The 72089-nt window shown below is 36.9% G+C and overlaps 5 protein-coding genes across 5 annotated transcripts in view; 3 read left to right on the top strand and 2 right to left on the bottom strand.

Moving 5' to 3' along the window:
* The window catches only part of LOC126716411 (lysine histidine transporter 1-like), a 3870-nt gene extending 2483 nt beyond the window's left edge, over window positions 1-1387 (top strand). The window contains exons 3-7 of the mRNA XM_050417258.1: window positions 1-336; window positions 637-742; window positions 883-974; window positions 1114-1182; window positions 1289-1387. The exon at window positions 1-336 is cut by the window's left edge and continues 58 nt beyond it. Coding sequence (XP_050273215.1) covers window positions 1-336; window positions 637-742; window positions 883-974; window positions 1114-1182; window positions 1289-1387 — 702 coding nt within the window. The remainder of the gene's footprint in view (window positions 337-636; window positions 743-882; window positions 975-1113; window positions 1183-1288) is intronic.
* Window positions 1388-14552: 13165 nt separating this feature from the next.
* On the top strand, window positions 14553-19577 carry LOC126716410 (lysine histidine transporter 1-like). Its single transcript, XM_050417256.1, has 7 exons — window positions 14553-14799; window positions 17586-17969; window positions 18083-18476; window positions 18750-18855; window positions 19004-19095; window positions 19231-19299; window positions 19404-19577. Exons 1-7 carry the CDS (start codon window positions 14627-14629, stop codon window positions 19500-19502), a joined length of 1317 nt encoding a protein of 438 aa, XP_050273213.1. The 5' UTR covers window positions 14553-14626; the 3' UTR covers window positions 19503-19577.
* A 9600-nt stretch (window positions 19578-29177) lies between these two features.
* On the top strand, window positions 29178-35402 carry LOC126718252 (uncharacterized). The gene is made up of 16 exons (XM_050420364.1): window positions 29178-29354; window positions 29451-29526; window positions 29997-30128; window positions 30913-31273; window positions 31394-31489; window positions 31740-31819; window positions 32283-32358; window positions 32445-32621; window positions 33183-33287; window positions 33390-33485; window positions 33619-33711; window positions 33891-33929; window positions 34019-34060; window positions 34476-34606; window positions 34708-34834; window positions 35052-35402. Exons 1-16 carry the CDS (start codon window positions 29279-29281, stop codon window positions 35208-35210), a joined length of 1866 nt encoding a protein of 621 aa, XP_050276321.1. The 5' UTR covers window positions 29178-29278; the 3' UTR covers window positions 35211-35402.
* Window positions 35403-35577: 175 nt separating this feature from the next.
* On the bottom strand, window positions 35578-37166 carry LOC126718253 (TLC domain-containing protein At5g14285-like). Its single transcript, XM_050420365.1, has one exon. It carries the CDS (start codon window positions 36623-36625, stop codon window positions 35879-35881), a length of 747 nt encoding a protein of 248 aa, XP_050276322.1. The 5' UTR covers window positions 36626-37166; the 3' UTR covers window positions 35578-35878.
* Window positions 37167-55767: 18601 nt separating this feature from the next.
* Window positions 55768-59608, bottom strand: LOC126718251 (3-oxoacyl-[acyl-carrier-protein] reductase 4). Its single transcript, XM_050420363.1, has 11 exons — window positions 59240-59608; window positions 58392-58534; window positions 57996-58049; window positions 57814-57894; window positions 57687-57732; window positions 57519-57613; window positions 57401-57433; window positions 56786-56920; window positions 56583-56676; window positions 56359-56441; window positions 55768-56067 (listed from the first exon to the last, which is right to left on the bottom strand). The coding sequence occupies exons 1-11, from the start codon at window positions 59430-59432 to the stop codon at window positions 56035-56037; spliced, it is 990 nt and encodes a 329-aa protein (XP_050276320.1). The 5' UTR covers window positions 59433-59608; the 3' UTR covers window positions 55768-56034.
* Window positions 59609-72089: the final 12481 nt, after the last annotated feature.

The raw sequence follows: 72089 nt of genomic DNA, 5'->3' as shown, positions 1-72089 counted from the left end.
TACGGTTACTCAGCCAAAAGCGCATCTGGAAAAACTTTTAACGTTTTCACCGCCTTGGGTGATGTAGCATTTGCCTATGCTGGTCACAATGTGGTTTTGGAAATCCAAGCAACAATCCCTTCTACTCCAGAGAAACCTTCAAAGGGCCCCATGTGGAAAGGAGCGGTTGTTGCATATATCATTGTGGGCCTTTGCTACTTCCCTGTTGCTCTGATCGGGTACTGGGTGTTTGGAAATTCTGTTGAGGACAACGTTCTCTTGTCACTAGAGAAACCTAATTGGCTTATTGCAGCAGCTAACATGTTTGTTGTTATCCATGTCGTTGGAAGCTACCAGGTGCGTTTCAACATTTCATGTTTGAATATTGCCAATTTTCTGTCAAAACTGAGTATTAAGATCCTCTCCATTTGAAATTAATTTATTTCATGGTTCAGATTAAGTATTACAAAGCTAAAGGTGTCTCCAATACTAAGTCGTTTATAAATTTTAAATAACTGACAGTCTACACACTATTAGATCCTGAAAATAAAAACTTAACCATGAAATCGAGAAGATCATGTTCTCAAAAGTGATTGATAATATAACAGAGTTTGTTTTGTCAGTCATTATTATTAACCAAATCATTGTAAACCACAGGTATTTGCTGTGCCAGTGTTTGACATGATGGAAACTTTTCTGGTGAAGAAATTGAAGTTCAGCCCATCTTTGACACTCCGATTTATCATTCGCAATGTATATGTTGGTAAGTGTGCACTCCTCTCTCTCTCAAATGAATTCCGATTGCATGTTTCAATCGATAGTATTACTAATTGTGTAACTCTCACTTTTTTGCATAATAATTCATCTCTCTTTTTTTCTTTCATTCTTGTTTTTTGACTGCAGCGTTTACAATGATGGTCGCGATAATAATCCCTTTCTTCGGTGGCCTCCTTGGTTTCTTTGGAGGACTTGTTATGGCCCCAACAACATACTACGTAAGCAAAGGATTCTTCTTTCCTTACTTAACCCTTTCAAAATACTACAACCTTAATTAAATGGACTGCTTATTCTTCATAGTTCATAGAAAATAATCCAATAGAATGCTAAAGTTCATGTTTTTTTATACCTTTGCAGCTCCCCTGCATCATGTGGCTCATCATCTATAAACCCAAACCCTTCAGCATAACTTGGATGGCCAATTGGGTATGTTAAAAATTGGTTTATATATCATACCAAAAAGAATTATGGGTAATCTTTTGCCTACTTTTTCTTATTTCTTAACATAATTTTGTTTTAACTTGCATTTCAGATCTGCATTGTGCTTGGTGTGGCATTGATGATTGTAGCACCTATTGGGGGACTAAGGACTATCATCCTTTCAGCCAAGGACTACGAGTTCTTCTCATGAACTAAATTGGCATTAGTTCCAATGTTCACCAAATTTCCCTGAACCTATTTGTCATTAATCGAATATTGATAACCAAAAACCAATGCTTCCACAGCGACTACTGTGGACGCCCCAAAAAAGAAAAATCCGGGCTAAGAAGAAAAAACTTATTTAGGGCTTTTTCTCCCCCCCCCCCCCCCCCCCCCCTTCTTTTTTTTTTTTTTTTTTTTTTTTTTTTTTTTTTTTAATCACACATTGGGTCCTTAGCAACATGGGTCTTTGTGTGCATATGTTTATAGGGTGAGGTGTGTTTGAGTCTCTTTTTCTTATTTTTATTTTAGAAGTCGCCACCAATCTTTGTATGCATATGTGAGTCTTAATTTATTTATTTATAACGTAGCATGGGAATATTTATTTCAATGATTTATTTACAAACAAAGTATGTGAAGTATATATATACATAGCATGTGAGAAACATTTTACTTCATTGCAAGAAATAATGTATACAATAGTATGTGAATATACTATATATTTGACATGATTATTTACAACATAAAAATAAAAAAGAGTGAGTAGGAAGAATAGCACCTTGTTGTCATCCACCATATTTTTCTCATTTTATCATGCAAAAAACACAATATAAATTAAGAAACATTAGCGCCAAGAAGGGAGGGAGCCATGTAAGCTTGATTGGTACCTATTGGTTTAATGAAATTGAACCATAGGCACAAATCTCTAAAAGATGCAATTCTAAGAAGAAATTTTTAAACAACAATGCTAGAAGAATTTAAAACTTACTAAATGGAGATGTACAAATTATTTTGAAAAGATTGTTTAAAAAGAAGGATTTTTTTTGTAAAAGACTCAAAAAGATTTCTTTCCTTTGGTCTTCTTCTTTTTTTCTTTACGTTGAGTTTAGAGAAAAGAAGTTGAAAGAAACATTTTTTTGGTGAGAAAAAAAGTTTTTTATTATTATTATAATTTATTGATAAAAGAGAAAAAAAATTAAATCTATTTTTGAGAAAAAGTTTTTATGATTCAATTGGAAACCATGGTTTTTAATTATTACATTTTTTATAGAAGGAAGTTTCAACTTTAAATTTTTGTAAAAAAAGATAAAAGTTTTCTTTTGAAATTGGGAATTTCCTTGTGAAAACAATATTTTTCTTTTTTGAAAAGGATTTTGGAGAAAAAGAGTGCCCTTTTTTTTATAATGAAAATTAAAAAAAGAAGAAGGAAGAGAGAGAGAATCTTGGGAAAATTTGATTTAAAAGTTTCAAGGGTTTTTCTTTTATAGAAAGAAGGCTTGGATTAAAAAAATCCAATGATTTTTGATGATAAAGTTTTAAGAAAAGGGGGTTTTGTTTTGAAAATATTTTTTTTGTAAAAAGAAAATTAATTCCAAAATATAGTTGGGGAAAAGGTAAAAAAAAAAAGTTTCTTGTGTTTTTTTTAAGAAATAAATAAATATTAAAAATCATATGATTTTTATAGTAAAAGGAAGCTTGTTTTGAAAGCATTTCTTTTGTAAAGAAAACAATTTTGGAACAAAAAGAAATTAAGGAGAGAAATGTTTCAAGAAGTTTTCATGGGTTTTTTTTTTAGAGAAAGAAAGAAGCTTGGATTTCAAAAATCCCATTATTTTTATTGTTTTTTCAGAAAAAACAAGTTAAAGAAAAATAATTTCCTCTTAAAAATTTTGCTTATTCAAAATTTTTTTTTTTTTTAAAAAAAAAAAAAGGCTTTTCAACGTTCTAAAAGAAACTCTTTTTTGGAAAGAATGAACGGGTTTTTTTTTTTTTATAGAAAAAATTTTTTTATGCTTTTCTTTAAGAAAAAGAAGACTTTTGCGTTGGAAAGCTTTTCTCTTTCTTTTTTTTTTTTTTTTTTTTTTTTTTTTTTTTTTTTTTTTTTTTTTTTTTAAGGGAGTAGTTTTTGAAATGATTTTCTTTTAGAAAAACACACTTTAGAGTTATGTTTACCCAAGCCATTATTTTACGGCTACAATGTATATGAGAAAGAACATAGAGTAGGGGTGTTAATGTTCGACCCAACCCACAAGCACAACACAAACCCGACACGGGTTTTTATGGGTTAGGGTTGTACCTTAATGGGTTTGGGTCATAAATAGGTCAACTCCAAAGCGACACGATAAAAAAAGTGTCATAAGTGAGTCAACCCACATAACCCGCAATAGACACATTTGATATGTCAATTTATATGTGTCAACCCAAAATGATCCACTTAACACAACTTGTATAACAAATAAATATTCATTTTATTTTAGATTTGTCAAATACCTTTTATATCAAACATATATTTTAAATTTAAAAAGAAAAGTGAGTAATTACAAAAACTTGCAAGGGATATAATGGAAATTGAAACTTTACAAACCTTAGATCTCTAAACCCTAAATCTCTAAACCTTCTTATAAATATCTTTTTTTTTTATTTAAATTTCAGTCATACGACTCACTCTATTATCTTATAGTCTCATGCCCAATTCTCAAACCAATTATTGCTCTCTCTCTCTCTCTCTCTCTCTCTCTCTCTCTCTCTCTCTCTCTGGATGATAACCGTAGTCATAGTCAGGATTAGTCTACTGTTTGCTCCAATTCCTTCAATATTGATACTTAGCATTTGGCGAGTTCCAAGGATATTATATTTTTGCTGAACTATGTTATTTTTGTTAAACTATGTTATTTTGAATTTGGATTGAAGTGTATGCACTTCTTTTAAAGTATAAAGAACTTATTTCTAGATGAATGTTATATTTTTGTTGAACTATATTATTTTAAATGTGGGTTGAAGACTTGAAGTGTATGCACTGCTTTTAGGATGTAAAAAAAAATATTTCTAGATGGATGTTATATTAAATATTATACAGGTTTAAATGGCTTGTGTTACATTCGTGTCAACCCAACACGACTCGTTTATTAAGCGTGTCAAATGGGTTGGGTCAGGTCAGGTCAACCCCCCTTATTAACAGGTCGAGTTAGGGTTGAAGGATCATGACACGATTATTAAATGGGTCGGGTTAGGGTTGAGTCATTTAGTCAAATACCCCTACCTCGACACGACATGAACCCGATACGCTAATCCGAATTAATACCCCTAACATAGAGCAACAAAAATAAATTAGTGCTAGAAATTAAAGTGCATTAAAAGTAAAGGAATTTAAATACGGGACATAAAAATAAATATCTTGGAAATGTAAAGACAATAAAAGTAAAGTGCTATGAATTTAAAGGCAAGGAAAGTAAATAACTTGAAATTTAAATGACAAGAAAAGTAAATGCATATTGGAAATTTTTTTTTTAATGGATTTCTCCTAAATAAGCTCTAATCTTGCCAAAACCTTATGGATTCTTTACTAATAGAAGAAATGGGAGTACAAGCCACCTCAATTCTCTAGGCAACATACCCATATTGTGCTTAAAAGGTTGGTTTAGAACCCATTTAGGCAAAATGGATAGAAAATATTTTTGGGTGATGAGAGAGAGAGAAGAAACATAATAATATAGCAAAATATGTGTGTGTGTGTGTGTGTGTGTGTGTGTGTGTGTTTGTGTAAAAGGGGAGGGGGTGAACAATATATAAAAGATGAACAAGTAAATAAATGCAACAAGATAAATAAACAAGTAGATATAAGCAATTTTTTTTTTTTTTTTTTTTTTTTGGAGAGAGTTTCAACCTATGATGTCCGCTCCTGATGATAGTTCTTTATCATCAAACCAAGACACCAATTAGTTTTTGGTGTAGGCGGGGATTGAACCCCAAATCTCTTATACAACCATCAGAGACTTTACCAATTGAGCTAACTGGAACCCACAGATATAAGCAATGTAAATAGATGAACAAGAAGATAAATAGAACAACAAATAAATAAATATATATATATATATGGTTCCTAGGTTCCTATATATATATTGGACAATAAAGGAAGCAATAGAGAGTGCAATAAATAAACGGGGAGGGGGTAAACAATATATAAGATGAACAAGTAAATAAATGCAACAAGATAAATAAACAAGTACATATAAGCAATGTAAATAGATGAACAAGGGGAGGTTGTATACATAATAGTATAGATAACAGTGAGCTGAAAATAATAAACACCGTGATAATAAATACTATGAAGTTTAATGTTTTGTGAAGGACCAAGCACAATTAAACAGATATAACAGTGACCTCAAGCCACCAACATCAAAGGTAAAACACTTTCCAAAGTCAGTTCCAGTTGGGCTGCACATGAAACTAGCGAGTCTTTGATTTAGCTGTCGTAATCGAATGTATATGACCACGATCTTTGATCGAACAGTCGAGTGTGTATTCCAAATCTGCAGTGTCACATTAATTGGCTACAATTACAAGAGATATTTCAATGTTTCAAGCTATAGGGTCGCGTAATTTGTAAGAGTGATGGTTCTTAGAGCAAAGTGATGCTTTTAACCTCTAAATGTTTAATGACCAAAGATAATAAACACCGTGATGTTTACACACCGTGATATTTAAACACCTTGAAAATGACCAAAAATAATAAACACTGTGATCTTCAGGATCTGTTTTCTGAAATACCAAACACAATTAATAAATTAATATAGTGTAATATCAACGTGACAAACGAAACACAATTAATATAGCGAAGTTTCAAGATGACCAAGTTCGAACTTTGAGGGCACGTCACCAGCCTGCTGCTGTAGCACCAACTGTAGTCAACTCAAATTCCTTCAATCGCAGCACATGAGCCAATAGACACGGCTATTTAGTGAAGTCATGTTCGTAATTTTACACGTGCTGCTCAACAACTCAGCACTATTTCACACTAACACTCACATAAATACACAATTGTCAAATTGGATGCACAGATGTCCCATTTACATTTAATATTGCAACTACTGCCCACCTTTGATGTGACATTGGGAATATTTAAAATCCTGTTAATATAGTGTTTTTCCAGCCTAGTTGTTCATTGACAAGCCCTAATAACTGAAATTGTAATGCTTGGACCATGAAATAAGATTATAAATGCACCACAATAATGATCTTTTGTCTACCCCACTAACTTCGTAGATTAATTGAGCTATGAGTCGCAATGCCTCAACATCAAATCGTACAATGCGAAACAAGTTTGGAACTACTTCAACAAATGAATCATCACAAGTTCCAGCAGATTAACAACTACAGACATACACAGACCACTATGGAGGGAAATGGGTTGGAAAGAAAAGAGATTTTGTTAATATGCCAATATACACGAATGAGAGTCTTGGAAGCATCGGGCACATCATGGTCGATAAACCTACAAAACTAAGTACAGATACCACCGCAATAGAGTTCACCGTAGCAGAACCACCATGGTCAACCTTATACGAGAAAAGGTGTGAGTTAGAGGTGTATTGTCGATGGCACGGGTTACGAGTTCCTAAGGCATGCTCAGCCGAGTTACCTAAAGATGAACCTACCAACATACTTGCTCGTCTTGAATAAGAGAACGATCAAATGCAAAGGCGACTAGACCATTTTCACGCAATCCAAAAAGTTAGGAAGCATCTAAAGGGGAAGGCACAAGAGTGAGCCATCAAGTCTATTAATGAAATTACTGTGTTAGATGACGAAAGAGATATTTCAGACTTCTCAAATTCAAGCAATGATGATTTTCAAAAATTTCTACCTACGAACATTAGACGTTGTTGTTAATGTCTACACATTCTGTGCAATATGTTGTTGTTAATGTTTGACAAATGATGATTATGTACGTTCAACTTTTGCAACTCTACAGATTAACTGTTCATTAGTTTTGGCTAAGTTTATATGAAATCAGTTTCTCTTGTTTTCCCTGCTGTTCTTTGTTGCTAGATATGATTCTTCTGCTTTGGTTGGACAATGTCCTCTACTTTGTAATGTAGGAAAAATCTTAGGAAGTGAAATGCCTCCAGTTAGATATGTTGATGTTTCCAATATTATGTCTGTGTAACTTGAAATGTTACATACATAAATTCCTTTCACCCAAATTAGATTTATTGCACATTACTTGTAAGAAAATTTAATTGATTCAATACATACAGACTCATCCAAACCACACAGACCAACCACACATATGATTCAATAATACGAATAATTCATTTATATGAGTTGTTTAAGTCGCTGTATCATATACACATATCTGTGTATCTTACTTTTGCCAGTGTACTACTTTATATAGACACATTACATATAGACTCATCCAAACCAGACTAACCATTCACTCACTGAAAATCCATATGGCTCACACAAGGTCATCATTACGACGATATTTGGCTTACTAAAAATAGAGCAAATGCCTAAAAGCCTAATCAGCCTCTAAAATGTTTCGTTCAACTTATTGGTTTGTTGTAGCATTGCTCCACAGCTCCCTAATGTTGCAATTGTGATGATCGAAAGCCATTGATGTAAACCTTGGAAGCATAGTTGCATTCGTGTAATTTTACATTGATGTTTAGAAAATGTAATTACATATTATACCCGCAAAGACTCGTTGAAAAGTTTGTAAGGGAATATGGGGATAAAACTCTCCAGTGTTGCTACACTCACTGCTCGTAATACAATACAATGGTCAAGTGAGGTTGGAGAAGGCTGACACAGCTCTGCACTATTCCGCCAAGTCATGTTCGCATTTCTGCATGTGCTACTCAACAACTCGGCACTGTTGAACCCTATTCAGTCATATCATCCATGCTTACGTGAATACACAGATATGCAACCTTTTGCAATGCACTGTTTTCGATGATGTAGAGGATCCCTCAAAAGTGTAAGCAAAATTTTGGGGGTGAGCTATCCACCATTATTACACTGATGTTCACAGTTCTACATGTGATGCTCAACAACTCAGCACTGTTGAACCCTGACCACAAGTACCCATCCCCACTCACGTGAATATACAAATGTGCAACCCTTTGCAATGCACCGTTTTAGAGGAGGCAGAGCATCCCTGAATTGATTCATTATAATTTTGGGGGTGAGCTGTCCACCGTTGCTACACTGATGTTCGCAGTGATGCATGTGCTGCTCAACAGCTTCACACTATTGAACCCTTTCCAGTCATATCACCTACACGCACGTCAATACACAGATATGCATCCTTTTGCAATGCACCATTTTTAAGGATGCAAAGCATCCCTGAAAAGTTTATGATACATTTAACACAGCTCGGCACTATCTCATCAAGTCATGTTAGATGAAGCACATGAATGCTGAATAGTCTTCAACAAGACATACCAAACTCATAAGAGAAAAGTCTTAAAACCACATCCATCAGATATAAGTATAAACATCACTAGTTTAAAATTTAAACAAGTTATCCTAGTATGAACTCTGATGGTCGACCACGTGAAATATTGAGATACTAAGCACAACAGGCTTACTCTCGATCACCTCAAAGACACCGACATCTCCTTCTTCTAAATGATTGTCTTTCGAAAATGCAACCCATCCCTTCTCGAAACTCATTGCTAAATAAGTTTTGATGGGGGTCATAGCACAAGACATTGAAGTGTGACAAATTGCTTCCCAATGATATACTTGGTAGAAAATTCAGCAAGTACATACTACACAAGAAGGAGAAACAACTAAGCATTAAAGCATATATGTTTCAAGGCCATATTTAAGAGAACATCATGATCACATTATGTATAAAGGCTCACCATATTATGCGGCCGCGAGATATCCATGAAAGAAGGATTTTTAGGCTTGAACTTTTCGGCTACCTGGATTGCTCTCTCTCTTCCTCTGGACATGCTAGAAAATATTTCCGTAACAAACTTTTCTCTGACTTCATGTTTTGTGGGCAAATCATCTGAGGGAGATATGTTTGTATCATCTTCATCTAAGTCTATTACTTCTACCTGATGATCTTCCAATTTACAGTTCTTGCTGGATGGATATTGAATCCCAGTGGCAGTCTTATCAAATATAAGAACATCGAAGCTTGAATTTCCTTCATATTTGAAGACTAAAAATTAACCATAACAGATAGAATGGTATTCAACGCAATCCTCCCAACCAAGTTTCTAGTTTACAATGTTCTTATCAGCTTTCTTCAATCTCACTTGCCAAATACCACCATAGGGAGCAATGACTGTAGTTATAGTGGATAGCTCAGAACTGTTGAACCCTGACCACAAGTACCCATCCACACTCACGTGAATACACAAAGCATCCCTAGAAAGTTTATACATCAATTTTAGGAGTGAGCTGTCCACCATTGCTACATTGATGTTCACAGTGCTGCATGTGCTACTCAACAGCTTCGCACTGTTGAACCCTATCCAGTCATATCACCTACACGTACGTCAATACACAGTATGCATCATTTTGCAATGCACCACTTTCAAGGATGCAGAGAATCCCTAAAAAGTTTATGATACATTTAACGGAGCTCGGCACTGTCTCGTCAAGTTATGTCAGATGAAGCATAAGAATGCTAAATAGTCTTCACGTGAATAAATACACAACCTTCTTTGCAGTACATATCACCAACCTGCTACTGTAGCACAAGCTATAGCCATATCAAACAGTTGCCTCAACGAACCACATGCACCAATAGGTGCCATTGTATACCCAAGTCATGTTCGCAGTTTTGCATGTGCTCCTCAACACCTCACTGAACAGTACACTGTCGAGTCATATCATCTTTATTCACGTAAATACTTACCCTTACATATAGTCACATCCACATCAATATTTGCCCTTGCAAAACTCCTATATAAAGTCTCATTTACATCTACCCTTGCAAAACATCTACACATACCGATCAAAAGTCACATTTTCCACTGTCAACGCACAATTGGATGCTACCTCGTTTTCTAGATAACTATAGAAGGGAGAGAGATTCCAACAAAAGGGAATACTATGCCGGATTGCGACGAGAGTGGGACTTTCGCGTGAACGAGTCCAACGCTCTGCATGATGATCTCATGTGACTTGGAGCACCTCTTGTTGATCGTGTCTCACTTACACTATCACGGCGAAACATGCACCAATATGAGCGTGCAGTGACAACAATAAAAAAAGAGAACAATCTGATGATACTTCGTAGGTCCAGGTATCATATGCTACAGCTGGCGGAAGAGTTAGCCGCCGCAACGAAAGGCAACTCACTCCGGTGGAACATAACAATGTCCTCAACTACGAGGACTACCTGTCAGAGTAAATGCCTATGTGATATGTGTGTTATGCCTAGGGTTAAGTTAATAATGTTAGTAACGTTAGTGTTCAATATGCAATGCATGCATATTGGTGACATCGTGTAAGTTATTTTAAGTTTTTGTGTTATGTTGTAGGTGCTTATTAAAAAACATCATATGTGGGAATATTTAACTTTTATGCGTTATGTGGGAATAAACTAGTTTACAAATAACGTGCATGCTCATAAGGTTTACATAGTACAAATGCAACAACAGTGACACACATACATTTAAAACATAGTTAAACAAAATAGTTCAACAACAAAGTTTAATTACACCACGACACGATTACTCTTCATCTGACATCTCCACGTCTGACTGATAAATGGGATCAGCAAGAAGTGATTGCATGAATTGTGCGTGCTCGTACCACCCTCCCTCCACTGACTGTCGAATCTCAACTTGGGTCCGATATCGATTAAGACGTATCTTCATTCGATTATTTTCTTCTCTTATGCAGTTCAATGCTTTACGAAGTTCGTCAATCGTGTCTCTGGGCATCTACGATGCGAGTCGCCGAGGCACTAGCAACTTAAAACCAACCAACTCATCATAAAACATTTACTGTTCACGAAATAACCAATCCCACTCCTGTCTCATGGTATTGTGAACGTAAGCACTATTTCGCAAATTCGGATTGATTGGATAGCTGAACTCATCTTCCAATACCCAGCAACGACCCATAATAGTGAACACATTATGAGGCCTATAGAGTTATAGGTTGCCAAAACCAGACATTGATGCTAAATACAATAACAGCAAATTATCAAGTTAACAATGTGCATCAACTGTTGGTAAATAATGTGATGCTGCATAAAATGGTACATGACAAAGATAGTCATAAATTTGTGTACTATTACATGCTAAAAATGAAATACTAACATTAACATTTGACCATATTCATTAGACGTTATTGTTAATGTCTACACGTTGTGTGCAATACAAAATGTTGTTGTTAATGTCTGACCAATGATGATTATGTACACTGCCTATATGATTATGACCAATGATGATTATGTGCAATACAAAATGTTGCTATAGTAAAGATTTCATTCTCTTGTGACCAACGTTTACTACAACAAACAACCAAAATCACACCAATGTACTTACTTCACACTCATTCAACCAAAAAAATAAAAATTCAGTACAATATCAAATGAAAATACCATTGCCATAAAATTTTGGTGTGAGTTTTTTACCTGAGGTGATACAAATTTTAGTTCAGTCCAGAAGCAGCTGTGCGGAGCAGAGTGGAACTCAGTTTAGACAGAAAGTAAGACACTGTGAATGGGAGGAGAAGAAATATACAAGAATACCTCGATTTTAAGGAGTTTGAGTATTCTTTATAACTCAACATGCATTTAATCGAGTTATATTAAACAACTTGAACCCGTACGCCTGACACCAAGACATTGCGAAACAGCTTTAACAAGAGCATAACTCGAGATCTACATAGTCGGTTATATAACTCGTTTTTCTTATAATCGAGTTATGTAGGGATTAAAGAAAGCAAATGCCACACTGGACAACCAGTGTGGCAAAAAGCTGAAGATAACTCGACTATAGTGTGATGGAGTTCTTCACATAACTCGATTTTACAATTATCGAGTTACAAAATAGGGACATTTCCCTAATTAGTTTGAGAAAGATGGCACAACGCTACTTATTTTGCCCAAAAAGGTCATTTGCCCATTTTCTCCGTGAAATCTTATCTTATCTTTCACTATGCCAATCACAATGCAATTTCGTTTGTTGGTATCGCTAACTCAGGTTCAGATCCATGCAATTGATTAAGAGTGCTCCTAAGTCCTAGTACTCCACCATGTAATGGAGCATTCAAAGCACTTGACTTTGGCATGACCAAAATGGTTGAGAGGTCATCAAAAACAAGTATGACAAGTCGATCTGATCGGATCTTTCTTTATGAAAATTTGTTAGGTACTCCTAGATTACGGTGAAAGTATCGTGACCTTTCATTTTTTTTTTTTTTTTCAAATAAATGGTTTTCTTTCTTATATCTAGTTCTAGTTGTGTGACACACTGATAACTGATAAGTCCTTCTAATTAGGTTATTTTTTCCGGTTTTTGGATGAATTTTAGGCTAATTATTTTGAGCACTAAAAAGGTTAGGGGTTAATATGTAGAAAACCATTAACGTAACATTAAAATATTTCAAAATGTGACTATTAACAAGTAAAGTCTTTCTCATTTTTAACTCAAGAATTAAATTTGTAACCCTTGAACCAACCCATCTTTTTATTTATTAATTTTCCTAAAAAATATTTAGACTACGTGCCAAGGTGTTAGGTGTATAGACATAAAGGCATTAAGTACTGCACTGACACTATTTAGCCATTTTTAGTAGCCACCAATTGCAGTGGCCATGCCCCCATTTATTAAAAAAAAAGTTAATTAAAAAAAAATACAAAAGGCAAAAGCATCTATAACTACACGTCTACACTACTAAACGTCTAACACTAAGATAAATACCGAGTAGTAGAGGAAAAAAATACAAAAGGCAAAAGAAATTACCACTACACATCTACACTACTAAACGTCTAACACTAAGTTAAATACTAGGACGACTAAGTTACTAACACTAAGTCTAAATAGCACAAAACAAAACTAAAGAAAAAGTCTAAAAGTCCATATCATTAGTGAACTTTGAATATGAAGTGCGTAAACTTAAAATATATACTTTTTGTGCTCCTTAAAATCTATCTCTCTCTCAAGTTATAAATTTGTAATTATAAGCATTCTGCTTGTGAGTTATTAACATGAAAGATTTTGTTATTATGAGTATAAAGAATTTTAGTCATGCACAAAACTATTAGAATTGGAAGGATATAGAAAGTTTTATAGTTTTTAGTTTGTTTGTTTGTTTTTTTCCGCTTCTCATGTATAACAGTAACACAATTTACACAAATAGTCTAATAATTGTAGGGTCCCACTTAATGAAAAAAAAAAAAAAAAAGGTATTATATACAATTTATTTCTTTGATTCATTTGATTCATTCTCTCTAAAAATTTGGCATTTATTTGTTTTTTTTATGTGAAAATATGGGTCAGCCCAAACCTGCTTGCAACCCAATTGGCCTAACCCATTTCAACCCGTTTAAAATGGCCATTTTTTAACCCGGCCCGTTTGACCTGCAACCCAATTGACTCAACCTGAAGCCAACCCAACTCGACCATTTGCCATGTTGTTTCATAAGTAAAATGGCAACAATAACCAAAATGACAGCAAATTTAAAAAATGACACCAATATGATTCTCATGTCTTTCCTGTTGTCATTTTGCAAAATTTACATTTTGGTTCTCAACATTTAATTAATTTAAATTTTTTATTATAAAAAAAAAAAAAAAAGAATCTTGAATAATTTATAAATATTAAAAAAAATCCAATTAATTTGCAGATCGTTGATTTAATGAGTGATTATTGGTTGATAAATAAATAAATATTTGTAATGTTCTCATATGCTAACAAGTAAGATTTGCGACATCAACAATTTATAAAAATATTGTAAAATAATTTATAACTGTAACATTATTCAGTTGGCAAATAAGCAAGCCAGCCAGAAAGTATTCCTACAAATTCGCACCAAATACCACCAATATTCATTGGACGTAGAGAAGTACTAATATCCAAACCATGAAATTACTAAAATATGACGCTATGAGATATGGATACCGTCACCATGGTCCACGCTATGGTGAATTGGACTTTCTAGTAATTTTTGACACCCACACAGCTCTGCATGCATATTATAGATTGGTTAGCCTTCCTAGATTCTAAAATCGGTTATGAATAGAAAGAATACTGTTGCAACCAACTGTCACATTGTACATTCTTATCAAATCAAAAAAAAAAATTCCCTAATTATGGCTTCTGAGATTCCAATAATTCTTCTATATATGGTTGTTTAGGTACCTGAATGAAACGCAATGTGCTTGGATTGGATATTGGAAGGCCTAGATTGTCGGATCTGTCAGACACTGCCTAAGAGTTGAACCTCTTGCCTAACAAGAAGCAAAACATGGCTCCAAATATGACAGAGGAAGAGATAGCAAGGCAGAAGGCAATCGATGACTGGCTTCCAATCACTGCTTCCAGGAATGCCAAATGGTGGTACTCGGCTTTCCACAATGTCACTGCCATGGTCGGTGCCGGTGTTCTCAGCCTGCCTTATGCCATGTCACTCCTAGGATGGTAAAATATGTCTTTTTTTTTTCTTTTTTTTCTTCTCTTTAACCAGTATTTGGTTTCTGGGAAAATGATCATGATTGTCTGATAATAAACATGGTGAATATGGATATGGAAAGCTTGTTTCATGTCTAATTAGTAATTTTGATAGTATTTGGTTTCTGGATTATGTGCAAAAATCATGTTTTCCTAATAATAAACGTGGTAAATATGAACATGGAAAGTTTGTTTCGTCTCTGATTAGTAGTTTTATAGTATTTGGTTTGAGCAAATCTTAGATACAGTACCTTGTCTCAAAAAATCAGCCCCGTGGCTATTTCACGATTTTAGTAAGAGGGTGTTAAACTCAAACGCTTGAACTCAAACAGAATTAAGCTAGTCCTCCTCTTCTCTCACAGTTCAGTCCCTCTTTCTCTCTTTTCCTGGTAATTATGCACCCATGCTTTCTTGAATAAAAATCATGCACTTTTGGTGAAAACATGCGTAATGCTTTGTTTGTTTAAATGGAAAATATTGTGTAAAGATAGTTTTCTGTAATTTTTAGTGTTTGGTAACATCAAAAAAAAAAAAAAAAAAGAGTCAAAAGAAACTATCTTTAGTCGATATAAAAAACATGGCTTATTTTTAGATATTGTTTTCCACTTATTTCTTTTGGAAAACAACTCTATCTCACAACAAGCTAAATAAAGAAAATTAGAAAATTGTTTTTCAACTTATTTAAAATTGCTAACAAACATAAGAAAATGAGATAGCTTTATAGAAAATGTTTTTTTTTTTTTTAAATAACTCATTTTTCTAGAAAACATTATCGCTAAAACAAACGGAGCCTAATAGGAGTAGTGGCGGGCTTGGAATTTGAATGGGAGGTGGAACTCCAAGGCTTTTCATTGATGGATCTGGGATTTGTGTGGGTATGAAGAGCAAGGATGGGTTTAGGGACTTTGCTATGAAAAGACTCGACTTTGCAGGATTTACTAGTTGTGAGAATTTCAAAAGTTATTGTAGACCTATACTGCGTGGTGTGAAAGAGATGGGAAAAAAAATCTGGTCTTCGCTTTTTATTTTTTGGTTTTTTCCAATATTGGTCAATGAAGAAGTTAATGTACACAGAGAGATTGAGGCTAAATAAAATTTCACGTTTTGGAACTTTTCTTCCAACAATTTCTGGTTTATTTTTTCCCTGGTTTCTTCCTCTTCTTCCAATTTTTTTTTTTATAAAAATATTATTGAGTTTGAATCTGGAAAATTCTACAAGAAGTATTTAATATAAATGAAAGACAAAGATTATGCAAAGACAGTGAATAATGGATTGAGCTTTTGTCAAGGCATGATATATCGATCCATCAATGAAAGCCTTGGAGTTCCACTAGAGAAAAGGGTGGGAACGAACAGAGACAGAAAGCATTGAAGTACAACGCTAGATTAATTGATTTTTCTAAGGGAAAGAAGAAGTTCTAACACCCGTTTACTAATATTGTGAAATAGCCACATGGCTGATTTTTAGGGAGGGAACTTAACGCACAGTACATAAAATATTGTATCTAAGTTTTGTCCATTTGATTTTTGGCTTCCGTGCAACTATCTTGTTTGTTTAATCATAAACATGGTGGAAATGGATATGAAAAATTTGTTTCATATCTTATATATTTAGTATTTTGAAAGTATTTGGTTTCTATGCAAAAATCTTGTTTGTCTGGTAATAGACAATGGTGAATATGGACATGGAAAGTTTGTTTTTTGTCTAATTAGTATTTTTACAGTATTTGGTTTCTTTTTTTATACATATAAGATAAAAATTCTACTCTAACCAAATCTAAATATATATGTATGCAAAACTCTCTTCTGGAGACTTGAACCCCGACCATTTCCTCCTCACACCCCACAAACACTTATACGTGGAGTGATCATCACACTAAGAGTGTGCGGTGGTACAGTACTTGGTTTCTGGATTACGTGAAAAAATCATGTTTTTTTAACCATAAATACGGTGGATATGGATATGAAAAGTTTGTTTCATGTCTATATAATTAGTATTTTGATAGTATTTGGTTTTTGGGGTCTATGCTAATTTGATGTTTGTCTCATAAACAAGGTAGATGGTACGTTTCTTTCATATTTAATTAGTATATTTTGATGGTACTTAGCAAAAAAATATAATAAAAAAAAATTAGTATATCTTGATGGTATTTCATTTTTAGCAAAAAAGAATATATGTGATCCACTTTGATTAATTTGTTGAGAATCCATAATAAACCTTAAAATTTTAAGAGTAAAACTTGGTTGTTGTAATTGTTATAGTATTTCATTCCTGGGTTCTGCACAAATTGTCTCAAAAACTTGATTATTATGACCTTACAGGTAGAATAATCATGAATTGTGTTTTTTTTTTTTATTAAAAAAAATTCTTATAAAAGATGTTCATAAAAATTTTAGTTTTTGTTTGGATGAATATCTATACAAAGTTTTAGAAACAAAATACTTTTAACTTGTTGTACCTTCAATTTTTTTTTCCTGTCCTTTCGTTTTTCCTAATGTTTGAGGGTTAAAACTTTGCAAGGGATTGTTCAATAGAATATTTGAATCGGAATAGGTTTTATTTTCTTCTGTTCTGTTAATCATAATGTTAGATTGGTGTTTAACCTACGATTTTGTTCCTAATCATTTCTGGGTATATAAACACTTTAAATTAATTAAAGTTTTGCTTCTGTTTTCAACAGAACAGATTGGTAGGTTGCTAATACATCATTATAACCAAATGATTTTTTTTTTTTTTTTTTTGTGTGGAATATTAGGGGTCCTGGTGTCACTGTCCTTATTTTGTCATGGATCATCACCTTCTACACTCTATGGCAAATGGTTGAGATGCACGAAATGGTTCCGGGTAAGCGGTTTGATAGGTACCATGAGCTTGGTCAGCATGCCTTTGGTGAAAAGCTTGGACTTTGGATTGTGGTGCCTCAACAGCTAGTTGTTGAAATTAGTACAGACATTGTGTACATGGTCACAGGAGGGAGATCATTGCAGAAGTTCCATGAACTAGTTTGCCCCAATTGCAAATCTATCAGGACCACTTACTTCATCATGATTTTCGCTTCTGTGCACTTTGTTCTATCTCATCTCCCCAACTTCAACTCTATTTCCGGTATCTCACTGGCTGCAGCAGTCATGTCCTTAACGTAATACAAAAACCACCCATGTTAACATTACCTGAAAATTTTATGTACATCATTGAAACTTTTAGATTAATGTATTTTTCTTCAAAACCCCTTTTGGGGGGTTGTTTTTGCAGTTACTCCACTATTGCTTGGGCAGCTTCTGCTGCAAAGGGTGTTGAACCAGATGTGGACTACGGTTACTCAGCCAAAAGCGCAGTCGGAATTACTTTTAACTTCTTCACCGCCTTGGGAGATGTAGCATTTGCCTATGCTGGTCACAATGTGGTTTTGGAAATCCAAGCAACAATCCCTTCTACTCCAGAGAAACCTTCAAAGGGCCCCATGTGGAAAGGAGTGGTTGTTGCATATATCGTTGTGGCCATTTGCTACTTCCCTGTTGCTCTGATCGGGTACTGGATGTTTGGAAATTCTGTTGATGACAACATCCTCTTGACACTAGAGAAACCTCGTTGGCTTATTGCAGCAGCTAACATGTTTGTTGTTATCCATGTCATTGGAAGCTACCAGGTGCGTTTCAACATTTCATGTTCGAATATATTTCCAATTTTCTGTCAAAACTGAGTGTTAACATCCTCTCCATTTGAAATTAATCTATTTTATGGTTCAGATTAAGCATTACCAGTCTAAAGGTGTTTCCAATACCACACTCTACACACTATTAGTTTCTGAAAATAAAATCTTAACCATGAAATAGAGAAGATCATGTTCTCAAAAGTTATTGATATAACAGAGTTTGTTTTTGTCAGTCATTATTTTTAACCAAATCGTTGAAAAGCACAGATATATGCTATACCAGTGTTTGACATGATGGAAACTTTTCTGGTGAAGAAATTGAAGTTCAAACCATCTTTCACACTCCGATTTATCACTCGCAATGTATATGTTGGTAAGTTTACACTCCTCTCTCACATGAATTCCGATTGCATGTTTCAATTGGTAGCATTACTAATTATGTAACTCTACCTTTTTTGCATGATAATTCTTCTTTCTTTCTTTCTTTCTTTCTTTCTTTCATTCTTGTTTTTTGACTGCAGCGTTTACAATGATGGTCGGGATAATAATCCCTTTCTTCGGTGGTCTCCTTGGTTTCTTTGGAGGACTTGTTTTGGCCCCAACAACATACTTTGTAAGCAAATGATTCTTCTTTCCTTCCTCAACCATTTCAAAATACTACAAACTTAAATGGACTGCTTATTCTTCAAAGTTCATAGAAAATAATCCAATAGAATGCTAAAGTTTATGTTTTTTTATATCTTTGCAGCTCCCCTGCATCATTTGGCTCATCATCTATAAACCCAGACCTTTCAGCATAACTTGGATGGCCAATTGGGTATGTTAAAAATTGCTTTATATATCATACCAAAAAGAATTGTGTAATCTTTTGCCTACTTTTTCTTATTTCTTAACATAATTTTGTTTTAACTTGCATTTCAGATCTGCATTGTGCTTGGTGTGGCATTGATGATTGTAGCACCTATTGGGGGACTAAGGACTATCATCCTTAGAGCCAAGGAGTACGAGTTCTTCTCATGAACTAAAATTGGCATTAGTTCAGAATCAGATGATGGCGATGAAAATTATATGAATATCTACCTGTCTAGATTTGCTTTTTCCGTACAGGGAATAATATTATGACTGTTGAATCCATTAGATAAAAGGAATTTCTAGATGTCTATATGTCATGTTTTCATTCGTTTGATTTATTTGTGTCTTGGGTTAAAATAACCACACAAAAAAAAAAAAAAAAAAAAAAAAAAAAAGTCATAAAAGTGATATATGAAGACATAAATATATATATATATATATATATATATATATTTGTTTATGTATATATATATTTATGTCTTCATATATCACTTTTATGACTTTTTTTTTTTTTTGACAAGACTCTATTTATTATTGTTATTACAATTTATGTTCTTTCAGAAAATTTGGATTAGGCTCGTTCAACTTATATCATAATGATGCTATTGATCCAAAATACCGTGTTTGGCATAATGATGCTATCTGTAATTTCCATGTGATTACGATGAAAGTGTGATAGTCATTAAAGAAAATAATACAACCTGAAAATATTGCCCAATTGAAAATCATTATGGCTATCAACACATCACCACATTCTGGCACTATAAATCCCCCACCAATTAGGGATTGCAAAACTTTCTTATCCCGTATGTCTTGTCTTGTTTTGTCCCATTTTGCCATATGCAGATTTACTCATTTCATTCTAAATCTAACCTATTCTGCTCTCGCTCTCAGGGACAGAACCAAGTGGGGGCCCAGGCCCCCCTGGGTCCAAACAAAATTTTTTTTCTTTTTTTAGTTATATTATTTTTCATTTTTGTAGTTAGGCCCCCTTCCAAAACCTTAGGCACCCTTTCTCCACAATAAACCTAATTAGTCTCACCCAAATAGCAACTACCTAACCAAAAAACTTAACAAAAACAATAAAAATATTCACAATTGTAATTGTATTTTAGCAACAACAAAAAAAAAAAAAAAAAAAAAAAAATATTTTACCACCAAAGAACCAAAAAATTATATGTTATTGGAGAAGCTTTTTTTTTTTTTTTTTTTGAGAAAGAACAATGCACTTATATTAAACCTTCAAGGGGGGCTGAAATTAGCCTGAATTACATCAAGGATGTCTGGTGGTACATCTTCCATCCAGACATTTAAATTTTCTAAAAGAATAGCCCTTCTAGCTAGTGAATGGGCTGCTTGATTTCCTGTCCGACTAACATGGCTATAAAACAGATGCTAGAGAATAAAGGAACTAAAACTTTTACATCCTGTATCAAATGACCATGTAAAGCCAGAGAGGAACCATTATTCATGAGGTCTTTGTAGACGATCTCAGAGTCGCCCTCCTAGATGTTTTTATCAAAACCGATCTCAAGAGCAAATTCCGTCCCTTTTCTTGCTGACATTGCTTCCACCTGTGAAACTGTTGTGGGGAGCTGAACTAGCTGGGACATAGATGCCACAACTTCCCCATTTGAGTTTCGGATGACAACGCCCAGGCCTGCTTTCCCTTGTTGCTCAAAGATTGCTCTATTGTAGTTAACCTTGTAACAGTCCCTGTCCGGAGGCTTCCATCTGGTGTGTTTTTTATGCTGCATCTTCAGAGTTGTTGGTTCAAGGTGTTGGAACTCCCTTTTCCTCTCCTTTGCTAACGGTAATATCTTATTCAGTGGGCACGCACTCTCCTTAAACTGCAATTGATTTCTTCGATTCCACACAGACCAACTCGTGAAAGCGAGTAGTGCAACATCCATATTTTCCTCAAAAGCATAGCCGAAAATTTCTTTCACGGTGCTTCCTTGCAAACCCGAAATCCATGGCCACTCCGAGCTCCAAATTACCTGCACATCAGAACAAAAAAATAAAGCATGTGAGCACTCCTCCCCGGCCTTGCAAAGATCGCAAAGGCCATCGGGGACTATTTTTCTCCGCTGCAAATTTTTCCTAGTGGGCAAGGCCTCCCTACAAGCACGCCAGACAAAGTTTTTAACTTTGCTAGGTACTTCTAAACCCCAAACTTTTTTCCAAAAGGCAGATTCTTGGGCTGATGCATGTGAATTTTCTGCACACTCCTGCAGAAATTTGTAGCCGGATTTCACTGAATATTGACCCGATGGATTGAAAGGCCATATCAGTGTATCAACCTGACTTGATGAGCTTAGGGGAATGGCTTTGATCATCTCAGCTTCAACCGGATTAAAGACATGGTCTATAACTTCATTTCTCCAACACCTTGTGACAGGATTTATGAGCACTTCAACACTAGAATTTTCTTGACCCCACATAACTGGAGTTGTAATTCTTGCTACATTCTTAGAAGGCAGCCAGTTATCCCCCCAAATTCTAATTTGCTTCCCATCTCCCACCCACCATAAAGCTCCCTTTTTAATGACTTCCTGACCTTTCAAGATACTCTTCCAAGCATAAGAAGCAGATGGGGCTTCTTTAGCATCAAGAATAGTCCCATTTGGAAAGAATCTAGCCTTGAAAACTCTATAGAAGAGTGAGTTATCATCATGCAGCAACCTTGTTATTGGAGAAGTTAAAGCTAAATTTTTTACAACTATAGTAAACCGGTATAAATACCAGTTGACTGTAGCAAGTTGTTAAAAATAAAATACAATACTTTATTAAGATTATATTTCTTCCTTCAATTAAAAAACTCAAATTCTCTCGCTTCTTTTATTATTTTAATGAATTGTTTATATTATTTTAAATGAAGTTGTAAAAAATAAAATAAAACATTCGGTATTGGGTGTATTGTAAAGTGGGGTGGTTAAATGTATAAAGTAACTTTTTGAGGTACTAAAAGCTAAAATTTTTAGCACCATCAATGTGAATGCTCTAACTTCAAATAATAATAAAAATCCTAAACAGTCTAGTATTAAAAAAAGACATTATTTTGTTTTTGTTTGTCTTTGTTGGTAAATGATTGCATCTTAATGAATTTAGAAATAAAGATTTTGACTATTTATAATTTTTTAATACTATATGGATGCCTATTTGAATTTTTTTTTCTTTATACTCCAGCCCCACTAACTTAAAATCCTAAGTCCGTCCTTGCTCACTCTATACAAATTTTCTCAACCTTGAAGAGGAGACAAGGCAGGAATAGAGCACCCCTAATCCAACTCATCCCACCCTATTGCGATCCCTATCACTAACTCACTCTATTAACAATTTCCACGCACTACCACATTCAAATTATCCAAAAATTTGTTAGGCCATAAAAACTTTGTCACAAGTGAATACCTTATTCTTCTACCACACGTATATAATTCCCCTATTAAAAGTCTAATACTTTTTAAAGAAATTAATTATTGTTATTAATTTTAAGTTATTTTTTTCATCTACCTTAATTTTTAATTTAAATTAAAAATCTATTCAATATTACATGATAGGTTTATGTAATGACAAAAATACGTACCCTATGCACCATTAAAAGGGTTCCAATCAAGTCAACATTCTTATTAGGCCATTAGAGATAAACACTTAAAATTTGGTACCTCTAGCTAGGGAAGTAAATAAACCAAACCATTTATAAATAGCTTGTCTTAGTTCGATAAAAAGTTTGTTCGTGTTTGTTTGTTTATAAACAAGTCGAGTCTTAATTTTAGATTTATTTAAATAAATGAGCAGAACCCACCCCCCCCCCCCCCCCCAAAAAAAGTGTTCATGAACTAGTAGGAGTGGTGCTATCTATTAGTTAGGGTGCTGACCTAGGAAAAAAAATTATATGACCCTAAAAAATTAATTTTTAATTAACATGGGTGGTTGACCACCCTAAAATATTAAATATATATAATTAAAATAAAAAAAATAAAAAATAAAAAGCATGAAAGCTCTAAATAAAATTTGAGCCATTTTTTTGTTTTTTTGAAATAAACTAAAGATAAACACGACAACAATAACTAACTATAAACCGACCATTTTTTTTTTAAATCCAATAGTTCCACCACTTTAATGCCCCCATACATAGGTTACAATCAGCCTAAGGGCCTAAATATTTTTGAGAGAGTTTTAACCTATGACGTCCACTCCTGATGATAGCCCTTTATCATCAAACCAAGACACCAATCAGTTTTTGGTGTAGGTGGAGATTGAACCCTAGATCTCTTATTCAACTATCAAAAACTTTACCGGTTTGGCTAACTAGAACTCACAAGGGCCTAAATATTAGCTTCGCTTTTGAACCCAGTATTCCCAAAACACATAAGGAAAAAATCATCTCTATGAAATGAAAAGGCCAAACGCACCTCTTTATGAACAAATGCTCACATCTCGCTCGCCATATGCTTCACTTTCTCTCTCTCTCTCTCTGTCTCAGCAGAAGTTTGGTTTTTATTGTGGCTTAGATCAAAGGCATTTTTTTATTTGTTGTGTAAGATTGTGGGGCTTATAAAACACAAATTATTTGTGTTTTAGAAAGGGGGCATTTCAATAGGGATTTTTTTTTTTTTTTTTTTTTTGAGAATCAAAACTTCTTGGGATTAAATTAAGGGATTGGAAAATTAGCCATCGCAAAACTTTTAATGGAAGGTGGAACAAATTCCATCCAAACCAGTAAAGGAAAAGAAACTAAAGGTATGTTTGATAACTGTTTTTTCCCCTTAGTTTCTATTTTCAAAAACAATTTTCTATTTTTGAGACTAAAAAACTTGTTTGGCAACCCAAAATGGATAGAAAACAAAAACTATTCCCAAAACTCAATTTGTGAAGGAAACTAAAAACATGCGAAAGGCTGTTTTTAGTTTCTAATTTTTAAAAGTCAATGAAAATACGCATTTAATTTAATAAATCTGTCTCATTTAATGAGTTAGCATTAGAGTTCAAATCCTAGTAACAACATATTTTAATATTTTTCTATTTTTTTTCTTCAAAAAATTATCTTTTTAATTTCAACTAACCAAACATGTTTTTGATTTCAAAAATACAAGAAAATTGTTTTTTCCTTATATTCCCAAAAACAAGTTTTTGAAAATAGAAAACAAAAACTATTACCAAACATAACCTAAGTGCCTATTTGGTTTACTTGTTTTCATCACTCATATCTCAATTTCCATCACTCATCACCCAAAAATTATGGACCCCACCAGAGAAATGTTGTTTGGCTTGATTCTCATAATTCAATTCTCATCACTCATTACTCAAAATATTGAGAATGAGTGATGAGAAATGAAAACACATTTTTGGTGTTTTCAGATTTTTGAGATATGAGTTTAATGGCAATTTGGTAAATAAAGGAAAATTGTGGGACCCATTACATTGTATTGTCACACTCAACTCCTGACACCAACCAACGTCTCCTTCTTTTTCTCTTTCTTTCTTTTGCCTTTGCTTTCTTTCTTCCTCACTTTTGCTAATTTCTCTCCACAGCTTCCTTCTTTCTTTCTTTCTTTCTTTTTTTTCCTCTTTCTTTTTTTCTTTCTAACTTCTCACACCGGTGCTTCTTCCTTTCTTCTTCGTGATGAACACAATGCACTCCACCAGATTTGTGGTGTGGCTATGGTGGGTTTGGATCTGAGATGTGGGTAGCTATTGTGGGTTCAGATTTGTGGTCTGGGGTTCGGATTTGATTTGGGCATCTATGGGTTTATGTTTGTAACTTTGTACATTTAAGAGGGTTTGTATTTGTGGTTTTTTATTTGGGTATTTGTGGGTTTTGATTTGAACATCTTTGGGTACCTGTAGGTTTATGTTTGTATTCATTTGTGTTTGTATGTTTATGAGGGTTTGGCCATAGGTTTTTGATAGGATTGTTCTTGTTGATGTGTGTGTACATGAGAAATGAAAGAGGAAGAAGGATAGCTTCAGTGAGAAAAATAAAAGAGGAGTGGGGAGAGAAAAATTTCACGGATTGGGTATTGTTACCATTCTGAAAAAAATAGACATGTGGGCTCTACAACTTTTGAGTTAAAGTTGAGTTGTAAGTTGAAAACAAAACCCAAATATTTGAGCCAAACACATTGTAGAGTGAGTTAAGAAAAAGTAGAGAATGAAATATGAGATATGAAAATGAGTTTTGAGTCATCGAAAATGAGATATGGGAAACTAGATATGAGTAATGTGAAAACCAAACAGGCTAAGCTCTCCTTACCAAAGCATAAGCTACAACATTATCTTGTCTATAGGTATGAGAGAACGAGAAACTCTAAAGAGAGTTTGTTGAAGATAGAATGTCTTTTATGAAATGACCAAAATTCGAGTGAAACATATTCCCCTAGAAGATTCAATACTTGAAATTTTTCCTAGCAAGATGAAAAGATAAAAAGATTCTAATAACAAAATACTAGATAATCTTTCATAGCAAGTTAAGTCCCTTTTAGTAATTTTACATTTGAGACAGCAATTTTAGATTAATAGCTAATTTGTCAAACCGTAGTTTTACCAAACACTCCATTGTAATTTTTAAAATTGTATTTTCATAAGGCATATTTTAAAATCATTTCTTAATATGCACTTTTTCTAACAACTAGTATGTTAGTGCTTAGAGCATTCGTATCAGTTAATGCAAAAATTCCTACATATTTTAGCATAACAACCTACATTTTCAATTTTACATAACTATTTTCAATAGAGCCTAAATTTGGTAAAGATGTGGTGTAAAACCCTTATTTTACCCCTCTAATATTAGCATGCCATGCCATGTCAGCTTTTCACAGAAAGTACAAATAAGTGAATAAGACATACCACACATAATAATTGCTCACGATACCCCATTTCAAAAACTTCAAAGTTCTTTCCTCCGCGTTATTGGTTGCTGGATACGGAGTGGTTTAAGATAAAGTGCAGGGTTGTGATATCAATGCCGACGACAGAGAGGGCAATGAAGTTGACGCTAGGATCATCACTGAGAAATACACTGTGTATTTTCTTGGTTTGATAAATAGATGAATCTCCATCATAGATGAACTAAGGTGTTTTTGGCTTTGTTGCTCTTTAGCGCCACAAACTTCCATGTCCTTCTGTATATTTTAGAATAAGCCTTTTTGTTTTCTAGCAATAGACATAATCAAGCAATGCCATCTTTGCAGATCCAAGCAAGCACTATGTTGGATTTATTGCTTTTGCTCCAAGCCAGCACTGTGTTGGATTTATTGCTTTGATTATAGACAATTAGACATACAATTAGTTTTTCTAATTATAATTGGTAGCTCACCATCCAGTCTGTAGTGAGAAACCATGGAAGCAACGAAGAGAAGCTCTCTTTTCTTTCTTCAATGTTTTTGGGTATTAGGGAGAAAGTATTGTGTGTGATAGCATGTATTCACTAATTTGTAAATTGCCGATGTGTCATCATGGTATTGGAGGGTGTAAACAAGAGGTTTTACACCAAATCCTTACAGAATTTAAACTCTTTTCAAAAACACCTACATCATATTATCTATTCTATATTATATTTTATTTAAATAATCACTTTTCTTTTTTTTATCTTCATAGAGAGAGAGAGAGATCTGATGATACATGAGAGTAAAAGGAGAGAGAATAGAATAAAATATTGAAATACAATGTGAACAATGCTTATATATATATATAGCAACCATGTATTATTATATAACTTTGTATGGTATGATAAGGATGAATTTTGGGTTTGATTGGCTAAAATGTGATTCTTATTTTATTATACAAGTGCTCTTACTTTAGTAGATAAAAAATTGCTTGGTTGTGTATATTGAAAGAGATACAGTTGATAGCATTGATACTGATGTTATCATGCAACAATTTCAAAATATGAAAACTTGTAGAAAGAAATTGTAAAATTTCATGTATCTGTATTTTCTTTTTTTATGGTGTTGATATATCCAAGTTTCTTTTTATTAAATTTTGTTTAATTTAAGTTTTTTAATGACTATCTTGGAAGAAGATTCTTGGAGCCATCATTGTGAACAGACTCGTGAACAATGGACTTAATCAAAAATGAGTTGAGCTTAGGCTAGTTTATGAGCTTGGTAAAACTTAGTATGAACTTGAAAATTAAACTCATATCTCACTAAACTTTTAATTAATTGGGAGTTGAAACCACTAGTCTAAACTCCAAACCAAATGGGCTTTGATAATCTACTTATCTTGGATCTTGAGCTCAAAAGCTTCAATTTGAGCTCAAGTTCGAAATTGATTTAACTAATAAATCAAGCCAAGCCAAACTAAAACTTTTGAACTTTCTGACAAGTTTAAACTCAAACATTGTTTGTAAACTTGGTTCAAACTCTAGCCGAGCTTAAACATTTTGCACTTGTTAATGAGTCAAGCTTCAAAATTCAATAATCAATAATACTCAGCTCATTTATAGCCCTCTAACCAAGGCTTTAAACTCTGTTACATTCCGATGCTTAATTTGGTGCACTTACCCTTCCTATTCCGTTTTGGTCTAAATTCTAGTATGTTTTGATGTTTCAAATAAATTTCAACTATTCTAGTCTCTCAATTGTGGACTATTCTGGGTTGTTCTAGATAGGGGTGGCAATTCGTGTTCAGGGGTCTGGTTCATGTCGTGTTAAGCCACGAGTATTCAGCTATATGGGTTGACCCGAACCCGACCTATTTAGTAAATGTGTCAAGAATGCTCAACCCGAACACGACTTGTTTATTAAACAGGTCGACCGGACCCGACATGTTTAACTCGTTTAATCAACAAGTCAAGTCAAGGTCAATACAAATGACTCATTTAATAATCTATTTGATTAATAGGTCATACCAAACTTATATAATTTTTATCAATTCTTATATATCTAAAATTAAAATACAATTACAACTATAAATATAGTAATAAACATATAATAAAAAACATTAATTAAGCAATAATATCAAAATAACTAATAATTTTATAAGCTAAACGGGTCAAACAAATCAGACAAGTTCGCATGTTGAACACAAACACGACCCGTTTATTAAACGGGTTAGCCGTGTCAACTCGAATATGACTTGAACCCGTTTAGCCTCAACCCATGACCTATTTATAAACGGATTAGTCGTGTCGAGTTCACGGGTCATGTCAGATTTTGCCACCCCTAGTTCTAGACTATATTGAATTTTTTTTAAATATTGAAGCCCAAATTTGTAATTTGACTAATTGTATTTTCATATCGTATATAAAACTTCGTATTGGTTAATTAGGGGTCTGTTTGGATACCGCTTATTTGCTAAAAACTGAAAACATTGTTCACGAACACTATTCACATGTTTTTGTGCTTTGCCTAGTCCATGAATAGTGCCATGAAGAGGGCACTGTAGCCGTGGGTCCCACTATTTCAAACGCCAAACACAAACGTGGGGCTAGAAATATGCTTTCCAAACGCACACTAGATATAATGAAATTGTGCACTAGTATATATATATATATATATATATATTTCCAAAATGGTGCACCGTAATATTCTATTCCAATAATCAATCCAAAATGACATTTGAAACGGAATTCAAAACCTTGCCCTACACTTTCATCTGGGCTAAACTACTTGTGTGCCATAAAATTTTCGCTGAACGACACACCCAGATTGGCAATGAAGTCGTCCTGTAACTTTGCAAGCCCTTTTTTTTTTTTTTTTTTTTCATTTTTATTCTACCCCCAAAAAAAAAAAAAAAAAAAGGGAATAATGTATATATCTGTTAATAAGAGTAAACAATATGGGTATAATAGGAATATAGGAAGAAAAATCACCAGCCCTATTTAATATTCACCCAAACCCGCAATTTTCCCGCCATTTTCCGCTACTCTCTCTCTCCCAAAAAGTGGCTGAGCAGAGCTTGAGATTTGAGAAACCCTAGCGAGCGAGAGAGAGCGAGCCATGGAAGAAGAAATCATAGCGGTATTCAAGAAGAACGGGTTCTCTCTCGACGAAGAGGAAGAGATAGCCAAGAAATGTAAGTTCTCCCATTTAGCCCCTAAAATTCTACTCAGATATTTTGTATAATAAATATTTGTTGCCATAGCTCTGAATGTTGAATCTTCTCAATTAGGCCTTACTTTCTGCATAAATTACAATCTCAAGCCCTCAGACATCGTTTCCAGCTGGGAGGTTTACTATCTCAACAGGTTCATCACTCACCTCTTATGTATTTATTTGTAGAAATTGTTTTTTAGATTTTTCTTTGTCCCTTTTAGTATACCCTGTTGTTTGTTTCCTGGGAAAATTGTAGAAATTATATGAATTGAGAGAAACCCATTTTAATATATCCAATTGTTTGTTTACTGGGGAAATTGTAGAAATTATATGAAGTGAGAGAAACCCATTTTAATATACCCAATTGTTTGTTTACTGGGAAAATTGTAGAAATTAGATGAATTGAGAGAAACCCTTCAACTGTGCCAAATAATTGTGATTTGCACTGATTAGTGGTGGGTTTTCTTCTTTGGTTAGTGTGAATTTTAAAAAAAATAATAAAAATTTTGAATTTACTCTCTTATCCAAAATTTCTAAGCAAAGGATACAGAGTTTTACTTTTAACTTATGATAGAAATTTCTAGGTAGTCTATGTTATAATTGGGACATGAATATTTGACAGGCAATTGGATGAGTCAACTGTACAAAATGCTCAGATGGATGGGTTTTTACAGTATCTGCAAGATGTGCAGAAGGAAGCAGCTATTATGGAGGAATCTGATTTGCATTTCTACTCAAGTAAAGATGTTGATATGTATGAATTCTAACAATTTTTTGTTCTCTTCTTTGTTTCATCCTCATCCATGCTTTGTAAATTTCTTACCTGTTTGACACTTTGATAGCACGTATGGATGCACATATGAGGCTGCAAAAGGTCGCCTTTATGTGTCTGTGTCTGTGTGATGCATTATGCTGGGATGTAGTAACAGTTTCGTTTTAAAGCTCCAAGTCATAAACTAGTAATGCAACCACTTGACGTACTTTAATGGTTCTAAGAGTAGAAGATTCTCTCTCATTCCCAACACCCCCCCCCCCCTCTCTTTTTATGCATGGTTTTTTTTTTTTTTTTTTTTTTTTGTATTTCCTTACCATGGCTACCAATATTTGGATTTGTAACAGAGCATTTTGTCAATTTCTCCGTGCTCTTGCATCCCCCCACCCTAAAAAAGAAAAAGAAAAAAGGAAAAAAAAAGCTCTCTCATGTCATGTCTCTGTATCTGTGTGTTTGTGTTTCTTATTGTCTAGCAGGTTTCGCATGGTACATGTTTGATCCACTGCAGTCAGTTCTTCAATTGATATATACCATAATTAGTCTATTACAAATGTGATTTGTAACAGATGAAGTTAAGGACATGTAATTAACTCTAGCCCTGTGGTTCTGGTGGTATGACCAGTTTCAAATGTTTTATTGGCAAATAGCATACAAATTTGCAGATATGAGCACTTATTTTATTTTTTATTTTTAAAATGCAGATATGAGTAACAATACCGTTTTAATTCCTACAATGATAATAATTGATGAGAAGTCTCTTATGTAGGATTTTGAACGATGAAGATGGAGATACAAAAGAAGGTATTCTTGGCTCTCCAACAGACAAATCTCAGAGACTTTATTCAGAACCATTTGATTCAACGCCTCAAACAAATGGGGGCATTTTTTCTTCTGGGAAACCATTTAAGCATGTGACACCATTTGGGCAACGAACAGATAAATTTGTGGTGAAGTTCAGCACTAATAATATGCCCGATGCAGAGAACAGAGAAAACGAACTTGCTCATGAGAATAATGATGATGATATCATAAGAAAGGTTCAACCCCGAGAGAGGTGTTCTCTGATAGTTCATGGATCAGGGCCTGAACCTGGTTGTAGGTTCATGTATGATCGAATTGAAGATAGGGTATGTGCCAGCAACAATAGCATGGGATTGTTCTTATTCTTCTCCTGCAACTATTTATTACCTTCTTCTTTTTTTGGGAATCTTATATGTATTACGTAACAGAACTTTTTTCCGGTGTAGTTTAATGCACTTGAAAATCGAATCAAGAGACATACAACTGCACTTGTTGCATCTGGGCTCTATGAGGAACCAGTGGACCCTACAGTTGCTTCCCAGGTAATTTAACCACTCCATTACTCTCTCTCTCTCTCCCCCCCCTCCCCCCCCCCCCGCGCCCCTAATTCTGAAGAGTAATGAAAAAATGTTTTTGTGTTACTGATTTCTTATACAGTCACTGTGAGGCTTCTTCTTAGCCTAAACACAGTCTCCACGTCTTTCTTGTTTTGTTCATGTTTACTTAAAGATTTTGTGCGTTAAATAGCTACAAGTCTGAGTATCTAAACTCTAAAAAAATCTTATGTTTCAGAAAAGCATATTTGCTGTTGGCATGATCTGTTGTGATGGAGAAGGCCATTTAAATGAGAAGTCCATCTTATTGCAAAGCAGGTAAATGTTCATGGTTTTTTCTATGTAAGATCCATGTGTATCATCTACTAGTAGGCTGACAGAAAAAAAGTCTTCTTGCTGCAGTATTTACTCTTGAGAATATTCATTATCAGGTAGTTAGTCTTTGTGATTAAAGATCAATCTATGAATACCTAGAATTAGAAATAATGGATTCTCCTATGAAGCTTAATTATAATGTTTCTGAAGCATTGTCTAGGCAATGCCAAGACTACCTAAATCGAGCTAGGTTCACTGGGCTTAAGCCTGGGCCAAGGCAGGACTTATTAGATACATTGATGAATGATCAGGATCATATTTTTGGACCCACTATAAGAAAACCTCTGGTAGAGAACTTGTTAGATGCAATGTTTAACTACCTATATTTGTGATCTCTGTAAATCAGTCAGAGCGTAATCTCTTCAATTTTTCTCATATGTGGGTTTGGCTTTTATTTTGTTAACAGTGTTGAGCATTCTGGAGGGCAACGTGTTCGTCTAGAACTACAAAAACTTAGCCAGTTTTCAGTTTTCCCAGGCCAGGTGTGAAAATAGATATAGCTTTTAGCTCTCAATCCAATTTTGAAATTCCATCAGTATTGAAAATTGAGCCAAAGGAACTCTCTCAGGTAGTAGGTATTGAAGGACACAATCCTAGTGGGCACTGCTTGATTGCATCAAAACTTGTAGATTCAATTCCTTTGTCCACTGCTGCTGATGTGAATTTGCATCCTGCAAAGAAGCAGGCTTTGGACCAGGAGATTCAGTCAACTGATCTGTCTCATAAACGGGAAGAGCTATCAGTGGTATGTAAGCTTGTGTCTTACATCACTGAATGAGCTGCAATGGAAATATTATTGCTTATGCTAACGCATCTATTTTACTGTAATCACAATTTATGTGTATTCATATTATATTCTGTATATCATATACTTCATTTTCTATCAAATATGTTGACGTGATTCTGAGATAATGTTAAGAATGTAAACACTTGAATTTTGGATAGTAGGGCCACCTAACTTATAAAATAAGGGATTTGGATTATTCTAATGGAAGAGGAAGGTTCAAAAGAAATAGATAATTTAAATAATAATAAAAAACTGGAGAACAACTTTCGCTATCTGGTTTGGGTTGCCAACCCAAACGGTTGAACAAGGCAGCATAATTTTCTAGTTAGACAGATACAAAAATAATAGCATTCACTACTTCTAAGAGGAAACCTTGTACTAATAGGTCATTGTTGATACATATGGAATGAGCACCTCTTTGTAATTCCATTAAATAAATTATTCCCTGTTGGTAATTTGCACTTCTCTTTTTTAATTGATCCTGTTGATGATTAATGCATAATTTTGGTATTTATATAGATCATAGCATCGGGCCCTTTTACCACTACAGACAACTTATCGTTTGAGCCTCTGACAGAACTGCTAGCATATGCAACCAGAAAGTTACCTCAGGTGCTTATATTGGTAAGTATCTGCTGCTCTTCATATAAGTAATGGTTTGAAGAATTTTTTTTGTATTCGCTGAGTTAGGAAGTTTCATGTTGAAATTTTTGAAAATTTCCTCAGCTTGGACCATTTGTTGATTCCGAACATCCAGAGATTAAGAAAGGAACTACTGACAGAAGCTTTGATGAAATATTCCATGTGGAGATTCTCAGAAGGGTACCTCCTCCCCTTCTTCTCTCTTCTCGCAGTTTTCCTAGGTCTCAGAATGATATCTACTTAAGAATGATTTGATTGTAGCAGGGGAAAAAAAATCTTTAATCTTTATTCTTTTTTCTGTACTTTTTTGCAGTTACAAGATCATGTGGAATACATGGGTTCCAATGCACGTGTAATTCTTGTGCCATCTATACGTGATGCTAACCATGACTTTGTTTTCCCCCAGGTAATGTCATTGTTGAATTAAACAAGTACAAATTCAGTACCTTTTCAAAGTAATGACATTTTTTTTATTTTACTACATTGTATTTCACTTATTGGTTTTGGTTCTTGCTAGCATGGTTACATGTCATTGAGATAGTATATAACTACTAAGATATAAAATACTGATTTGGTTTTGTGCAGCCTGCTTTTGAAATTCATTCACCCAATCTCAAACATCAGGTACATGATCTTCAGGAGTTCATCTTTCAACTTGTGGTCATGAATATTTTCCATCACTTTGGTCTGAATGATGTTGCCTTGTTTATCAGATAACCAGCCTCACAAATCCAGGGACTTTTGAGGCAAATCAGGTAAAATTGTGGTGATATTGGTCTTAAAATTATGATCGTCTGTTGTGGATTTCTCAAACTGTATTCATTTAAAATCTTGATGTTGCAATACAAAACTTTCATTATATATTAAGAGATTGAAATTGTAATTTCGAAGTATCAAAGTTGTCCAATATCTGATAAGTTTGTACAAAATGGCCAAGGACCTTTTAATAGAAGTTAGATTAAAGCGTCCTGCAATTATATTTTATTGTTATAGTTGTTGTAGACTTTGACCTTTCTGTCGATGCTATTTTGTTGATTATGATAGTTTACTTCATAGGCCTTTATAGGGGAGAGAGAGTCTTCAACCATTAACAAAGCACATGTATCAAAATTATATATGGTGTTTTGAGAGTACTCGGAATTGTATTTGCATCACAAGTTTGCATTTCAGGTCAAGATAGGTTGCTGCACTGTAGATATTCTCAAACACCTTAGCGGAGAGGAGATGTCACGAAATCCAGCAGATGGAACACCTATTGATCGCATGAGTAGACTTGCAAACCATATTCTTAGCCAGCGGAGGTATGTTATATTGCTTTGTCTTTTTAGAAATTTCTCTTGATATATAGGTCTAAATGAGCTATTTTACTTATAATTAATGTAAATTTTGAAATTTGAAACAGATTCTATCCACTATATCCACCAGCAGAAGGCATTCCATTGGACTTCTCACTTGCTCCAGAATCTCTTCATATCTCTTCAATTCCTGACATTCTCATCCTACCTTCAGACATGAAGTATTTTGTAAAGGTAAAGAACATGCCAAGCGCTTGTCTTTTCAAAGCTAGTCTAAACACTGAAGTGGCTGCAACTGCATATATGGCTAAAGACTCAAAATTCATGTATTTCAGTTATGAATTGTGCGTTTTAATTGCTCACAACAACTCATTACTGAGTCCAAAGGAAGGATATGCTGATGCAACCAAAGAGTGTTTGATTAAATATTCACTTCTGGGTTTTGGTACAGGTGCTGTCTCTTGGGGAAGGAGGTGAAGGAGGAGAGCAAGTGAAGTGCATTTGTGTGAATCCAGGAAGATTGGCAAAGGGAGAAGGAGGGGGCACATTTGCAGAGCTTAACTACTATGGAGGTCCTGACACAAGCAACGCATCTATTATTGGCATATAAATCCAGGAGTGATACTCAGGGCCTCATTGTGAGTTGCTCGGTGTAAATTGAAGATGGAGATCCAAGATGTGGCCAACAAAATGAGAGTTTTGGATCTTAGAGGTACTATGTGATAATTATTGGATTAATTATTTGGTTCAAAAAGCTCAATGGCCTGCAGAAGATCATATTAGCATATGTAAGTTCACTAAAGTTTAGACAAATAGATTAACGCAGTTGGAGCGAAATTAGGAAGATTGGTAAGGAGTCTTGTAGTTCAGATGATTGTCCTTATGTTTCAATTTCTTGTATCTTTTACAAATGTAACAACCACTACTATATATCTAATAATTCAGCTTGCTTAAAACATAAAACAAACAAACAAACAGATCAGCAATTCTGCATCATAGTATTAATCACACAAGTATATGGAAAACTCGTTCCTGATCAGGAACACAAATTAAATACTGAGGACACAGGATTATATACAAAATATATGTACCATCCCTTGTAGTAAAAAAATAATAATAATAAATGAGAATTGTTCCTTCCCACCACTACAATAAAAATCAATATGACCACAAACCCCCTAATTCCAGACTATCATCTGAGAAATTTCTTTAAATTCCATAATCCCAATGCACATTTCTCAAGAACTGTTGAATAGCGCAAACTAAAACCCCCAGATATTACTTGACTTTCTTCTGTGCTCTGTGACTGCGTTGTCTAAACCAAAATATCCATAGATTCGAAACCCACAAAATGCTAATCATGACAGCAACAACAATTACAACCATCCAAGAAATCCATGCCCATCTTGGAATCAAATTATTAGCTCCTCCACTCGCATAAAACACCCCTATCTTGTACACTACGAGTGTTCCCAAAACCCCTCTTGCAACAGAATAAAAGACATAGAAAGGAGGAGACAAGAATTCATACACTTTAGCAGCCAGAGGAACATCAGCTCTCCGCAAATTCGCAAGGCTCCGAACGTTCTGGCAAGCACTTGTAACCTCAGCAAGAAAAAGAAGAACAAGAATTGCGACCGCCCCGTGATGAACCACATACCGACAAGTCACAAACACATATAGTGTGGCTAAATGGTGCCCAATGAAGAGGAGATCATTGGGGACGAACACCATGTAGTGAAGGAGGTCCATTAAGAAGTAAGCTATACTGAATTCTAGTACAAAGTTCTGAAAACTAGCGTTTGGAGAAGCAAAACTAAGTGGGGTTGGGGAGTTCATCAACGCACGAGTAGCCATGATAACAGCAGGAGTGCCATGAGTTAAAGACATAAGGCAGCTTGAAGCTTCTGGTTTTTGCTTTGGACTCCAGTTGCGAAAAACTACCAAGAAAGCAAAGAGATACGCCAAGAGAAACATCAAAAAGAATATTGGGAAGGCTGGAGTGAAATTAAGTAGGGTCTCCATGAAAAAAAACCCAGATGAAGAAACACCAAGATTATAGAAATCAAGCAGCTTCAAATTCTCCAAAATTTGACACTATGGTAACCCAATAAAGAGAAAAAGAGAGAAAGATTGAAGGAAAAGGTTCACCGGGGTCTTGAAGCTATAGAGTCATAGACAAAGTTGAAGAAAGGGAAAAGAAGAATTAAAGTTTGCTTAGAGTACTGTATAAAGTGGAATCTTTTAGAGACGTATAGTTTATTAAATGGACTAGAAACCAAATCGGTACCAATAACATGATCAATAATAATCAGGAGACAGCATGATTTAGACGGTGATTAGTGCTTTGAGAGTTAATAATTCTTGGGAGAAAAGGTTAGCGGATTAAGGCTTTGGCAACCAAATAAATAAATAAAATTGAAGATAATTTCACTTTACATGTGAGGTAACAACGAGTCTTATGGTGCCACGCTATCTTGATACTTTGAGTATTGATGGATATTCGAACATTTTGCTTTCGTTTTGTAAACTGCAACTTAGCCTTAAAAAAACTTTGAGAGTTTGCGTACGGGAATCAACCGTACAAGTTCTATCTATCTACAACTCAGCGCACACACACAAAAAATTAAATAAAAAAATCGAAAAAAAAATACAGATTCCTTATGTGTCTATCATGTGATGAATGATGATTATGATGATGGCTTTTTATCAATTGTTGTGTGGTTCTATACTTCTATTCTATACAAATTTAAGCTTTTTAAGAAATCAGCAGGGGGGTTGGATTTTAATTCCACCCACTTTCCAAAGAAAATAATTGAAAATTGAAAAAAATAAATAAATAAAAGTCAAAGTTATCATGAAATGATGATCCTAATTCCTACCAATCATTTCATGAGTGGGTGACGAGAATGACGAAGACACCCAAAGTTAATTATTGAGAGTTTCCTCTTGTTATTGGGTCATTTTTTTTGGCCCCATGAATTTCTCTTTTGCTATCTACAAGCATGCATGTGAAATACTTGAATTGATTAAAAAATATATTCGTCAATTAAAGAAAATATATTACTATTATATCTTTTAGTAGTAGGCTCAATAGAATTTGGATTAACGAAGTTTATTTCACGATGATTATTTTTTAACATCAAGCTTAAACACTAATTAACGTTTGGAGGCACCTATTAAGAACAATTAGCATGTAACTCCATGCAAATGCATGGATGTATTTAAAATTAAACTCAATTTTAATTATAAAGATATAAATAATTAGTCAATTTTTTTTTTAAAGCATGTAACACATGCATTCATGCATATATATATAGATACATTTAAAATTAAACACAATTTTTATCATAAAATATAGATAAGTAGTCAATTTTTTTTTAAAAGCATGTAACACATGCATTCATGCATATATATAGATACATTTAAAATTAAACACAATTTTTATCATAAAATATAGATAAGTAGTCAATTTTTTTTAAAGTAAACGTAATTAGTCATATATTAAAATTCTTATCTAAATTTAATACTACTTATGATCATTTTTTTCTAATTTTTAATAAGATAGAACGTGTGGAGATTTTTGTTATGCGGTGATATTTATTTTATTTATTTTTTGAGAAACATGTGGTGATTTTTATTGAGTATATGTGATTGTTTTTTTTTTTTTAATTTTATAGTTTATTAATATTAGATTCTTAGTATTTAGCACTCATTAACTCACTTGACACAAAGATTAAAAAACTTATGTAGAAACATGGTATAAGTTTAAGTGGATAATTATATGTAATTTCCACATAAATTTAGACACATGGCACAAAATTGGATTATAATTTCAAATTCTAATTCAATTTTCTCTAATCTTTACCTATATATATAGATGACTTATAAATTTGAATTTTTTTTAGTTATATGATTATATTTTTTGTAGTTTATTATATTGAACTCATCGTTTTCTACGCTAAATTAACTAATTTGACACAAAAATTTAAAATTTTAGATTAGATGGGACACGTGGCACAAAATTAAGCTCTAATTAAAATTCAATTTTTATACTAAATTAACTCACTTGGCACAAAATTCTAAAATTTAGATTAGATGAGATACAAGGTAAAAAATTAGACTCTAATTAAATTCCAATTTGAAATTTAATTGGATTTTCTCTCTGTTTTACCTATTATTATATATATAGATAAATAGATCTAGTCCCTAGCCTACTCCAATTGATGCTCTCATGATGTCTCATTCAACTTCCAAGGCACGACCCATCCTCTTATAGCTCTTTCTTCAAACTCAAGTCTATTATTTGAGCACAAATATTTTTTTAATAATTGAGCTAACTAAAACCCAAACATTTTACTATTATTAAGAAAATTATTTTACTATTTAGTGAACCCTTTTAAAATTTTAATAGAGTTTCATGAATAAATTAACAATCTTGAAAATTCTTGAATCACATGGTAAAAGTACATTAATTTTATGACCTGTATTTCATATTTGACACAAACATAATATGTTATATTAAAATATAAAATTATGATAAATGATCAAAATGGTTCAAATAAATAATAAATTTTATTTTAAATTTCTTGGACTTTATTGTAAAGTTTTAGATTTCTTAAAACTTAGGTAATAAAGTTTTATTTAGAATAACCTCTCTTAAAAATTGATATGCTGCTTGATAATTGATAAGAGCATTTTCAGAGGACTTCTTGTACTTAGTGTGTATTTGGGAAAAATTATTTTTGCCAACTTATTTTACTATTCAGCTTATTTTTGTTACAATTCATGGGTCTCACTGCACTTTTTGATACTATTCATGTGTCTCACTGTACTATTTTAGCCAACTTTTACCTTTATCTACAGTATTTTCAGCGAAAAAGTTTTCAATTTCAGCAAAATAAGCGGATCCCAAACAGACCCTTAGTGTTCGTTTGGCATGATTAATTTGGCAACTTATTTTACTGTTCAGTTTATTTTTGCTACTATTCATGGGTCCCACTACAGTTTTTGGTAATTAAATGGTAAAGAATACAAAAAATTATAAAGGACCATAATTATTTCACACACATTACAAGTTTCAACACTTCGTACACATCGCGTGTAAAATATGAATACTTTGTATCCACATTTTACACCTCGTGTATAAAGAGTATAGAGTATATAGAGTATACACACTATTAGAGCATTAGCATACACTTGTGCTTTTTTGACTAAATTTTATTGACATCTACTCTTCGTACTCTCGTAGTATCCCTCTATCCTTTCCTCGTCTCTGAGCTTGTCTCTTTATCCCACTGCCAAACTTCCCCGTCAAAAACACCCTATCCTTTATCATTTTCCACACCTTTTCCACTATCATCATAACCCACCCTCTCATCTTAAACTCAGCCTTCTTACCTTGTCCCACCTATGGAGGTCTCTGACCTCGTCACTCTAACCAAAGATATATCCTGTCAAGACACCAGATTAAAGCTCCCTCCAAGACAAACCCTTACCAAAAATACTAGCCTCATACTCCTAGCTAAGCTTCTCACTACCAAACCGAGCAACCTCAACATTGTCAAACAAATCACCTTTAAGGCCTGGAAACCTTCTTTTCCTCTAGATGTCAAACTTTTGAGCAAAGACGTGCTCATGTTTACTTTTCAACATGAGGTAGATATGAATAGAGCCTATCAAAAGAGACCGTGGTCGATTAGGGGTGGCCACCTCATCCTCAAGAAATGGCTACTAGACCTGACATGGCAAGAGATTGATTTTTCAACATCCCTAGTCTAGGCACAAATCCACAATCTCCCTCTCCTCTGGAGGACGAAAGAAAACCTCCTCAAAATAGGCTCAAAAATTGGAGAAGTTGCCAAAGTAGATTTCATCGGTGACAACGAAAGTACCTAGAAGAAATTCATCAAGATAAGAATCGAGGTCCCTATTACCAATCCTCTCATCCCCAGTTTTTTTCTACCCTGCCAAAACGAGAACGATCTTTGGATCGGAATAAAATATGAGAAACTGGCAGACGTTTGTTACAACTGCGGCAAGATCGAACACGAACTAAAAGAATGCCACTTGGAAACTTTCTAACTACTCGGAATTTCCATAACTCCCTTCAATGCTTTAGGTCCTTGGCTTAGAGCAGAGAATGAGGATAGTCCTCAGGGGCTAGAATCGAGACACAAAGCTGCCTCCGCCTCCTCCCAGCAACACCACACTCAAAGCGCCGCGCCACCGGGAGACCCTACTGCCTCAGACACCACTCACGTGCCTGCCCACAAGCATGACACGTGGACAGAATTTACAAGTCCAGTACATGGGGCAAGACACAGTACTACGATGACAGTGGAACAGTGCAGGGACGAGCCTACAACTAATAGCACAACAATAGGTTAGCTGGACATCCTTCCTCCAACTCCTGAAACGCTCAGACTCACTTTCCCACTTTTGCTCCGTTGCACCAGCTTTAACCTCCCACCTATCTCACTCTCGCTCCTCGGCGTCCACTTCCTTAAAAAGAAAAGTAACAAAGCAAGAGTGTAAACATCTCGCAAAGTGGCTTAGGAAGGAGATCTCAAGGCCAGAGCTGGTGTATTTCGACTCAAACACAGTGACTTTAATCCCTAAATCAAAATTGGAGCATTTCATCATTCAACAAAGGCTCAAGCTAGGTACATCAAACACTTTAAATGAATCTCTTATCTCATAGCATGCACCTAATGTTCCTGCATCTCTCAATGGGCAATCCTCTGTTTTCCCTGCATCTTTTGTACCTTCTTATTCTGACTCTATGGCCAAGGAGGCGGGCCTTATCATGCCCCCAACCTCACCATGAAAATCCTCGGCTAGAACTATCGGGGCATTTGCAATGCCTCGATAGTTAGAGCCCTTAAGGCTCAAATAAAAGGCACTAGGCCTGATATTTTATTATTATTTGAAACAAAAGCTAAAGTAGGTCGTATGGAGTCTGTTAAAAGCTTCTTGAAGTTTGATCATTTTGTGGTTGTGGAAGCAAAGGGCAAGGCTGGTGGTCTGTGCATGTTATGGAAAGAGGGCTTTTTAACAAGTCGGGTAGAATTTGAGGAAAATTTGATTGTGGTAAAAATTTCAGATACTGTCTGTGACTGGTTGTTTGTTGGCTTCTACAGCCCCCCATACTACTCAAAGAAGAAGAAAGTGTGGGAGAGTTTAACTGGCCTACTCGAATCCTCTCAAGGCCCATGGGTCTGTATGGGCGATTTCAACTAATCCCTAAACGAGGATGAAAAGAAAGGAGGCAGAAGGGGCAGCACCTCGGAGACTAATCATCTCAAGGATCTCATGTTCGAATTTGGAGCCATTGATTTAGGGTACTCAGGAAGCAAATTTACATGGCCAAAAGGAAATTGGGGCAATACTACTATCAAAAGAAGACTGGATAGGGGCATCGCAAATATCTCTTGGAGACTTGCTTATCCGAAAGCAGCGATATCCCACCTCGAAGCCATTAAATCAAACCACACTCCCATTCTCTGGGATACTAATCCCAATGAAGAGTTTCCCCACAGACCTTTCAGGTTCGAAGCTGTTTGGCTAAAAGATGACTCATGTGTCCCAGTGATAGAAAATGCTTGGAACACAGAACCCTTAGGCTCTAAGTTCATAAAGCTATACAAGATACAAGCCTCAACTACGACTACTCTTCGCAAGTGGAACAAAGAAGTTTTTGGCCGATGTCAGGACAGAATCAATACTCTCCTTGCAAAAATCAAATAGGTTCAATCACAACAACCTTCCCAGGAGAATGAAGCTCTCGAAACCTCTCTCCAATATGAACTAGCAGAATGGCTATTCCGAAGTGAGACTTTATGGCAACAAAAATCCAAGGAAATCTGGCTAAAACTAGGAGACAAAAACTCAAAATTCTTCCACCTCTCTACCATCATCCGTGGAAGGAGAAACAATATCGACACAATCAAGATAAAGGATGGTTCATGGATCTCTGAATCCAAACTAATTTCAAACAACAATTCAAGGAAGAAGAAGTCCACTTCCCCACCCACCCCGAGCATTTGATTCTCCCCTGCGTCACGGAAGATGAAAATGCAAGCCTTCTCACTACCCCATCCCCTGAGGAAATCAAGTCCACCTTATTCCACATGCAGGACTTGAAAGCCCTCAGTCCAAATGGCTTCCCCGTTTTAGTCTACAAGCAACTGTGGCCAACTATAGGGAAGGACGTGACTGACGCAGTCATCTCTTTCTTTCAACTCTGCTCCATGCCCAGAGAGGTAAATAGGTCATTAATTATGCTCATTCCTAAAATTGCTAACCCTACTATGGTTAATCATTTTAGGCCCATCTCCCTCTGCAATGTGGTCTACAAAATTATTTCAAAACTCTTAGTCACCAAGCTCAGACCTTTGCTAGATAAATTTATCTCCCCTGCTCAATCCGCGTTCATCCCAGACAAGTGGATAGTAGAAAATCAAGTTATTGTCTAGGAACTCATTCATGGGTTTAAAACCCGAAAGCCATAGTCTGGACTCATGGCCATCTAATTGGACCTTCAAAAGGCCTATGACAGGGTCAACTGGCGTTTCATTCACTCTGTTCTCCTTCACCTGGGTTTCAACAGCACTTTTACTAGTTGGATTACTGCCTGTTTATCATCTGTGACCTTCGAAATCATGGTTAATGGAGGCAAATCAGAAAGCTTCACTCCCAACAGGGGCCTAAGGCAAGGAGATCTGCTCTCCTCCTACTTGTTCATTCTGGGCCAAGATGTGCTCTCTAGATTACTAGACTGCTAATTAAGAACTAAGACTATAAGTGGTATCAAAGCAAGCTCCCATAGCCCAGCCATCACCCACGTCATGTATGCGGATGACATAATCTTTTTCACAAAGGCCACCTCAAAAGACGCTCACAACATCAATGTGATGCTTGAGAAGTACTGCTCTTGGTTTGGGCAAAGCATTAACAAGAGCAAATCAGGGGTTTTCTTCTCCAAGCACACTCATCCCTCTCATCATAGACACATCAAAGAAATCTTACAACTCAAAAATTTAAAAGAGGATGCTATGTACTTAGGAGCTCCTCTAATCCTATCTAGATCCCCATCTCTAGACTTCTCTTATCTTTGCAAAAAGCTTGAAGCCAAACTAATGGGATGAAGAAGTAAGTGCTTATCCTGGGCAAGCAGGAAAACCCTCATCTCCTCCTTTGCACTATCCATACCTACATATGTCATGTCTACTTTCAACATCCCTAAGAAGGTATGTGAAAAAATGGATGCCATTACCAAAAGATTTTGGTGGAAACAAAAAGAGAAAGAAGGAAAATTCCTTGCTTGGAAGTCTTGGGAAAAACTTTGTGTTCCAAAGGCTGCGGGTGGTTTTAGTTTCAAAAAATTCAAAGACATAAACAATGCTTTGTTGGCAAAGTTGGCCTGGATGGTTGCCTCCAAGCGAGACAGCCTTTGCATGCAAATTCTCTGAGCCAAATACAAGGTAGATCATAGCTGGCTGAGGTCCGATCCCTTAAAATCAACATCTCCAATATAGAAAGCAATTGATAAGGCCAAATCCATCATCATCAAAGGAGCATGCTACACCATTGGAGATGGAGCTTCTATAGATGTCTGGCAAGACCCTTGGGTGCAAGGATTTCTTCCTAAACCAAAGGACTCATCCTCTCCAATGCCCCCCATCAAAGTTTCACAGCTCATCGGCCCCGATATCCATTGCTAGAAATCCCAAATCATACATTAGTTGTTTGAGCCTATATCTGCAAGAGCTATCCTCTCTATCCCTATCCACACTAATCCTAAACAAGACAAGTTAATGTGGGTGCCTGAGTCGAAAGGAAGTTTCACAGTAAAGTCAGCATATTTAACTGCCAACTCTGTACCGAATGTGTTGGAACCTACACATGTGAACTGGAAAAAGCTTTGGAATCTAAAAACCCCAGAGAGGTTGAAAATGTTCATTTGGAGACTCTGTTCTGATATTCTGCCAACAAAAGAAAATCTATCAAAGCGTTTTATCATTTCTGAATCATCCTGTAATATCTGCAAAGACGCTTCTGAGAGCGCAAGCCATCTTTCCTTGTTCTGTCCAGTTGCAAAGGCTCTATGGTTCGCTGTTTGCTGGGGTTTTAAATCTAAGGTTGTCTCAGCTTCTTCCACTGAGGACATTTTCAGTCTTGTCCTTAATCCACCTGAAGCTCTCTGCCAAACTTTTGGGCATTGGAAGGTGTCTCTGACCATGGCTCTAATTTTAGACGAAATTTGGCATCTCAGGAATGCAGATCTCTTCATGAGGAGTAACTCAGATATAACCACCTCCATCCTTTCCATCCAAAGAAGATGCCAAGAATATCCAACTGTGTGTCCTATTCCCCCTCCAAGGCTTAAGCAGCAAAATTTAGCACGTTGGTCCCCTCCTCCTCCTTGCTACATCAAACTCAACACTAACGCTGCCCTTTCAAGCACCAGAACATCTTTGGCAGTCATAGCCAAGGACAGCAATGGCTCTATTTGCAACATCTGGACCAAGCTTTTATCACAAAGATCACCCCTCCAAGCTGAGGCCAAAGCACTTTTATGGGCTGCCCATATTGCAAACCAGGAAAATTGGAGCTATATCATCCTTGAAAGCGACTCAAAAATCTGCATTGACTCCTTGTCTTCCTCTATTCCTGATTTGGACTAGTCTACCAGCACTATTTTTAGTAATTTGTTAGACTTTGCTAAGTGTTTCTCTGTTTGCTCCTTTGTTTGGACTAGTAGAACCTCCAATTCTGCAGCCCACATTGCTACTAAATTGGTTCTCTTTCACTGTATGCCTTTTCCCTTTAATAAGGATAATCTTCCACCTACTTTAGCAGTTGCTTGTAAGGAAGATTATCGTGCTTGTTCCCGGTTTTCTCAGTAATGGATTGAAGTTTATCCAAAAAAAAAAATTAGAGCATTAGCATCAATATGTGTAAACTCTTGCAAAATAGAAAAATTTGCTCATTTTACACATTTTGAGCAAAAAAACACCCACATTTGTGAGTGTAAAATTATGCATTAATGCACAATTGCTACAGTAACCGTTCATATATGCACGGTTACTGTAACTCTTTTATCTATTATTTTATGTTTTTTTCTCTCTTCTCGCCTTATCAGACTCTCTCTCACCCACTCTTCAATGCCAAGAAGAAGAAGAAGCCGACCATCACAACTAACCAACCACCACCACCACCACCACCACCACAACCAACCCATTACAACATCAATTTAATCCAAACACAATCAACCCAAAATTAATGAACATCATCACAAACCCAACTTAAAATCAACTCAAAATAAAACACAACAGAAAACCCATTTGGCAAAATACAAATCAACCCAAAACCCAAGCTTGCTACCATCATGAGAGAGAGAATGTGAGTGTATTGAGCCATGAAAGCTTGGTAGAGAGATTTTTTTCAGATTTGAAGAGAGCACTGATTTGATAGAGAAAGAGAGGGGGAGAAAGAGAGAATTTTTTTTTGGAAATGAAAAGGAAGAAGAAGAAACAAAGAAGATGCTGAAGAAGAAAAACATAGAAGAAGAAAGAAGGAGAAGAAGAGAGAAGCAAGTAGAAAGAAGAAGGAGAAAAAGAAAGAGAGAGAGTGTTTCAGAGAAGTGAGGTAAGGTGGTGTGGCCGTGTATGGGTAAGGGAAATAATAATAAAAAAATGTGAAAATGTATTATTTTAATAAAAGATGGTGTATTATAGATAATCTAATGCGGGTGTTTTTGCAAATTAATTATATAAAATAGAAAAAGTAGATTTTTATTGTAAAAGAGAAGAAAATTTTTGCACATATTGATACTAATGCTCTTAGTGTGAAGTAATGATTTTCCAATTATAAAAACTGTTTGAGGTTTATCTAAACTAATAATTTAGTCATTTATCCTTTTTTTAAAAAAGACATTAAGTTTTATAAGGATTGTTTATAAAAGTAGTCGTTTATATCTTCTAATAAAATAACATATCAAATCTTTTCAAATAAAAAAAAATATTAATGATACCAAACACTCCATTTTGTATGTTACCCACCTCTCTTTTCCTATCTTAAACAATTGTGTGGGTTCCAGTTAACTCAACTTGTAAAGTCTTTGATGGTTGTATAAGGGAGAAAATGGGCTTTTGCCCTTTTTTTTTTTTTTTTTTTTTAAAAAATCTAGCAATTTGTCCCTTTTCCCAAACTAATTAGAGAAATGCCCCTGTTTTAAAACTCAATTTTTGAACAATCAAGTTATAACAAACTGAAAATTAAAAAATAAAATAAAATAAAAATTTCTAGAGCCCTATAGTGGCGTTTTAAGGAGCCCTGTAGTGGCGTTTTGGAACTCGAGTTCCATGCAAGTTTTTTTTTTTTTTTATCGCCCCATACCTACAGTGGCGTTTTAAAGAGCCTATAGTGACGTTAATGATACCACACACTCCATTTTGTATATTACCCACCTCTCTTTTCCTATTTTAAACAATTGTGTGGGTTCCAGTTAGCTCAACTGATAAAGTCTCTGATGGTTGTATAAGGGAGAAAATGGGCTTTTGCCCTTTTAAAAAAAAAAATCCAGCATTTTGCCCATTTTCCCAAACTAATTAGGGAAATGTCCCTGTTTTGAAACTCGATTTTTGAACAATCGAGTTATAGCAAACTGAAAAATTAAAAAATAAAATAAATAAAAAATTTCTGGAGCCTTATAGTGGCGTTTTGGAACTCGAGTTCCATGCAAGGTTTTTTTTTTTTTTTTTTTTTTTTTAAAAGTTTGATCGCCCCATACCTATAGTGGCGTTTTAAAGAGCCTATAGTGACGTTGAAACTCGATTTTGAGAAAATCAAGTTTCAAAACAAGGGCATTTCCCTAATTAGTTTGGAAAATTGGACAAAATGCTAGATTTTTTGCGCAAAATGGGCAAAGTTCAATCCCCGTTTACACCAAAAATTGATTGGTATCTTAGTCTAATGATAAAGAGCTATCATCAGGAGTAGACGCCATAGATTGAAACTCTGTCCCCAAAAAAAAAAAAAAATCTTAAACAATTGTGTATCACGCCTCTTTTTTCCCATCTTAAAATAACTTTATGTCGCATAGCAATCAACTTTCGGCCTAGCCTAAACATGGACTATGAAGCGTGCACAAAAGAAATAATTTTCACAAATTTTCCTTCAAAGTTTCCAGATATTTCCCTCAAATCATATCATATCTCATATATATATTGTGGGGCCCAATAATTTATGGGTCAGGTCCATTTGCTCGTGGGAAGTCCAAAGGCCCAAGCCAAAGAAAGCTACGGCCCAAGCTCAATAACATAAAGCCCAAATGGCCCGGAGATGTTGCCGAGGACAGTTCAGTCCTCGGCAGACCCAAAATTCCACCAAAGAAGAGGGGCAAAAACGGTATAGGACCAGACTGGAAAGGAGATCTAAAATATCTCAGGAAAGCTGCCCTCATTACCCTTCCCAGATAAGACTCTACATCCAGCAGAGCCGGATTCTTCGGCTTTATCAACCATCCCCAACAATTCTGGGATTAGACTGACGGGACAAATATCAGTCTCGTAAAAGTTGACCCTACACGTGGACGAAGGACAGCAAACGTAGGCTAGTATAAAAGAGAAAGTAAGTAATCTGGATGAGGGGGGGGGGGGGAACCATGGACAAAAAACCAGGGACTCCCATCCTACCTCGAAGAGAAAGACTCCAGGGGTGAAAACCACTTAAAGATGTATGCATACCACAAAAAATCACCGTCGGATAACCGGAGGAAGACCTTAATGATCCTCGGACTGAGTCCGAGGAGTCCAACCCCTCAGGATGTAATGCTATAGGGCTTAAATGTTCAAATCTAACTCTTATTTTCCACATGAATTCCTCTAAAAATAGGACCGGGCCATCGCCCTGTGATCAAAGGCAAGTCTTTCAAGCCCACTCTCTACAAATCATATTGTGAGGGATCTTTCATGTATGAGCCCAACATCATTATTGGGCCGTTAAAGAAATCGTGTCCCTACATATATATATATATATATATATATACTTACCAAATTGCAGCAAATTTTTAGATAATTACTCTACAACTTTGTGCCTATCACTTTCACTTTTGTATTTATCAACAAGAAAGAATATTCAATTAGGTGATTTTTTTTATTCCAAAAAAAAAAATTGATATTTTTGGTGTTCATTACTTTATCTCATTTTTACGAACAAGATAAAATATTCAAGGAAAAAAAAAAAAAAAAAAACTAGGAGATAATGGAAACCTGAGAAAGAACTTGAGGTTTCTTTTTTTTCTTTTTTTCTTTTTTCTTTTTTCTTTTTTTGATACAAGATGAAATAGATCGATGTAGGTAATCTTGGAAGAAGTATATTGCCAAAGGTATGTATTCTCTCTTTCTTTCCATCTATCTATGTTGTGGGAGTCTAGGACTGTTCCATTAACTTAAAATAAAATAGTTTTCTCTTCTTTTATCATGCTTAATGTATATATCATGATTATGTTTTTAGGGTAATAAATTTGATTTAAATATCTTGGAATTTATTCTAGAAAAAATAATATATATAAAATAAAATAAAATAAAAGGAGGGGGGGGACACGTCTTCCAGAATTGGAGGCAAAAGCCAAAAGATGGTGTATATATATATATATATATATATATTGGCATGGAAGCAACAAGGCCTCCTCGTATATGGAACATATTTTATTTGTTTAACTAATAAGAATATTTATTTCCCTAAAGTTCCTTTCAGCTAGAGATTTTGTCCAAGGTTGCAACTATGTCTATGTCCAGCACCTATTCTAATGCTTTGTTTCTTGTGTTGTGCTATTCATTTTGTCAGCAAATGTAAATTCAACTTCCATATTATTTTTGTCGTTGACTATGAAGGAAATAGATATTTTTGAAATGAAGAGTTTCTTTTAAAGATTTGTGGTTTAACTGTGACATTCCAATAATGTAAAGCTTGCTCCTCTTTCATTGGCAGATTAGTTGAAACAATGAATAAAGGAGTAAGCTTGATCTAGATGAGTGCATCAATTTCGTGTAAACTTGGCCTAGATACTGCTAATACCTCGCAGTTCTAAGGGGTAATGAGAGCTTTTTTTTTTTTTTTTTTTTGAGAAACCAAGGGGTAATGAGAGTTTATACTTCATATTGTTTTAAAGTATGAATTTCATTATTATACCCTCATACCCTCTTACTAGTATTATTCATCCGCATCTTATGTATGATATATCTTTATGGGTTGTGCATTTTGAATTACTTTTCAAACATTCTAATTCTAACTCTAAACATGATGAATTATTTTCAAGTAGGTATACCATCATTAAAAACTAATCATTACAAAAATCACAACTTTTCTTTCTTTTATAAGATGGAGGTTGTAGGGACGTGTTTTTGGATCCTGACCCAAGGTATGATTGGATCTAAACCCAATAAGTCCAATACAATGAATTTGTAGAGAGTGGGTTGGAAAACTAGGCTCTAATAAATGGGACAACAGTTAGAATGGGATTTAAACAAACAGAGACAGACTAGAGTTATCTTAAGTAAATTTGTCCTCAGCACAATCCGAGGAGGTATGTGTAGGGGAGATAAACACCTTGGAGAGCTTCTTTGAATAATTAATATAACATATAGAGACACACTTTAATCCAAAAGGCCTAAGCCCAATGGGTATGTGCTCAATTATGTTATATTAACCACTCATTCTTCTCATCTTTATTCAATATGGGATTTCACTCACACGTGTAACCCAACAATCTCCCCCTTACGTGTGAGTCTGCCTCTCTATGGGCTTTAAGACCTCTCTGTGGGCCATGAACAAGTCCTACTCACTCCCCCTTGCCTAATGAGCTTTTCACTTCATCAACGCGTCATCCATGGGTCTCTCGTACGCCATCCATAGGAACCACGTGTCAACTCCGCACACACATCCATGGAAACCCCGCATGTCCATGTCCATGGGAACCTCGCATCACACCATTATTTAGCATCATTAGCAATATTCCTTTGTTGGGCTTTTTTTTCTTTTTTTCTTCTCCAGGATCTTTGTGTGTGGGCCGTTTAAGGCTTTCTCTGTCCCTGCTGGGTAAGGACCATAAACACCTCACCACCTTTGCCGCACACCACCATGGGCTCTGATACCACTTGTAGGGGAGATAAACACCTTGGGAAGCTTCTTTGAGTAATTAATATAACATATAAAGACACACTTTAACCTAAAAGGCATAAGCCCAATGTGTATGTGCTCAATTATGTTATATTAACCACTCATTCTTCTCATCTTTATTCAATGTGAGACTTCACTCGCACGTGTAACCCAACAGTATATTCTAGTATATATTGATTGGAAATTATTACAAAACAATTTAAGCTGCTATAGTGCTTTCTCTTACAAATTTCCGATCCCCTTCTCTCATTGCTCCCTTCTCCTTTTATACTCTTTTTCCTTTTCATCTCTACCCTCCACGTGCAAACCAGATGGTGGGTGCTTGATACTTTTCCCATCAGCCCCCTCCTGAAGTCTTTAGGTAGTAGCTATAAGGCTTAAAGCCATTATTCAGGTATCACCTCCACACTAATGCGGTCAGAGAGTTAGCTGCAAAGCATTTAATGCGGTGGTAGCAGTTTTCTCCTTAGATATTTTAGGACTCCCCTATGTCCTTTGTTTCTACAATACTTATCTATGCCAACAAAACTTCCTAGAACATTCACTCGAACGGCAAACCACCTCTACGGACCTTGATTTTGGTTAGCCGAGGAGGCATTCATCCTCAGCACAACCCCCTGGGCCGTTATGATCAAAACTGACTTCTTCATTTGCTAACATGGGCTCTCTTGACAATGTTTACCCTCCTCGGACACCTTCTAGTTCTCGGCTTGAGCCTCAAGCCCATTATATACATAAATAATGAGCTCCTGGGCCCAATACCCCTACAGAGGTAATACTTTAAGAGATTAAATTCCTTAAGAGATTAAATTCAATAAGGACATAGTGTAAAAGCCTATGTTAACACCATCCAATAATATTGTGCCATGTCAGATTTTTTAAAATAATTGCACATAAAATATTAAGCCGTAATGTTCATAATTACTATCTATTTCAGTAGATTAAAACCCTAAACTAAACTTCCTCTAGAACCAATAGACCTTGGGAAGTTGCCGAGAACCAATCATTCTCAACGAAGCTTCAAGGTCTTCGTGCAAGCCATTCTTGATCAAGTGATTTCATCAGCACAAATGGCAAAGCAATCATGATTTTCGCTCAAAGGTGCATCAGTTGTCTCTATTGAAATAGGACTTCAAACACATCAAGTTTAGCAAAGGCTCATTTGCTCATTTTCCCAATTCACCACAATCTACACTTTAATTGAATCTTTGAGGATTTTTTTTAAAATAATGAACACACACCCATGTGGATCATTTGCTAGATGCTTTCTTGGTTGAGAATGATCGGTTCCCGGCAGCTTACCAAGGTGTATTGGTTTTAGATGAAGTTTAGCTTAGGGTTTTAATCTACTGAATTAGATAGTAATTGTGTGTATTACAATTTAATATTTTATGTGCAATTATTTTAAAAAATTTGATGTGGCACAATATTATTAGATGGCATAAACATAGGCTTTTACATCACGTCCTTATTGAATTTAATCTCATACTGTAATTCTTTTTATTGGTACTTATGATAATATGGTCTACTTTTTATTATATAGCCTAATTCTAGATTTAATCATATCATTATAATTGCTGAAATTAATATATATATATATATTAATTACAAATGGTGCCTGCCCTTGGTGTGTGTAGTAAGACTTCGCAAATTTTTGTTTTTGTTTTTTATCAAATTTATACAAATTGTTTCTCTTACAATTCCAATGCAAACACTTTGTTACAAATAATTACAAATGTCATTATAAGATCGTCTATACATTAGATGAGAAATTTAAAATTATGTAGTAGTTAATATTCATTTACCTAATGCTTCTCAAATCAAATTATATATTATATTATACAAGTTTATGAATAGAACCGTGCAATGCACGGAACTACAACTAGCATATTATTGTATGAAATGACACTCCCCTATAGGATCTGCCACTTGCTTGCTCCAACCATATCTATTCACTATTTGTGATATAATTGGGTTGACTTATCCTCTACTCTAACCCTTGCCAAAAAGGTTTATATAATTGCAACAAATTAATTATATCCTCTTCCACATACTCACACTATCACCCCAACCAAACATACTAAGAGATTAAATTCAATAAGAACGTGGTGTAAAAGCCTATGTTTACGCCATCCAATAATATTGTACCACATCAGATTTTTTAAAATAATTGCACATAAAATATTAAGCCGTAATGTTCACAATTACTATCTATTTCAGTAGACTAAAAGCCTAAACTAAACTTCCTCTAGAACCAATATACCTTAGGAAGTTGTCAAGAACCAATCATTCTCAACCAAGTTTCAAGGTCTTCATGCAAGCCATTCTTGATCAAGTGATTTCATCAGCACAAATGGCAAAGCAATCATGATTTTCACTCAAAGGTGCATCAATTGTCTCTATTGAAACAGGACTTCAAACACATCAAGTTTAACAAAGGCTCATTTGCTCATGTTCCCAAGTCACCACAATCTACACTTCAATTGAATCGTTGAGGATTTTTTTTTAAATAACGAACACACACCCATGTGGATCACTTGCTGGATGCTTTCTTGGTTGAGAATGATTGGTTCCCAGCAGCTTACCAAGGTGTATTGGTTTTAGATGAAGTTTAGCTTAGGGTTTTAATCTACTGAAATAGATAGTAATTGTGTGTATTACAATTTAATATTTTATGTGCAATTATTTTAAAAAATTTGATGTGGCACAATATTATTAGATGGTGTAAACATAGGCTTTTACACCACGCCCTTATTGAATTTAATCTCATACTGCAATTCTTTTTACTAGTATTTATGATAATATGATCTACTTTTTATTATATAGCCTAATTCTAGATTTAATCATATCATTATAATTGCTGAAATTTATATATATATATATATATATATATATATATATTACAAATGGTGCCTGCCCTTGGTGTGTGTAAGACTTCGCAAATTTTTGTTTTTGTTTTTTTATCAAATTTATACAAATTGTTTCTCTTACAGTTCCAATGCAAACACTTTGTTACAAATAATTACAAATGTCATTATAAGATCGTCTATACATTAGATGAGAATTTTAAAATTATGTAGTAGTCAATATTCATTTACCTAATGCTTCTCAAATCAAATTATATATTATACAAGTTTATGGATAGAACTGTGCAACGCACAGAACTACAACTAGCATACTCTTGTATGAAATGACACTCCCCTATAGGATCTGCCACTCGCTTGCTCCAACCATATCTATTTGTGATATAATTGGGTTGACTTATCCTCTACTCTAACCCTTGCCATAAAAGGTTTATACAATTGCAACAAATTAATTATATCCTCTTTCACAAACTCACACTATGATTTCTTTAACAAAATACATTTAAAAAATATATTCCTAACCAAAATTATAGACAAAAATGACTCTTCACCTTAAGGTTTGTACCAATGACACTCATCATTTAGGTATGAAAATTTTTCTAAAATGAAATATTCCATCAAGAAATCATGGCGTGAGAAAGCATGAACTAATCTATTACATTTATGCAAACAAAGGAACGTAGTATTTCATCTATAGCTGCAAGGGAACATCATTTTGTAAAATCTCAAAATAGGTTGATGTAATTGAAATAATAATAATAAAACTCTCATGCAAAATTCCATCTTTGCACTCTTTTAAATTTGCTTTAAAAGACCTACCCTAATTTGAAGGCCTAAAATATTTTCTCTTTTTTCAGATTTTTTTTTTAAATTTGCTTTAAAAGATCTACCCCAATTTGAAGGCCTAAAATATTCTCTCTTTTTTTAGATTTTTTGAATTTGTCGTTCTAATTGAACTATTAGTGTACTCACTTTTTTTAAAAAATTTGCTTTAAAAGATCTACCCCAATTTGAAGGCCTAAAATATTCTCTCTTTTTTTAGATTTTTTGAATTTGTCGTTCTAATTGAACTATTAGTGTCCTCACTTTTGACTTCATTGATGAGATGTCATCTCTACCAAATTCAACTATTTTACTTTACACTATACTAATAAATTCCATCAAAGAACAATGTTATATACACAACATTTTTCACAACATTGTCAGGTTTATTGGTTTCATCTAAACCCATGACTTTATCATTTACCATTAATAGTTTGCCGACATGATCGTGAAATATTTTCTGAAAATTATTTGCGACTCTACTCTCTAGACTCACTGCTCCACCAAAACCAACTCTTTTAGTTTGACACTCTACACTCCAGCATTGGACTCCCCAAAATTCAACTATTCAATTAGAAGTCCTATATATATCCATGTCATCTTTCTTAACAACTACAATCGGTACAGAGATATGTCAAAAGCAAAACAAACAAACAAAACAAGCAGTACAGAGGGACTAGTGGGACCACAATAGGCAAATTGTTATCATTCCTCACAACACACTATCAATAACCCATTAAAAAGATATCAACAACTAATAATGTAGCTTTTTTTATGTTAAAATGCAGCTTTGATTTGCCGCAACTTACTCTCTTCTCTTTTATATTTGTTTGGTAGGATGTCATCTACTTTCCTTTTTATTATTTTGGTAAAATTATACTTTTGGTCCTAGAAATATGGGATAAATTCAAATTCGGTTCCTCAAATTTAAAAAGTTCACATCTTAAATCACTCAAATTTTCAAAAGGTAAACTATTTAATTCCCCATTAATTTTTTGCCAATTTTATGCTATCCAATAGTTACATAAATGGGCACAGATTGAATGACTCAAATGAGTCAAATCAAAGCAATATATAACATTAGGGACAAAAATTCCTAAACTTAGTAATTTAACCCAACTTCTTAGTATAGGCCTATTTTTGCACACATAATAACCCTGTTCCAGATAATGCACACTGAATTACTGTTACCCCAAAAAGAAAGAAAAGGGGCTTTTTTTTTGGGGGGGGGGGGGGGGGGGGGGGGGGAGAGAGAGAGAGAGAGAGAGGAGGAGGGAGTTGCAAATAACAGCAGTATGAGTTTTTAAAAAACTGCATTTGCACAATGAAAAACACAGCCGAAAAGAAATAGTGTTACACACAACTTATCTGGTTTTGATTAACATGCTTAATTAAAATTCTTTCAAAACTTGCTAAAGTATTATTTTTAAAACACAACTATAGCATAAGCTCTCACAAAAACTGGCATATGCAATTGAATTTTGGGATTCCAGTGCCACTGGTCTGAAATGTGGAGCTCAAAAGCTTTGCTTGGAGATTAATCAGGCAGAGTGGATAGCTGACCTACATCACCATCCCTCCATCAATGGTGAATACCTGCAAGGCAGCAATAATGGTCTAACTAAGCACCAAACTGGTGAAAAATAGGGAAAGATGGGAGGAGTGATAACTGCAAAAGAAAGAAGAGACAGAAACAAAGACTTGACTCATCATACTGAGCTTTTATGTCCCATAAGTTGGGACAGGAAATTGGTCAAGACAACAGTATCAGGTTTTCTGTGATCCATGCCTTAACCAATAAATTGCAGCCACTGGTGGGGCTAATAACTCCTTTTAAGAAAGAGTCAAGTATGTGAAACAGTATTAAAATAAACTATAGCTATGAACCTGTCCGGTAATGTAACTGGCCGCAGGATTAATGGCCAAGAACTCCACCAGTCCAGCAACTTCTTCTGGTTGGCCATACCTTCCTGAATCCACATGGTAGAATAACAACAATGCTTAGAATCTTAACAAGACAAGTTCTATTATCATACTTGACAATCTCCTCTAATGTAGCACTTTCTAGCACTCTTGGGTATCATGAAATAAAGTTTTTCTTAGAGTCTCACCTAATGGGATGGCCTCCAAAATTTTCTTCTCAATGTCTTCCCCTAGCTTGGATGTCATGTCAGATGCAATGAACCCTGGGGCAACAGCATTAACCTGAAAGGAAATTCTTTAATCATTACTGTTTTCCATCAACTTGTCCTAGCTACATCTTAGGATGTCTGACATAACTAGAACAAAAGGACACAAATTTCTAAGAACCCACGTTGATGTTTCTGCTTGAATATTCCTTTGCAACAGACTTTGTCAAGCCGATTACCCCTGCTTTTGCAGCACTGTAGTTGGCTTGGCCTACATTGCCAACCAGACCAACAACTGATGCTATATTGACTATCCTTCCCTGCAACCAAAAAAAAAAAATGATGTCACGAGTACAGCAGAAGTTAATGTCCATACCATGTATGATTTGGAATTTTAATTTTATTTTATTTATCCTTTTATAGGCATAGTCAGCTCTCAGAGAGTTGAGAGCATCTGGAGCCTAAGCAACTGAAATTTTCTTTTTCTTGTAACATCAGGAAATAGGGCAACAAAGCACAATTTTCCTTTGGGGGTGGGGGAAGAGACGTCTTGCAGTTCTTTTAGCATTATTGGAGATATACTCCACATTTCAAGGATAGAGATTATAGAGGCAGTAACCATGCTGTGTTTATGATAAATTACTGTATGTCAATATACCACACTCCATCTCCAATATAATCCAAGAAAGAGGTTCCAAATACTACGAGAGAAGTAAACTTTGTGGCAACTGTGATTCATCCCAGCACAAATGACACAGAACCAAAAGAATAAGAATTTTGAGATGGCAATGCCACGTTACCTTTTTTTTCTTCATCATAATTTTTGCTGCTGCCTACAAAGAGTAAATTGAATCAGTTTCAAATAGGATAGATCAGACAATGGACTTCTGTAGAAAACAAAACATCTGACATACATACCTGTGTACAGAGAAATACACCTGTGAGATTCAGATCAATAACCTCCTGCCACTGAGATTTCTTCATTCTCATCAATAAAGTATCCCGAGTAATTCCTGCAAGCAGAGTCGATAAAGTTTACGAGAGCAAAAAAATTGATATTATGATAGGCAGGTGACATTTACTCACCTGCATTGTTTATCAAAACATCAACAGTTCCCCATGCATCAACTGCCTGCAGATGTGAAAATTCATTAAGTTTACCACAAGAAGCATCAAACTAACTCATCACTTAGCAGAGATTACATTTGCTTACAGTTTTAATCATTGCTTCAACATCTTCTTCTTTCGAAACATCCCCTCCAAAAGTCAAGGCTTGTCCACCATTTGCCTCAATCTGCGAATAGCCAAATAAATTATCACCAGTGAAATCTATAGTACAGTATAAACTACCAATGAGACAAGACAATAGTGTATTGAATAGATGCAACCATCCACCTCTTTGGAGACTTCCTCAGCTTCCTTTGATGACCTTGCATAATTAACAAGGACCTGTATAGCACAACAAAAACCGCAATCATCACTGGTGAGATCAAGAGATGAATCGGAAAACATATCCCACCTCAAGAAGACATCTTGTATCGCAAATACGAAATCATGAACGGGAAATATTAATTGGGGTTCATCCCATTATACAGAACATAAACATGACATGGTACACGAATCAAATTAATAAGAGAAACACAGTGCTTAAGTTCAGTAATCCCATTAACCAAAGCAGTTTCTAGCAGAAAAATCGGATCAACCACTCAGATTCAGACTGCATTGTTTAGTAAAAAAAAAATGGTACATTTCTATTCATAAGCAAACACGTTTTATCATCCAACCACTAACCTTACAACCAGCTTTTCCCAATGACAATGCAATTGCTCTACCGATGCCTCTCGAAGCACCGGTCACAATAACCACAGGAGCTTCCACATTTTGGGCTACTCCAGTGCTTGCTTGTTCAAGTGTGGCAACCTGAGCCCTTACTCCTGCATTTATCATTATAATTCTCGAAAATCTCACTCATTGCTACCATACATGGTAAATTCCTCACTATGGTAAAGCTCCAATAACAATAATCATAACACAAACGAGTTTGGTTCAAGTTACTCCTTGTCTTTATCAAAGTTACACGAGTCAATAACTTCCAATTGGATTTTTATTACACTGTTGGATTCCATTTCTCCTTATACCCTACTGATCAAAGGTTTATAAAATATGGGTTTATGGATCAAATAGAAAATAACATCAAATCAACGTGAAATTTGAAATACCTATAAAAATCATAGAGAATATATATAATCTAACTGTGGGATTTTCAAAAATATTAATATAAGGTGTAACGTTAAGCAAGAGTCACACCATGGTGTAACTTGATTTCTGACACACGCACATATGCCAGAAATTTGATTGAAATTCAATTTTCTTCCCTTCAATTTTCAAAGTTTTATAATTTCGTCCTTGAAATTTCAAAAACATATCAATTTCGTCCTTATGTTGAGGACAAATTTGATAACTTAACGAATTTTTAACGGAAAAGTGTATTTTAGCATAAAAGAAGAAAGGAATGTAAAAAAGAGAGTTCACTTTCAATTAACCAAATGCGAAAACAAAATCCCTAATTATTCATTTATGAATACAAATAATACGATGCGCAGTAAGAGAAAAAATGAATCAAAAATCAGCTTTTTTACCAGACGAAGAAAACGAGCTATTCGATGTGCAGTGGAGGCCGCCGATGCGAGTCCGGGCCTGACCCGATCCGACTCCGCCGCAAACCGGAGACCATTGCCGAAACTGATGAGCGAATTTATTACAATCGACGGAACCGCCGAATTTGGCGGTGGATTTGAAGGCAACGACATTGGATCCGGCGATAGAAGCCATGGCAGCTCCGAAGAGTCTAGAAGATGAAGAATGAGAAGCGAAGAAGAGTGTAGCCAGAAATGAAACTGAAAGCAAAAAAAGCTTTGTGTTTTTTGGTTTTATAAAGCAAAGAGGAAAATGTTGGTTTTTGCTTTGGAAGCTCCGCAGAGTGATGGAGTGGGCGAAAGAAACGAAGTTGTTGGGGGACTCTTTGAATTGAGGCTGACAGATCAGATTCGTGGGGCTAGTTTTTTTTTTGGTTAATTACCATTCACCCCAGTTTGAGTTTAATTGTTTATGTGACACCTGTAGTTTCGGTGTAGGGGTAAAATGGTCATATTCTGTTGGGGTTTTGAAGTTTTTTAGGTGGAAAATTAGTTGATCCACTTTACCAAAGTACGACATACTGAGTGAAACGTTACCGTTTTATTTGGAAACAAAACGCCTCCGCAATGAGAGCAATCCAATCATGGGTGCTTTTGTCCTTGCTCTTCCTTGCCTCGTCCTATCGTATATGACGATGCAAGTTGTCTAACCTCTTCCCTACTCCGTTCTCATCTCGATTTGTAGACTTTACCCGTGTTAATCCACTTTGCCTCAAATTTATTACATTTATATAAAATTATGTTGGAAAAATAGCATAGAGTGAATAAAAAATTGATGTTTTTTATGTTAACTTAGATGTTATTAAAAGTGGTAAAAATCCTGAGTCCCACATAAGAAATGAAATAGATAATGTAGTTGCACGGTTTTCCTGGCCCAAACCCTTTTGATCAGGCCCTGTCCCAAGGCGCAACACACAATAGATATTTGTAGAGGATGGGTCAAAAAACTTAGCCTCAGTGAACCTAGTCGGCCTGAGGTATGGAGAATATTGTTGCAGGTATAAAAACACCAGAATGGAAACTCCACAGAAGATTCTATTTCCTGAGTGCTGAATACAGTTTTTTCGTCCCCCTTCTTTGAGGGACTCCCTTACATTATATAGCTCTCTCATTCTTATCTGAACCTTACACTTGTTGATCATCTAAACCCCCACTTGAGCACCTGTCCTATCAGACACCTTTAGCACTCCCTTGTGAGTTGCAGTGGCCAAGGTAGTACTGTTCAGGGGTCTTTTCCTCATTAATGCGGCCAAGAGGGTGGTTGGGATACATTTAATATGGTGGTAGCAGTTTTCCGTGAGATATTTTGGGTTTTATTCTTTTTTATATGATTGGGGGATGACTGCAGTGGTTGGGGCGAGCTTTTTGATCTGGACTTAGTGGTGTCCGAGGAGGCTTTACTCCTCGGACAGGTTTCTTTTACCGCAGTTGGGCTTGAATAATGTTTTGGCTATGACTTCTCCTCGGACACAATGCTTCTCGGACGGGCTTGTATTTAACTAGCCCATTATTTTGGACCGGGCCCCACAATAGCCCCTCAAAACTCCGGTTTTTATCTCCTTCCGAGAAGAAAAGCGGGGTTTTGATGTCAGTGAGAGGATGGAAGTAAGGAAGGCTTGGGGCGCGCGTGCGGGCAGTTACTTTTGGACGCGCTACAATTTACGAGGCGCGGCCATTTACTTCCGGAGGTTTCTTGTCCCCTTCATCCAACGGTGAGACGTGGATCGAACGGCCATCATTATTTCTCGACTTTTTAGGCGAGGTCGATCTTTTCTCTCTCTTCCCGGCTATATAAGACGTCAGACAGGCTCCCTTTTTCTTTTTCTATCCGCACATCAGAACAGAGACCTCCAGAGAACTCCAGCGCCCAGAAATCCTTGAGCACATCCTTCCTTCAAATCTTCATAGTCATTTCTGCGAGGCACCCTCCATAGAAGAGCTTTCCGTTTTCCTCATCGGTCATTTGAGAAGATACCTGTAAGTTCCGTTCGTTTTGTCACTTCGACTTCCTCCTCGGACTTTGTTTTTCCCTTGGTCTTTATTTTCATTCTTCCAGTACCGCTCAGATGGGTAGATTCGAAAAATTAGTAAATACTCCGGCCGCTATGGAGGCCTTTAGGGCAAAATACCACATTCCCCCGAGTGTGGGGCTGCAGTACTGTCCTCCTGAAGGAGTATTGATAAATAAAGGCGAGGGAGAAGTTGTTATCCCCATGATTACTTTCATAGAGGGAGGGATGACACTTCCCATGCGTAGGATTACAAGGGAGTACTTGTTCAACCATAGGTTGACGCTGCATCAGTGTGCCCCAAATATGTTCAAGATACTAGGCTGTGTAGATGTCTTAGACGAACGGATGAATCTAGGCCTTACTTGGCACGACGTGGCTTATCTGTATGAGTGTCACCGCCTCGAGAGTGGAGGGTATTATCTTAAATCCCGATCCGAGGTTGTTAGATTGATCTCTTGTCTTCCAGTATCCAATAAGACCGTGAAGAATGATTTTCTTATTGCTTCGGGGGAGTGGTTCGATGGTATTCATTGTCCGACTCGGGCAGGTTTCCCAGGTGCGGCGTCTTTAGGGCCAATCCTTTTGGGGAAAGGGTTTAGCATTAGGGGGCTTATTTTTCTTGTTTTCCTTACACTTGGAGAATTTCATGAACTAATCCCACTTTTCTTGGATGTTTGCAGATAAAGTTCACGTCGCTCTTCGACTAAACTTCGTGAATATGCCGGCGCTGAACTACCTTCTGAGGTCGGAAATTTACGTTGCCAAGGACGGACAGCTACGTGCAGCTCATCTGGTTCTGGGCTATCAACCTCTAAGCCGCTCTTTCCAAGCTATTGGTCACGCCATAAGGGCTGGCAGTCCGAGGTTGGCCAGGATTGACGTGTCCAAGACCGAGTTCCTAGCTCAGCGTGATCTTCCACCAGTCGTACTACCCGGCGTTCGGCATCCCTATATAGCAGAGCAACTACCTCCACCAGAAGGGCCTGGTGTTGCTATTCCAGTTGAGGGGCAAACCGAATCGTCTCGTCTTTCCCTTGAGGAAGAAATAGACGAGTTTTATTTTGTGGAGGAAATTCAGCAAGACCCCGTGGTTGAGCTTTCTGATCCTGAAGGAGAGCAGGACCGCAACTCCGTGGCTAGTGATCCAATCATAATAACCTGCTCGGACGACTCCTCGGACGGAGAAGGAGGTGATATGGGAAAGTCTCTGCGAGAGTTGATGTCCAGCCGAGGCAAGGGTCAGTCCTCGAAGGCGCCTGCCAAGGCACAAACCTAGGATCCACCTCCAATCGCCCCTCAGGTCCCTACTGATCCTGACCTCAAGGCTATCCCCGACCTAAAAAAGAAGAGGCAGGCTGACATTCCTGAGGAGGGTGAGCTGGTTACCAGACCTGCTAAGCAGCAAAAGGCTGCAAAGGGACAGAGGAGTAAGAGGGCAAACTCCTCTGAGAGCAGGGACGAGCAGAACCGTGCTGAGGTGCGCGCTACCCCGCGTACGTGGAGCCCTAAATTGGAGTTGGATGGGGTCGCTATCCCTTACAACTTGTCGATCCGAGAGTACAACCGGGGCCGAGCGGGGTACGTGGCTGATGCCTTAGAGCAACCCCTACTGCTTCCTCGGGATATGGAGGCCTATAGGCGGTTCTCTCAGCCCGAGATTTTCCTAGCCCTTAAAAGGGATCTTGCGATGGTAAGTAATCCTTTTACTGTTTTATTAATTTATTTAACCCTGTTAAATTCTGAACCGATTTTGTTTCGTTTGCAGATTACTCAGCAGGTATTTATGGCTGAGGAATTTTGTCTTGACAATCGAAGTCGGGCTGAGGCTGAGGCTCAGTCTCGGACGGAGATGGAGAAAGCCTTGGGGTCCCCCAAGCACGATCACCTTGAACTTACTGAGAAGTTCAAGGAGTCGGAGAAACGGCGCAAAAGTGCTGAGGCTGATCTGAAGAGTGCCGAAAACCAGGCGGAGGACCAGCGCAAAGAGCTATATTCGACCCAGATCAACCTCGCCACCGAGAAGCAGGCAGTGCTGGATCTTAAGACCGCTCTGCAAAAAGTCGAGGGTGAGCTGCGGCGGGTCAAAGAGGAGGCTCAGCTGATCCGAGAGGCTACGGAGGCTGAAAAGAATGCTGCTCGCCAGCTTGGGGTCCAAAAAACAGAGGCCAGGCTATCCAAGGAGATCCCCAAGGTGTGCAGGGATTATTGCAGCATCTCATGGGCTCAGGCCCTTGATGCTGCAGGAGTTCCTGCAGACTCGGTGTTAAGACTGCCTGAGAACGTCTTCTACCCTCAGGAGATCCGAGAGAATCCTGACGGCGTCCAAGCAGCTTCTGAGCAGGATTTGACGGTGCCAAATGCCGTCCCCATGCCTGACAACTCGAAGGATCCGGCTGCGGATCCTACCATCGAGGCTCCTCCTCCTCAGCCAGAGCAGAAAGAAGACCCTCCTGCCAAGGCTTAGATTTTAGGCTTTTTAAATTTTATATTTCTTTCCTATGTTATTATTATTATTTTTTTTTTTTGAACGAGAGTCGTCCTGCTTTTGCACTCTTTTGTAAGGACCTCTCTTTTTGTATTGATCTCGGAATATTAATATAGAATGTTTCCTTCATCTCCATGGATTTATGTTAGCACTATCCCTTTATTTAACGCTGATAACGATATAAACGGTCAAGGTGAAGAGGATGTCTTGTAGCGAATTTGAATGAGGGTCGCAACGGTGCTGGACTGCGCGCACGCATTAAAATGATTTCCCTTAGGTAATAGTTTCCCAAACTGTCATGAGTAATAATTTCCCCTAAGTCTGTGGTCCGAGGAGCCATGCAGGACGTAGGTTCTGTTTAAAACTATGAATAGTCGCCATAAGTAATAATTTCCCCTAAGTCTGTGGTCCGAGGATCCATGCAGGACTTAGGTTCTGTTTAAAACTTGTATAAATTGTCACGAGTAATAATTTCCCCCAAGTCTGTGTTCCGAGGAGCCATGCAGGACTTAGGTTCTGTTTAAAACTATGAATAGTCGCCATAAGTAATAATTTCCCCTAAGTCTGTGGTCCGAGGATCCATGCAGGACTTAGGTTCTGTTTAAAACTTGTATAAATTGTCATGAGTAATAATTTCCCCTAAGTCTGTGGTCCGAGGAGCCATGCAGGACTTAGGTTCTGTTTAAAACTATGAATAGTCGCCATAAGTAATAATTTCCCCTAAGTCTGTGGTCCGAGGATCCATGCAGGACTTAGGTTCTGTTTAATACTTGTATAAATTGTCATGAGTAATAATTTCCCCCAAGTCTGTGTTCCGAGGAGCCATGCAGGACTTAGGTTCTGTTTAAAACTATGAATAGTCGCCATAAGTAATAATTTCCCCTAAGTCTGTGGTCCGAGGATCCATGCAGGACTTAGGTTCTGTTTAAAACTTGTATAAATTGTCATGAGTAATAATTTCCCCTAAGTCTGTGGTCCGAGAAGCCATGCAGGACTTAGGTTCAGTTTAAAACTATGAATAGTCGCCATAAGTAATAATTTCCCCTAAGTCTGTGGTCCAAGGATCCATGCAGGACTTAGGTTCTGTTTAAAACTTGTATAAATTGTCATGAGTAATAATTTCCCCTAAGTCTGTGGTCCGAGGAGCCATGCAGGACTTAGGTTCTGTTTAAAACTATAAATAGTCGCTATAAGTAATAATTTCCCCTAAGTCTGTGGTCCGAGGATCCATGCAGGACTTAGGTTCTGTTTAAAACTTATATAAATTGTCATGAGTAATAATTTCCCCTAAGTCTGTGGTCCGAGGAGCCATGCAGGACTTAGGTTCTGTTTAAAACTATGAATAGTCGTAGATAGATTAGCAGGCAAAGGATAATCACGAAACAAAACATGGGCGAAGCCATTTTCATTAATAACAATATCTTTTGAGGTTATTTACATTCCATGGTCGAGGTACGGTTTTTTCATCCAGATCTTCTAGGTAGTAAGCGCCTATCCCGGCCACGGATGTGACACGGTATGGTCCTTCCCAATTGGGCCCCAACTTGCCCCAAGAGGGGTTTTTCGCGCTGCCGAGAATCTTTCTCATCACGAGATCACCTGGACCTAGAGGTCGCAGCTTAACGTTGGCATCATACCCTTGTCTCAGCTTCTGGTGGAAATAGGCCATATGAATCGTGGCTTTTTCCCTTCTTTCCTCGGCTAGGTCTAGACTTCTTCCTAATAACTCGTCATTACCGCTTGAGGTAAACGAGCTAGACCTCAGTGTGGGGAAGTTGTTCTCGATTGGGAGCACGGCCTCAGCCCTATAAGTCATCGAAAAGGGGGTTTCACCGGTTGAACGCCGCGGCGTTGTCCGATAGGTCCACAAGACGTGCGGGAGCTCTTCTACCCATCTTCCCTTTGCCTCATCTAGTCTTTTCTTCAGTCCGTTCACTATGACCTTGTTCACGGCCTCGACTTGCCCATTTCCTTGGGGGTATGCGGGGGTGGAATATCGATTAATGATCCCAAATTCGCGGCAATACTCCCTAAAACTCTTACTGTCGAACTGAAGACCATTGTCGGAAATGAGTGTACGTGGAGTTCCGAAGCGGGTGATAATGTTCTTCCAGATGAATTTCTAGGCATCCACGTCCCTAATGTTGGCCAAAGGTTCTGCTTCCACCCATTTAGTGAAGTAATTGGTTCCGACTATTATGTATCGCTTGTTCCCCGCAGCTTTGGGGAAAGGTCCGACAATATCAAGACCCCATTGTGCGAACGGCCATGGGCTAGAGAGTGGGTTGAGGACCCCTCCGGGTTGGTGGATATTCGGGGCAAATCTTTGGCACTGATCGCACTTCTTAGCGTATTCTTGGGCCTCTCTTTACATGTTCGACCACCAGTATCCTTGGGTGAGTGCCCTGTGCGCCAGCGACCTTCCTCCGTTGTGACTTCCACAAATTCCCTCATGTAACTCTTCAAGTAAAGACTCGGACTCTTCTGGATGTACGCAGAGTAGGTATGGTCCAGAGTAGGAGCGCCGATATAGTTTGTGGTCCTCTAAAAGCCAGAACCGAGGAGCATTTCTACGTATCTTCTCGGCCTCTAGTTTTTCTTCCGGTAAGATATCGTCTTTGAGGAAGTTCTTTATGGGGTCCATCCAGCTGGGACTCTGTCTAATCTGATGGACTTGGGCCGGGTTTTTGCCGAGGGGGCTCGCCCTGATTAGATCTTCTACGAGGATCATTCGTGGCAGATTATGCGCCGAAGACGTGGCAAGAGTGGCCAGCGAGTCTGCATGAGTGTTCGCACTTCTGGAAACGTGCGTCAGATTGAATGACTCAAAACTCGTCTGCAGGCGTTTGACTTGTCCTAGATACTCTTGCATCCTAGCATCTCTGGCTTCCAGCTCACCCATCACTTGTCCGACGACCAACCTGGAGTCCGAGAATGCTTCTATTACTTTTCGCCCAATCTTTGAACCATTTTCATCCCTTGAAGCAAGGCTTCGTATTCGGCTTCATTGTTCGTAGCCGAAAATCCAAGCCTCAGCGATTTTTCAATAGTGGCACCGTCTGGTGATATTAAAACTATCCCAACTCCAAATCCTCTCTGGTTGGCCGCGCCATCCACGTAGACCTTCCAATGCAAGGTCTTCCCTGCTGAAATTACGCCAACCGGTTTTCCATCCGTGTCTTTCTTCTCAGTTATTGTTTCTATAGAGGGTTCAGCGAACTCTGCTACCAAGTCTGCGAGGACCTGACCTTTGATGGAGGATCTGGGCATATATTTAATATCGAAGGCTCCCAAAAGCGCACTCCACATGGCGATCCTTCCTGTGTAGTCAGCGCTTCGAAGCACTGCTCGGAGGGGAAGCTGAGTGAGAACGATGACCGTATGCGCCTGAAAGTAATGAGGGAGCTTCCGGATGGCATGTACTACCGCCAGAATTGCCTTTTCTAGAGGTAGGTATCGCACCTCGGCCTCGTGTAATGATTTGCTCACATAGTACACTGGTCGCTGCACCCCATTATCATCCCGTATCAGTACCAGGCTTACGGCATGGGGAGCTACAGCGATGTACGCAAACAACACCTCGTCTGCCTCAGGGCTGGACATGATGGGAGGTCGTGATAGATATTCCTTAAACTGCTGGAAAGCCCGAACGCAATCCTCCGACCACTCAAACCCTTTCCACTTATTTACCAGGAGGTAGAAAGGTCGGCATCGATCCGCTGACCGTGATATGAATCGGTTTAATGCTGCAATCATACGAGTGAGCTTCTGTACTTCCTTCGGGTTCCGAGGAGCCTGTAAGCTGTTTATTGCTTTGATTTGATCGGGGCTCACTTCTATTCCCCTATGGGTTACCATGTACCCTAAAAATCTCCCCGACCCAACCCCGAATGAACATTTGGAAGCGTTCAACCGCAACCGGTGTTCTCTTAAGATAGCGAAGATTTCTTCAAGGTCTTTCACGTGCTCGGACACCTTTTTACTCTTCACGACCATATCGTCTATGTAAACCTCAATGATCTTGCCCAGCTGTGGTTCGAACATCCGGGTCATCATCCTTTGGTAGGTTGAGCCTGCGTTCTTTAGCCCAAACAGCATCACCTTATAGTGATAATTTCTGATGGGCGTCATGAAAGCCGTCTTCTCCTGGTCTTCTGGTGCAAGGGGGATCTGATGATAGCCTTGGAAGGCGTCTAGGAAGCTCATCCGAGGATGACCCACGGTTGCATCCACCAGCCTGTCGATTCGGGGTAGGAGGAATGGGTCCTTTGGGCACGCTTTATTTAGGTTCGTGAAGTCTACGCAGACCCTCCACTTTCCTGTCTTCTTCCTTACCACTACCGTGTTTGCCAACCACTCGAGGTAAAAAACCTCTTTAATAGCCCTTGCTTTTTTCAGTTTTGCCACCTCGTCTCTTACGGCACCAGCATGCTTCTTTGAAGGACGTCGGGGTGGCTGCTTCTTCGGAGTGGAAGAGGGGTTGACGTTCAGGTGGTGACAAATAAGGCTAGGATCAACTCCTAGGGCGTCGTAGGCGTCCCATGCAAACACGTCGACATTTCCTCTGAGAAACCTAACCAGTTCCTCTTTTTCTTGAGAAGGCAACTCAGAGACGACCTGAAAAAACTTGTCCGGATCGTTGTTGACAGCGATCTTATCTAATCCTTCGCACCTTATCTCCTCGGCTAGCCCATCGCCCTGCCTGGCCGAGGAGGTTGGTTGCTATGAGCTCTGCGGGGCCGAGGACTCGGCAGTGGGCAGATGTAAGATGGCGGCAACCATACACTTCCTGGCTACGGCCTGATCTCCTCGGATCTCTTCTACTTGTCCTCTGGATGGGTATTTTACTTTTTGGTGGAGTGTGGAGGATACGGCTTCTAGGGCGTGGATCCATGGCCTGGCAACTATTGCGGTGTAGGGGGAGTAAGCGTCGACCACGATAAAATTTACCTCCTCCACCTCCGACCCAGTCTGCACGGGTAACTGGATCTGCCCTTTCGGTGTAACCATCCTCCCTTCGAAGCTGAGAAGGGGGGAATCATAAGCTGCCAAATCTTCCGACTTCAGGTTCAACCCCTTATATAGATCAGGGTACATTATCTCTACCGCACTTCCTGAGTCTACTAACACCCTTCTCACATCGAAGCCTCCAATTCTTAATGTAACCACCAAGGCATCGTCGTGAGGTTGTATAGTTCCCCTCTTATCCTCGTCCGAGAATCCCAGTATCAAAGAGCTTTGCTTCTTCGACTTTTTGGGTCCCCTAGGCCTGTCCTCGGAGTGGAGCCGATCTACAGCCAGTACCCTGGGGATGGGTGGCCCTGTTCTTCCTGGTGCAGCGAGGATGACATGTATCATCCCAGTAGGGGGTCTTAAGGATACATCTTGTCGAGACTCTGGTATTGTTTGACCGGGATGTCCGCTCGAGGGGTGCAGAAGGTGACGTAACTTCCCATCTCGGACCAACTGATCTAGGTGATTCCATAGGTTCCTGCAATCCTCAGTGGTATGCCCATGGTCCTGATGATAGTGACAGTATAGGTCCTGGTTACGTTTAGAAGGGTCTCCGGCCATCTTTCCCGGCCATCTAAAGTAGGGCTCGTTTCTTACTTTCTCCAGCACCTGTTGTACTAGCTCCCTGAACACGGCATTCACTGTTTGTGGGTGGCTCTGTCCAGCCTGTCGCGAGAAATCTCACCTCGGCTGGCTAGGGTTATACCGTTCCGACCTAAAGTCATTTACTTTGGGGGGAATGACCTTCTCCTTTCCCCTTCCTTGCAGTTGATCTTCCTCCACCCTTTTGTACTTGTCGATCCTATCCATCAACTGATGAACATCGGCCACTAGTTTACCAGTGAGGGATTTCCTTAAGCCATGCTCGGTGGGAAGGCCGCTTTTGAACGTGCTGATAGCAACATTATCATGGTTGTCATCTAAGTCGTTATACACCTCCCAATATCTATCCGAATATGCTTTCAGGGTTTCTCCTTCATGCATGGATAAGGACAATAACGAGCTAAGGGGTCGAGGGACTCTGGTATTTGTGATAAAACGGGAACAGAAAGCCTGAGTGAGCTGCTTATAGGAGCTTATGGAATTTGTCTTCAGGTTGTTAAACCACCTCATCGCCATTGATCCCAAGCTGGATGGGAAGATTTTGCACATTAGGGCTTCATTTTGCGAGTAGATTGTCATTTTCTGGTTAAACTGGCTCACATGCTCTACCAGGTCTCCTCGGCCGTTATAGATGGCGAACGCCGGTTGGTTGAAGCGTCGAGGCAGTTTAGCCCCTTCAATTCTATATGTGAAGGGTGATCTCGAAACCTGGTCCAGCGCCTTGTTCATAACATCATTCCCTGAACCCTTACTGGATAGGTTCTCATATTTCCGTACAGGGCGTGGCTCCCTTTCGTAGGAAAAGGTTTCACTTGGGGGAGTCCTTGACCTCCGTCGGTAATTCGCATCCTCCGCATTAGAAGACTCGTCTGAGTCAAAGGGGGATCGTTTTCACCGCACACGTCGTAACTCCCTTTTCAGGTCATCTATCTCCCGCTGCATGGCCTGATGACTATTTCACCTCTGGGACACGTGACTGCCTGTCTGAGTGTGACTCTGACTCGTCCGGATAGTATGCACACTTCCCTCACGATTCCCCCTGCCGCCTGGGTTGGTGGGGTTATTTTGCCTCTGGGACTCGGCAGGTTGTGTCTGTTGGGAGTTTGCCTGGTGAGGATTCTCCTGGTGTAGGCCTAGTTCTGCCATACTCGACCGTTGTGCTAGCTGATGCTCTAGTTCTTCCCACAGACGGCGCCAATTGTAGTTGCACGGTTTTCCTGGCCCAAACCCTTTTGATCAGGCCCTGGCCCAAGGCGCAACACACAATAGATATTTGTAGAGGATGGGTCAAAAAACTTAGCCTCAGTGAACCTAGTCGGCCTGAGGTATGGAGAATATTGTTGCAGGTATAAAAACACCAGAATGGAAACTCCACAGAAGATTCTATTTCCTGAGTGCTGAATACAGTTTTTTCGTCCCCCTTCTTTGAGGGACTCCCTTACATTATATAGCTCTCTCATTCTTATCTGAACCTTACACTTGTTGATCATCTAAGCCCCCACTTGAGCACCTGTCCTATCAGACACCTTTAGCACTCCCTTGTGAGTTGCAGTGGCCAAGGTAATACTGTTCAGGGGTCTTTTCCTCATTAATGCGGCCAAGAGGGTGGTTGGGATACATTTAATGTGGTGGTAGCAGCTTTCCGTGAGATATTTTGGGTTTTATTCTTTTTTATATGATTGGGGGATGAGCTGCAGTGGTTGGGGCGAGCTTTTTGATCTGGACTTAGTGGTGTCCGAGGAGGCTTTACTCCTCGGACAGGTTTCTTTTACCGCAGTTGGGTTTGAATAATGTTTTGGCTATGACTTCTCCTCGGACATAATGCTTCTCGGACGGGCCTGTATTTAACTAGCCCATTATTTTGGACCGGGCCCCACAGATAATATATGAGTTTATATGCTCATAAGTTGGACATTAGGTTGGGCTTTTGGCATATATAGACTAGGTATACTTGTCCAAATAATAATATTTTATTATTTTAATTTTTGAGTTAGTTAGTTTGTGCACAGTAGTTATTACTGAAACAGAGTGCCTGTTTAGTAACGTATAATAATTCATAGTCCCTCGTTCATAAAAATAACTTTTCAAAAAAAAAAAAAAAAAAAAAAAAAAAAAAAAACCTCTCCAAGTGAGAATTTTTTGTGCATTTCATATTGTGTTAAAGAAAAAAAAAAAGACATTGAGTAGTTCGCAGAGCACGACTTTGAGTATTTTGTTTTCGTGTTGTAGATCATTTTATCCTGTGAGGCAAATGTCCATGAGTCTCAAAACACCACAATGATTGTATAAGGGGCAAATTTTGATTTAAAGATATTGTATCAAACACAAGACTTGATCTGAATCATTCATTTTTCACACATATAGCCTATGAGTTTTTAATTATTTACAGATTTTTTCATATATATTCAATATTTGTCTATTATTTTTGTCAATCACATCTATTTGTGTTTTTGCTTATTCTTAAATCTGTATATTGTTCCTTTTGCTTTACCACAAAAGTAAATTATTGAAATATATTCAACAGTGTTAAAGCAGATTTTATATTTTAATTTATTTTTGTGATCTACAATGAAAGGAATTTTGGTTGGTTGAAAAATACTAAATTGGCGATTGTTTATACTCTGCACAAAACTTGGCAAAATTGGGGTTGTGTTTATCGTATATCGTGTATATCTATCTT

The sequence above is a fragment of the Quercus robur genome, chromosome 3, assembly GCF_932294415.1.
Source record: "Quercus robur chromosome 3, dhQueRobu3.1, whole genome shotgun sequence".
In the NCBI taxonomy this organism is placed as follows: domain Eukaryota; kingdom Viridiplantae; phylum Streptophyta; class Magnoliopsida; order Fagales; family Fagaceae; genus Quercus; species Quercus robur.
The sequence above is the reverse complement of the archived record's forward strand: the minus strand, read 5'-3'. Positions and strand labels throughout refer to the sequence as shown.

What these genes read in the sequence shown, in the direction of transcription:
- LOC126718252 (XM_050420364.1), top strand. Translation starts at nt 29,279, where the DNA reads ATGGAAGAAGAAATCATAGCGGTATTCAAGAAGAACGGGTTCTCTCTC. An exon ending in ATGATCGAATTGAAGATAGG is followed by an intron (nt 31,274 to 31,393) that starts GTATGTGCCAGC and finishes TTTCCGGTGTAG; the next exon opens with TTTAATGCACTTGAAAATCG. An exon ending in GGACTTTTGAGGCAAATCAG is followed by an intron (nt 34,061 to 34,475) that starts GTAAAATTGTGG and finishes TTTGCATTTCAG; the next exon opens with GTCAAGATAGGTTGCTGCAC.
- LOC126716410 (XM_050417256.1), top strand. Translation starts at nt 14,627, where the DNA reads ATGGCTCCAAATATGACAGAGGAAGAGATAGCAAGGCAGAAGGCAATC. An exon ending in CACTCGCAATGTATATGTTG is followed by an intron (nt 18,856 to 19,003) that starts GTAAGTTTACAC and finishes TTTTGACTGCAG; the next exon opens with CGTTTACAATGATGGTCGGG. An exon ending in TGGCCCCAACAACATACTTT is followed by an intron (nt 19,096 to 19,230) that starts GTAAGCAAATGA and finishes ATATCTTTGCAG; the next exon opens with CTCCCCTGCATCATTTGGCT.
- LOC126718253 (XM_050420365.1), bottom strand. Translation starts at nt 36,625, where the DNA reads ATGGAGACCCTACTTAATTTCACTCCAGCCTTCCCAATATTCTTTTTG.
- LOC126718251 (XM_050420363.1), bottom strand. Translation starts at nt 59,432, where the DNA reads ATGGCTTCTATCGCCGGATCCAATGTCGTTGCCTTCAAATCCACCGCC. An exon ending in CTGAGGAAGTCTCCAAAGAG is followed by an intron (nt 57,895 to 57,995) that starts GTGGATGGTTGC and finishes GGCTATTCGCAG; the next exon opens with ATTGAGGCAAATGGTGGACA. An exon ending in TTATGATGAAGAAAAAAAAG is followed by an intron (nt 56,921 to 57,400) that starts GTAACGTGGCAT and finishes TTTTGGTTGCAG; the next exon opens with GGAAGGATAGTCAATATAGC.